The following is a 72,089-nucleotide window of genomic DNA, read 5'->3' as shown; positions in this document are numbered from 1 at the left end:
TTCAGGTTTTGGCAGTGGTTGACCTGTGGTTTGCGTAGTTGCATGTTTTAGGTAAGTAAAAACAATTTACTCCAAAGGAGTATTGTTGCCATGCATGAATGACATGTTTGTAGGTGGTGTACGAAATGCAGGATTGTGTGTGAAATTCTCCTTAGATTTGTGCACAATGATATTTGTGTTGTTTTATGTCTAATTTGCTTTTCTTTTTTACTTTTTAGTGGGATATCATTGGTGACTGCTGTGTCTGTGTAGAGTAGTTGCTGGTAAGGCTAGCTTTTTCAGGAACCTTACACTGCTCTTCATAAGTCTTACATATGGTATGAAACGTTGGCCATACATTTGTTTCATTTATCAACTTTAATGCTTTTATTGTGTTCAAGGATTGTTCCCCTGAGTCAAGAGTGATTTTTTTTTTAATTTCAGGAGTCAGTGATAGAGATCCTTATTGTGGTGGAACAGGCAAGAGTTCCTAGAGTAGCAGTGGTGGAGGATGTGGCTAGATTGAAAGATCGCCACTTTACATTCCTCCCACTCCGAAAAAAAGACTTGCCCACTAAGAAATGTAGAGTCCGTGTCCAAAAGGTATCCGGAGGGAGAGCTGGATGTACTGCCCACACTGTCCTTCAAAGCCTGGGCTGTGTGTGGCTGCGTGTTTCAGGAGTTACCACACCCAGAAGAATTACTGGGAACTACAGTGACCGTAAACTGCATGTTTTATATTTTCATATGTTCAGTTCCACAGTTGGCATTTCTGTCATGTATTTAGTTAGAGCTTTTGTGTTTGTAGTTTTGTACTTATTTCCATTTAGCTAGTGGTTTCTCTGTTGTTTAAAAAAAAACAAGTGATGGCAGAGTGCATGGAGTAGCGCTTGGCTGGCAGTGTGCATGGAGTGGCACTTGGCCTGCGGTGTGTGCGGAGTGGCGCTTGGCTGGCGATGTAAATAGTGACTTGCTGTTTGCCACTGTAACACACTGCCAGCAAATGTGAGTCCACACACTCCCATCAGCTGGTGTGATTGCTGTATCAGGCATGTGGGTATATGAAAGTGATGGGCCCTTGAATGGCGCTGTCAGTCGAGTGCTGTAATGTTACTGGCCCACGGCTGGTGGTGTGAATGGTCTTGCGTATGTCATGAATGAAAGGTGTATGAATGGACTGTAAAGCAGTTGGTGCCTTGACACAGCTTTACAGCTCATGAGCTGTGAGTCATTGGTTCAGTTTATTGGCTTTTCAGTTATTAACAGTGCATTTCATTTTTGTGATATCTCTAATTAATAAGATTGGATCTACTGAACCATCACTCACCCTTGTGCCAACTCCAACCAGTATGCCTGGAAAAAATGACAAAACCTGGTCCGCTGTAATCAGGCATCGCAGCACACCCATGACATGCTAGGTGTCTCGGGTGGGACCCCGATGATGAAGCATGCCACCAACTGGGTGAGATGTCTTTTTAACATTACTTAAGTGAGTTCCTTTTCACAATTTTAGTGTTTGGAACATCACAAAAAAAAAGATGTGGATACATCAAAATGATCTATTACAAAACTACCTCTTTTTTCCAGGGGGGGGGGGGCACCTGCGTTTTTGGTCCTGGGTACGGCCTTCATCTAGGTAAACCTACCAAACCCAGACATTTGTTACAACTAGAAACCTGGAGGAGTCCAGGTAGGCGTGACTTGCATTGATCCCCCGACAGTTTTTTTGGGCCAAATTTTGAGGTTTGCAAAGGATTCTGGGTAACAGAACCTGGTGAGAGCCCCACAAGTCACCCCATTCTTGATTACCCTAGGTGTCTAGTTTTAAAAAATACACAGGCTTGGTAGGGTTTCCTAGGTGCCGGCTGAGCTAGAGGCCAAAATCCACAGCTAGGCACTTTCCCAAAAACACATCAGATTTCAATGTAAAAGTGTGATGTGTCCATGTTGTGTTTTGGGGCATTTCCTGTTGCAGGCACTAGGCCTACCCACTCAAGTGAGGTACCATTTTTATCAGGAGACTTGGGGGAACTCTGGTGAAAGGGAATTTGGGGCTGCTCTTAGATTCCAGAACTTTCCATCACCGAAATGTGAGGAAAAGTGGTTTTTGCCAACTTTCGAGGTTTGCAAAGGATTCTGGGTAACAAAACTTAGTGAGAGCCTCACAAGTCACCCCATCCTGGATTCCCCTGGGTGTCTAGGTTTGAAAAATGCACAGGTTTGGTAGGCTTCCCTAGGTGCTGGCTGAGCTAGAGGCCAAAATCCACAGCTAGGCACTTTCCAAAAAACACGTCAGATTTCAAGGTAAGAATGTGATGTGTCCATGTTGTGTTTTAGGTCATTTCCTGCTGAGGGCACTAGGCCTACCCACACAAGTGAGGTGCCATTTATATCGGGAGACTTGGGTGAACTCTGGTGGAAGGAAATTTGTGGCTCCTCTTAGATTCCAGAACTTTCCATCACCGAAATGTGAGGAAAAGGTGTTTTTTTGCCAACTTTCGAGGTTTGCAAAGGATTCTGGGTAACAGAACCTAGTGAGAGCCCCACAAGTCACCCCATCCTGGATTTCCCTAGGTGTATAATTTAAAAAAATTCACAGGTTTGGTAGGTTTCCCTAGGTGCCGGATGAGCTAGAGGCCAAAATCCACAGCTAGGCACTTTCCAAAAAACAAGTCATGTTTCAATGTAAAAATGTGATGTGTTCATGTTGTTTTTTGGGGCATTTCCTGTTGCGGGCTCTAGGCCTATCCACACAAGTGAGGTACCATTTTTACCGGGAGACTTGGGGGACTGCTAGGTGGAAGGAGGTATATGGCTCCCTTCAGATTCCAGAACTTTCCATCACCGAAATGGGCGGAAAAAGTGTTTTTTGGGCCACATTTTGAGGTTTGCAAAGGATTCTGGGTAACAGAACCTGGTGAGAGCCCCACAAGTCACCCCATCCTTGATCCCCCTAGGTGTCTAGCTTTCAAAAATGCACAGGTTTGGTAGGCTTCCCTAGGTGCTGGCTGAGCTAGAGGCCTAAATCCACAGCTAAGCACGTTCCAAAAAACACGTCAGATTTCAATGTAAAAATGTGATGTGTCCATGTTGCGTTTTCTGTCGCGGGCATTAATAAACCCACACAAGTGAGGTACCATTTTTATCGGGAGTCTTGGGGGACACGGAATAGCAGAACACGTACTATTCCCCCTTGTCTTTCTCTACATTTATTCATTCTAAATGTAAGACTGTGTGTAAAATAGACGTCTATTTGAGAAATGCCTTGTAATTCACATTCTAGTATGGGGACCCGGGAATTCAGCGATGTGCATATAATCACTGCTTCTCAACACCTTATCTTGTGCCCATTTTAGAAATACAAAGGTTTCCTTGATACCTATTCTTCACGCTTTGTATTTCACCAAATTAATTGCTTTATAGTCGGTATACGATGAAAACCCATTGCAAGGTGTACCTCATTTATTGGCTCTGGGTACCTAGGGTTCTTGATGAACCTACAAGCCCAATATATCTCCACAACCAGAAGAGTCCACCTGATGTAACTGGTATATTGCTGTCAAAAATCTGACATCTCAGGAAAAAGAAAAATGGCTGTCTTTTTCAGCTCAATTTCAGTATTTCTTTTTCTTTCAGGTGTTATTTTCTGTAGGAAAACCTTGTAGGAGCTACACAAGTGACCCCTTGCTAAATTCAGAATTGTGTCAACCATTTAGAAATATTTAGCTGTCTGGGATCCAGCATTAGTTTCACACCCAGTTCTGTCACTAACTGGAAGGAGGCTAAAAGCACAAAATATAGTAAAAATGGGTTATGTCCCAGTAAAATGCCAAAATTGTGTTGAAAAATGTTTTTTTTTTTATTCAAGTATGCCTGTCCCCGAAAGCTGGGAAGATGGTTATTTTAGCACCATAAACCCTTTGTTGATGCCATTTTCAGTGGGAAAAAAACAAGCTTTCTTTGGCAGCCCTTTTTTTTAATTTAAAAAAAAAACTTTTTATGTATTTCGGCTAATTTCTTGGTCTTCTTAAGGGGAACACACAAACTCTGGGTACCTCTAGAATCCCTCGGATGTTGGAAAAAAGGACACAAATTTGGCATGGGTAGCTTATGTGGAGAAAAGGTTATGAGGGCCTAAGCGCGAACTGCCCCAAACAGCCAAAAAAGGCCTGGCACCAGCAAGGCCAGAGAAATACTGGCGCATGCCCAAGCAAACAAACAAACAACACCCTTATAAAATAGTTTTTGTGCTTACGTTTGTGATTTCACAAAAACCAAGTCTTTAAATCCAAAGGTATATCGAGGAGACAAAGAGAGTGCTCATTCTACCTCGAAATCAAGTGAAAAGTGACAAGGAGAAGGAGAAAGCACTGGGAGGAGCCTGCTAGACGGGAACAGGAAGTTGGAGTCTCAGGGGCACTTCCTTCCTGTTTGAAAAATAAAGGCTTCTTTCACTAAAAAACAACTTAAAGGGGCCATTTGAGAAGACAATCCAGTCTAAAATCTTTTTGAAAATATTTAGAGGCATCTCGAGTAGAAAATCTCCAGAATGCGTTTGTTTTAGCAACCGGCACTGTTTTGGTCACTGTCATGGCTGGAGCAGTGCGAGTGAACACGCAGTCTTGAGCACACTGCTAGAGGCTGGAGAGTATTATGGTGCTCATGAGTGAGCGCCACAAACAAATCTTGCATGTGTGAATGAACTCTGCTATGCGCCGAAAGGTGGAATTCTGAAACTCTGCGCTACTTTACATAACACAAAGTGACCAAATTCCAAAAACTCCACCAACAGAGCGGAGTTCCGTGCAAAGGCCTACATATGAATGTACCTGTTTGAAGGGTATAAATTCTTTAAATGTCTTTCACCAATTTTTTGATGAAGGGTTTTATCAATTCACTGTTGGAAGTTTGTACTAGGATGTTTTATATGATGGAATGTATTAATAATGCATTTATTATGTTTTTTAAGAGGTTGATTGTAGATTTCGGTGGAGGTCAGTGGCAATAAAATAAACAAATAAATATTACAATTCTCTAGCACTTCCAAACTGCCTTTAAAGATGATAATTGTGTTTCCCATTTTTAGGAAAATGGATAGTAATCCATGAAAATCCTTTATGCTTTCTGATCACTGGTATTTGAACCTCTGCTATGTGGTGGCACTCCCTAACAGTCTCGCACACTGAAAGCTCCATTTAAATTGGATTATGAGCTGCAACCTATAGTGCCCATATTTTAATATGAGGTCATCTGTGTGTGGACACCTAGGCTAAGTGGCCCTGGGTCGACTGTGTTGAGAGGTACATAAAATAATGGATGTAAAGAGCCATCCAAACAGCAATGTGATTTGCAGGGCTCCTCCAAACCATTCTTGAGATCATTTGAAATCGATCAGACTCTATGGTGTGAGATGACAGAGACAGGGGATATAGGATCCCTTTGACGTAAAGGGACAATTCCTGCTTGCTTCATGCATCATGCTTTCTCCAGAGGTCAATCTCCAGTAGTCGCTGAATGAGGAAGGCTCTCCAGTTGTGCCTTTAATTTGAGTCTCCCTGACATGGAGGTCGAGGTCCTGCCTTCCTTCCAACTGAAGCTAAAGGGGAAACATAGTAGTACTCAAAATGTAAGCAACTGCCTGAAGCCATTCTCAGAGGTGTAACAGTGGAACGCACACTGTTGTATACAAAACTCAGGTAAATACCGAGACCAGTGTGGCGGTATATTGTCGTGGATCAGTGATATAATCCATCCAGCAGGGCAGATCGGACTCACTTGAGCAATAGAACCAGCGTAACTGATTATGGGGTCCTTTCAAGTAGGACCAGCCTATGCAAGATTCATGCCAGGAAAATTGAAGGCTGCCTGGATAAAAAGCAGAACTGCCTTTTGGAAAAAGAAATGGGATTACTTGACTATATCCCCCAGAGGAGAATCCGACATTGTACAGTTATCAGCCCAGCTGCCTGGTGACTAAGGTGTTGTGCAAAGGACGTGAGCCCTAACACTTCTAGGGAAGATGCCTTTGCCTTGTGGGAAGAGGCTAACCACCGTGGAACAGAGTAGTTTCATAGCGCCCTGCAGCAAGATACTCGCCAGAAAAGTGGAACCTAGCTGTGCAGGAAAGACAAAGAGAGAAGATCAGCAATAGTTTGAGTTCAGGAGGCCACTGGTGATTGCGGCGCACTACCAGGAGTAAAACATGGAAGGCCCTTGCAAATCCTTGCATCTGGACACAGATATTCTAAGTCAAAGAGAACAAAATCGCAGGGCAGACTGGGCTCAATCAGACAATGAGAGCCATTTATCAGTGGTGTTCTGAGGCCCTACCTTACTATTGAGTGTAGAACTGAGTGTCAGGTTGAGCCCTTTAGTACTTGACACTCAGGGTAGAAAAGCGTAGGAATCCAAGCCTTATTAGGGAGGCAGTGTAGGATTAGAGACTCTGAGCTCAGGAGAACACCCTAACATCAAACTTAGAAGGCACTTTCCATGTTACACCAATATCTTAAATATGAGTTGTGTTGTAGTTGGGCTCTGCTATTTCAAGAGAGCAGTAATATAAAAATAGACCTTTAGCTGTCTTGAGTGGAAACGTGGGGGTAGTTCTTCCTGTGTCTCCTCCCATGATGTGGCTTACGCCAACACCCAGAAGTCGAGGGTTCAAGTTCAGTCTTATAATAGTTACCCTCCTTTCAGGAGCTGAAGTAGCACAGTATCTTTTATGTCCTTGGCTATGTTCGTGATCTGCTGGCCAGGCCTGCATTTGTCAGCTAACAGTGAGGAAACATCGCTCAAGGTGGAGTGCTCTGTGCATGGGCCACTGAGCGGGAATCACCTGCTGTCTGCCTTTGCTGAGCAAAACTAAGCATTGCCCACAGTACCAGTGGTGAAGTGGCTTTGCTGTATCTTCCCCAGACACAAACACAAGAACCAACCTGTATAAAGCCAGGCACCAACCCCAGGTCACAGTGGTGATATTCTGGCAGTGGTTGGTGTCTTTTCTCATGACAAGGCATGCCTTCCTCCTTGGCATAGGTAAGTAAGATCATACATGATTAAGTCAGCTGTGATCGATCAAATCCTACCATTTCTATGAGGCAGCTTCTTTCTGTTATTCAGTCAGTTACTCACACCTCTATGAGCCAGCTTTTTGAACTGGATAACCTGCTTTTTTATCCAGTTAATGTTCAAGAAGCCCCAACAGCACTGCACTGCGGGGTCACCCAGGTCACCAGACATTACCCTTCGACATGAGCAGTGCAGGTCTTCCATGATTTTCAGCACCAGCACAGTTCATCACCTCTGCAGCTCTTTTACTGTTCTCCTCTTGCAGGCAGCGTCTTCCTCATGCAGGGACAACTCTAATGCCATGCATAAGAGGTAGGTCATCTCCTTCGTTTAAGGCAGGCTCTAATATATCTTCTCCTTGCAAGCTGTAGAGCTCCCCAGGTTTCGGGTCTTGAAGATGGCAAAGTGGGAACTTGCAGCAGATATCCCAACCCTGGAGCACAAAAGTGTTTCTTGTTTGCCACTGATGTTGGACCCCAGATTCTTGTAGAGAAATCAGACAGCATTTGTGTATTCCAGTAGTCAGTTCTTGAATTGGTTTCTAGCAGTTTTTTTCTTTTTGCTTCTTCCTCCCTGGCTGGTCTATCCATAGTTGTAGTCTTCTATTTCAGGGTCGAGTTGGGGGTCTCCTATCATGGAAGACCAAAACAAGGGCGCAAAATAGGGAGAGGACCTGCCTCCTTCCTTCTCATCATAGAATATGAAGAACCACAGAGATTTTCAGGAATGTTATGGAGTAGGCCTGTAATTCACATTACTGTTTGGGGCTCTCTCTTTCCTCCATTTTAGTTAATCACTTGGGATCAGGAAATCAAAATAGATTCCTGTGTAGCATTAGCCACATGTAACAGACATGCAAATGCAACACACAGAGCAGCATATGCACTTCATTTATGTCCCTCATGGGTGGAGCAAATGGCCCAGCTACTGAAAAAAGCCAGATCAGATTGGTGGTGTGGCACAGAAGTGATCAATATGTATCTAAAAGATGGACAAGAAGGAACATTAATATCTGTACGTAACGTAGCCCGGAGGAAAAGTACCTGCCTAGTTGTGGATTTGAAAGGCAAAATGTGTGTCCCAAGAAGGCAGCACAGAGGAAAAGTACCTAACTGAGAAGTACCAAATGATGTCTAGTGGAAAATAAATATCTGGCCAGACAGTAGTCCAGAGGAAAGAAGAATTTTTTGTCTAAGGACTGCTCAAAGAAATGTGCTTGGCCTAGAAACAGTCCAGAACAGTATCAAATCTCTGGCTTAAAGGAGACCCAGAGCAATAGAAGTACCAGGCATAGAATCTCACCAGAACAAGAGTGACTACCTAGCTCAATGGATCTGAGATGTCGCAAAGCATGGGCCAAGTGGCCAATTGCCCAGGGCCCCCACATTCCATAGTGCCCCTGTGAAAGTGAACTTACTCTGTGTGACCTCTGTATATTCTATTTCTCTTTCTACCTCCTCCTCTTACTCTTTTTCTGTCCCCCTTGAATTTTTGGAGTCCTGGGCAAATCATAGTTCAACTGCTTATGTGTAACCCTGTTAAAGTTTAACATATAATTTAGTACTGTTTGGCATCATGTGGTATTGAGTTACCAGGAAATGAGTGATACATTTCTGAATTTGTTACATACAAGGGCCCCCAAAATATGTCTTCCCAGGGTCCCCCAAATCCTTAAAATGACACTGCAAAGGATGCCTAGCTGAAAAGGCATCCCAAAGTCATCATTTGCCAACCTACTCATTATTTCACCATTCTGATCGACCTCTTATGTTTCCACATGACCTGCTAGGTAACCCAGTTTTCGGGGTTCTCCTGTGTGTAAATAGCCTCAAGGTGGTAACATGCTTTACAAACAGGCTTTCAAGTTTTTAATCTGAAAATTACCGATTATATCCTGCAAAGAGGAAATTGGCATTTTCAGCTTAAGCCAGAAGCTACCTTTTTTCCACAATCTGGCCATTCCAAGAGGGCTCTGCATATGCTCATTTTGTCAGGGGATATCTACATAATGAAGCCGACTAAAAAGGCTTACATGTGTTGATGGGGCAGAGACACAATGGTGCTTTGCTCCCCTGTTAGAAATGGGGTCTTTGGTTGACAGTCAGGTTACCCCCTGTTCAAGCAAAGACCCTCACTCTAGTCAGGGTAAAAGAGAATCACCCTCAGCTAACCCCTGCTTACCCCCTTGGTAGCTTGGCAGAGCAGTAGGCTTAACTTCAGAGTGCTAGGTGTAAAGTATTTGTACCAACACACACAGTAACTTAATGAAAACACTACAAAATGACACAACACAGGTTTAGAAAAATAGGAAATATTTATCTAAACAAAACAAGACCAAAACGACAAAAAATCCACCATACACAAGTCAAGTTAATAATTAAAAATCAAAAAGAGTCTTTAAGTAGTTTTAAAAACACACTAGCGCTGCTAGAGTGAAAATGTACCTGGTGTGCGTCAAAAATAACCCCGCACGGGCGGGTGTGCGTCGAAAATAACTCCGCACGGCGGTACTCGAGTCAAAAATCCAGCCGCACGATGATTTGAAGATCCTGCCGCGCAGGTTGCGATCTCCCAGCCTCCGTCAGCGATGCTGCGCGTCGTTTCTCCTGCTCCGTGCGTCGATTCTTCGGTCACGTTTCCTGCGAGCGTCGTTTCTCAGCTGCGGAGCTGGCGGCGTGTCGTTTTTCAGCCGCAGATCGGATTCGCGTTGATCTTTTCCCCGCACGGCGCTCTGTGCGTGGATTTTCTTGTCTTTAGGCTGCCAGCTTCTCCTTTCAGGGTCCCAGGAACTGGATGGGCACCACAGGGCAGAGTAGGAGTCTCTCCAGAGACTCCAGGTGCTGGCAGAGAGAAGTCTTTGCTGTCCCTGAGACTTCAAAAAACAGGAGGCAAGCTCTAGATCAAGCCCTTGGAGATTTCTTCTCAAGATGGAAGGCACACAAAGTCCAGTCTTTGCCCTCTTACTCTGGCAGAAGCAGCACTGCAGGAAAGCTCCACAAAGCACAGTCACAGGCAGGGCAGCACTTCTTCCTCAGCTAACAGCTCTTCTCCAGGCAGAGGTTCCTCTTGGTTCCAGAAGTGTTTCTCAAGTCTGTAGATTTGGGTGCCCTTCTTATACCCATTTTAGTCTTTGAAGTCACCTTTCTTCAAAGGGGACTCACACCTACTTGTGAAATCCTGCCTTGCCCAGGCAAGGCCTCAGACACACACCAGGGGGTTGGAGCCGGCATTGTTGGAGGCAGGCACAGTCCTTTCAGATGAGAGTGACCACTCCACCCCTCCCTCCTAGCAGAGATGGCTAATCAGGAAATGCAGGTTACACCCCAGCTCCCTTTGTGTCACTGTCTTGTGTGAGGTGAAAAACAACCCAACTGTCAAACTGACCCAGACAGGGAATCCACAAACAAGGCAGAGTCACAGAATGGTTTAAGCAAGAAAATGCTCACTTTCTAAAAGTGGCATTTTCAAACGCACAATCTTAAAATCAACTTTACTAAAAGATGTATTTTTAAATTGTGAGCTCAGGGACCCCAAACTCCACATGTCCATCTACTCTCTAGGGGAATCTACGCTTTAATCATATTTAAAGGTAGCCCCCATATTATCCTATGAGAGAGACAGTCCTTGCAACGGTGAAAAACGAATTTAGCAGTATTTCACTGTCAGGACATATAAACCATATTACTATATGTCCTACCTTATCCATACACTGCACCCTGCCCTTGGGACAACCTAGGGCCTACCTTAGGGGTGCCTTACATGTAAGAAGAGGGAAGGTTTAGGCCTGGCAAGTGGGTACACTTGCCAAGTCGAATTTACAGTGTAAAAATACACACACAGACACTGCAGTGGCAGGTCTGAGACATGATTACAGAGCTACTTATGTGGGTGGCACAACCAGTGCTGCAGGCCCACTAGTAGCATTTGATTTACAGGCCCTGGGCACCTCTAGTGCACTTTACTAGGGACTTAACAGTAAAACAAATATGCCAATCAGGGAGAACCAATTACGTACACATTTTAAACAGGAGCACTTGCACTTTAGCACTGGTTAGCAGTGGTAAAGTGCCCAGAGTAACAATAACAATAAAATCAGAGTCCAGCACACATCAACAACCTGGGGAACAGAGGCAAAAACTTAAGGGAGACCACGCCAAGGATGAAAAGTCTAACACGTGTCCCCCCAGCTAAAAGTGGGGAGCAACTACCCAACCTCATGGGAGTTCTCATCACTAAGGCGGAAGAACCTGGACAGACCATCAGCATTGGCGTACTCTGTACCAGGACGATGTTCCACCGTAAAGTCCATCCCCTGTAGGGAAATGGACCACCTCAACAGTTTTGGATTCTCACCCCTCATCTGCATTAACCATCTGAGGGGCCTGTGGTCGGTCTGAACTCGGAAGTGAGTCCCAAACAAGTAGGGTCTTAGCTTCTTCAGTGCCCAGACCACAGCAAACGCTTCGCGTTCTATGGCACTCCACCTACGTTCCCTGGGTAGTAACCTCCTGCTAATGAAGGCTACGGGTTGATCTAGGACCTCTTCATTAAGCTGTGAGAGTACTGCTCCAATACCATGCTCTGAGGCGTCTGTTTGCACAACAAACTCCTTGGAGTAGTCAGGTGCCTGCAGCACAGGTGCTGTGCACATGGCAGCCTTCAGGGCATCAAAAGCGTTCTGGCAAGCCTCTGTCCAGATCACTTTTTTGGGTTGCTTCTTGGAAGTCAACTCAGTTAAGGGGGTAACAATGGTACCATATCCCTTAACAAACCTCCGGTAATATCCTGTGAGACCTAAGAAGGCTCTCACTTCAGTCTGGGTCTTGGGTGGCTCCCAAGCCAGAATTGTATCAATCTTAGGCTGTAGGGGTGCCACCTGGCCACTCCCCACCTGGTGTCCTAAGTACACCACAGAACCCTGCCCTATTTGGCACTTGCTTGCCTTAATAGTGAGGCCTGCCTTCTGCAGGGCCTCTAACACTCTCCAGAGGTGTTGCAGGTGTTCCTCCCATGTGGAACTAAACACAGCAATGTCATCCAGGTAGGCGGCACTGAACTGATCCAGTCCGGCCAACACCTGGTTGACCAACCACTGAAAGGTGGCAGGGGCGTTCTTCATCCCAAAGGGCATCCCATTGAAGTGGAAGTGCCCATCTGGGGTAGAGAATGCTGACCTCTCCTTTGCCCCCTCAGTTAAGGCAATCTGCCAGTACCCAGATGTTAAATCAAACGTACTGAGGTACTTGGCAGCTCCTAACCGATCAATGAGCTCATCAGCTCGGGGGATGGGGTGTGCGTCAGTCTTGCTGACCGCATTGAGACCCCGGTAGTCCACACAGAACCTAAGTTCTGGAGTGGCACCAGGAGCAGCAGCCTTTGGGGCCAAGACCACTGGGCTGGCCCAAGGACTGCTGGAGTGCTCAATAACCCCTAGGGTTAACATTTTGGAGACTTCCTCCTTAATGCAAGCCCTGACCCTGTCAGTCACCCTGTAAACCTTATGTTTAACAGGTGTACTGTCCCCAGTGTCCACATCATGTGTGCACAGGTGTGTGACTCCTGGGATCAGGGAAAACAGCGAGGCGAACTGTCCCAGCACGTGGTGACAGTCCCTCTGCTGTCCCTCAGTCAGGGAGGGGGAGAGGATCACTCCCTCCACAGACCCATCTTTCTCTCCTGCAGACAGGAGGTCAGGAAGAGGCTCACTCTCTTCCTCCACCCCGTCATCTGTTGCTAGGAGCATGGATAGCTCAGTTCGCTCAAAGTGTGGTTTGAGGCGGTTGACATGTAGGACCCTCAAAGGGTTCCTGGGGGATTGCAAGTCTACCAGATAGGTGACCTCGCTCTTTCTTTCCACCACCCCAAAAGGCCCAGTCCACTTATCTTGGAGAGCCCTAGGCTCCACTGGTGCCATGACCCACACTTTTTGTCCAGGCTGAAACTCAACCAGAGTGGCATTCTGGTCGTACCACCGTTTCATATCCTCCTGGCTTGCTTCCAGGTTCTCCTGAGCGAGACTCCTGAAGCGGGCAGTCTGGTTTCTTAGTGCCAGCATGTAGCTAAATACATCCTGGGGTGGTTTACTAGGAGCTTTCTCCAAAGCCTCCTTCACCAGACTGAGCGGTCCCCTCACAGGGTGGCCATATATGAGCTCAAAGGGGCTAAAGCCAAGTCCCTTTTGAGGCACCTCCCTGTAAGCGAACAGAAGGCATGGCAAGAGGACGTCCCACTTACGCCTCAAGGGCTCTGACAGGCCCTGAATCATGCCTTTCAAGGTGCGGTTGAATCTCTCAACCAGACCATTACTTTGGGGGTGGTAAGGGGTGGTGAATTTGTAGGTTACCCCACAGACCTTCCACAGAGACTTCATATAAGTGGATATGAAGTTTGTACCTCTATCAGATACCACCTCCTTGGGGAACCCCATGCGGGTAAAAACCCCCATCAAGGCACGTCCCACCACGGGGGCAGTGACCGTCCTTAGCGGAATGGCTTCTGGGTACCGCGTGGCATGGTCCACCAAGACCAGGATGAACCTGTTGCCCATGGCTGTCTTGGGATCCAGAGGCCCCACAATGTCAATTCCTACCCTTTCAAAGGGAGTACTGACTACAGGTAAAGGTTGGAGGGGAGCTTTGCATTTCCCCCCACTCTTGCCACTTGCCTGACAAGTCTGACAAGACCTACAATAAGCAGCTGACTGCATGTGCATCAAGGGCCAGTAAAAGTGGGAGACAAGCCTCTTATAGGTCTTGTCCTGCCCTAGATGTCCTGCCAAAGGCACATCATGAGCCAAACCCAGTAGGAAGGCCCTGAAGCACTGGGGTACCACCAGCATATGAGCTGACCCAGGCTCAGGAACCTTAGGCTCACTGTACAGGAGGCCATCCTCCCAATAAATCAGGTGAGTACCTGGCGCCTCGCCAGCCGCCTGGGCTGCAGCCTGCTGCCGCAGCCCCTCAAGAATAGGGCACTCCTTCTGCGCTGTGCAGAATGCTTCCCTGGTGGGTCCCCCTTCCTGCTGCCACTGTGACAGCTCAGGGACCTCCCCCAGTTCAGCCACCTGCTCCCCTGTAGGTTCTGGGGCGTCACCCTCAGGCTCCGCCTCCTCCCGGACCGTGGGAACCTCGGGGGCCGGTTTCCCGCGCCCCGTGCCCTTCCTCTTCTTGGCGGTCCCCTGGGCCACTGTTTCAGGCTCCAGGGGCTCTTGACTACCCTGATTGGCTGCCATAGACCGGTGGATACACATACCCACCCAGGCAGACCCAACATCTCCAAGTGAGACCTGTGTTCCACCTCCTTCCAAGGGGAATCCTCCAGGTCGTTACCTAGCAAACAATCAACAGGCATGGTTGGACTCACAGCTACTTTCCAGGAACCTGAGACCCCCCCCATTCAAAGGGAACCTGCGCCACTCTGCAGAGGCGCTCAGAGTTGTCTACCGCAACTACTTGGTGAAGTACCCGGGGATCAATCTGCTCTTCAGACACCAGGTGACTCCTCACTGTAGTCACACTGGCTCCTGTGTCTCTCAGAGCCTCTACCCTCTGTCCATTGATGGTCACCCATTGCCTGTACTTCTTAGTGTTATCAGGCACTAGTTTTCTCTGGACCATCTCACTGTCCCCTAGTGAGACAAGGGTCATTTCTGCTGGGTCCCACCCACCTGAAACCAACTCCTCCCCAAGCGCTACACTGGCCAAACCCTGGGACGGTGCACCAGTGGGTGCCGGTGTACTTCTGGGGCATTTGGGGTCCCCCCTCACATGACCCACCTGGTCACATGCATAGCACTTACGTGGGGGACCACCTGCCACTGGCTTCCCTTTGGACAACCATGGCTTCTTTTCACTGGGGGGTTGGGAATCCTTACCCTGGGAATCAGTTTGGGGCCCTTTAGAGAACTCCCCCTGTTTGCCCTTACCCCCCCCTTTCTTCTGAGAGGGACCCTGCCCACCCTTGGCGTGGTCTCCCTCATACCTCTTTTGGACCCTGGTGCTCTCCCAGCGGTCCGCTTCCTGTGCAAGCTTCCTGGGGTCAGTCAGCTTGCTGTCAATGAGGTGCTGGCGCAGCTCTGGAAAACATAAACTGTACAAGTGCTCCCAAGCAATTAAATTGTAAAGCCCCTCATACGTGTTTACCTTACTGCCCTTCACCCAACCATCCAGTGACCTGCAAAAAGAATCAACACATTCCAACCATGTTTGGGATTCCTTTCTCTTGTAGGATCTAAACTTCTCCTTGTACTGCTCAGGGGTGAGACCATACCTGGTAAGTAAGGCCTCCTTCATGACAGGGTAGGTGAGATCCTGAACATCCCCTAAGGCTGTCAGTGTGTCCCTCCCCTCTGCCTCAAAATGCTTCCACAGGGCTGCCCCCCAATGAGCTTCAGGGTCCAGGTTCATGTGGAGAGCTGACTCATAACCCTTGAACCACAAGTAGATATTATCCTCCCTCTTATAATCCCTCACAAGGTCTTTTGGGATGTGTACCCTTCTCTCAGGCTGCACTGTAGGATTGCTGCCACCATCTCTACTGGACTGGCTTCTGTGATCTATCTCTTTCAAGCTAAGCTCATGAGCCATTGTTATCTTCTTCTCCTCAAGGGCTAGCCTTCTCTGCTCCAATTGGTACTCCCTTTCTGCCTGTCTGTCCTGTAACTCTTCAGGTGTCAGACCCTTGGAGGATACACTGCTACTTGCCCTGGAGACTCTTTCCCTGGAAATAACAGGCCCCCCCACTATACCATTATGTACTGATTGCTCTCCCTCCTCATCCTCATCCTCCTCCTCATCCTCAGTGTGCCCTCCAGTGCTTCTGGTTGTCACCCAGGCCCTCAGCGCCTTTTTCAGCTCATTCTTCTTGGAAGAGCTCTTAATGGGACAACCAAAATTTTTACAAAACTGCTTTAGCTGAGCCTTGTTATAACTATCCAATTGCTTCAGGTCAAAAACAGCTTCAACTGGTGCATCTCCAAGTAGAGACATGATAAAAGGTTAAAAGAGTGCAAAGTTCCAAATGCAGAAAAGCAAGTTCTCAAATGAAGTTCCAGAAAAGTCAATCACCAGATCAGCGAAAAAGAAAACTGAATGCAGAGCAAAAACAGTCCAAATAGAGAAAAACAAAAATCACAAGACTAGTAGTATGTGGTCACGTAGTGGTCTGAACTCAAAACAGTAGAGTACACTTAATCACTGTATGTCAAGTACAAATACAAGTCCAAATCCCAACCGCTGATCACCAATGTTAGAAATGGGGTCTTTGGTTGACAGTCAGGTTACCCCCTGTTCAAGCAAAGACCCTCACTCTAGTCAGGGTAAAAGAGAATCACCCTCAGCTAACCCCTGCTTACCCCCTTGGTAGCTTGGCAGAGCAGTAGGCTTAACTTCAGAGTGCTAGGTGTAAAGTATTTGTACCAACACACACAGTAACTTAATGAAAACACTACAAAATGACACAACACAGGTTTAGAAAAATAGGAAATATTTATCTAAACAAAACAAGACCAAAACGACAAAAAATCCACCATACACAAGTCAAGTTAATAATTAAAAATCAAAAAGAGTCTTTAAGTAGTTTTAAAAACACACTAGCGCTGCTAGAGTGAAAATGTACCTGGTGTGCGTCAAAAATAACCCCGCACGGGCGGGTGTGCGTCGAAAATAACTCCGCACGGCGGTACTCGAGTCAAAAATCCAGCCGCACGATGATTTGAAGATCCCGCCGCGCAGGTTGCGATCTCCCAGCCTCCGTCAGTGATGCTGCGCGTCGTTTCTCCTGCTCCGTGCGTCGATTCTTCGGCCGCGTTTCCTGTGAGCGTCGTTTCTCAGCTGCGGAGCTGGCGGCGCGTCGTTTTTCAGCCGCAGATCGGATTCGCGTCGATCTTTTCCCTGCACGGAGCTCTGTGCGTGGATTTTCTTGTCTTTAGGCTGCCAGCTTCTCCTTTCAGGGTCCCAGGAACTGGATGGGCACCACAGGGCAGAGTAGGAGTCTCTCCAGAGACTCCAGGTGCTGGCAGAGAGAAGTCTTTGCTGTCCCTGAGACTTCAAACAACAGGAGGCAAGCTCTAGATCAAGCCCTTGGAGATTTCTTCTCAAGATGGAAGGCACACAAAGTCCAGTCTTTGCCCTCTTACTCTGGCAGAAGCAGCACTGCAGGAAAGCTCCACAAAGCACAGTCACAGGCAGGGCAGCACTTCTTCCTCAGCTAACAGCTCTTCTCCAGGCAGAGGTTCCTTTTGGTTCCAGAAGTGTTTCTCAAGTCTGTAGATTTGGGTGCCCTTCTTATACCCGTTTTAGTCTTTGAAGTCACCTTTCTTCAAAGGGGACTCACACCTACTTGTGGAATCCTGCCTTGCCCAGGCAAGGCCTCAGACACACACCAGGGGGTTGGAGCCGGCATTGTTGGAGGCAGGCACAGTCCTTTCAGATGAGAGTGACCACTCCACCCCTCCCTCCTAGCAGAGATGGCTAATCAGGAAATGCAGGTTACACCCCAGCTCCCTTTGTGTCACTTTCTTGTGTGAGGTGAAAAACAACCCAACTGTCAAACTGACCCAGACAGGGAATCCACAAACAAGGCAGAGTCACAGAATGGTTTAAGCAAGAAAATGCTCACTTTCTAAAAGTGGCATTTTCAAACGCACAATCTTAAAATCAACTTTACTAAAAGATGTATTTTTAAATTGTGAGCTCAGGGACCCCAAACTCCACATGTCCATCTACCCTCTAGGGGAATCTACGCTTTAATCATATTTATAGGTAGCCCCCATATTATCCTATGAGAGAGACAGTCCTTGCAACAGTGAAAAACGAATTTAGCAGTATTTCACTGTCAGGACATATAAACCATTTTACTATATGTCCTACCTTATCCATACACTGCACCCTGCCCTTGGGGCTACCTAGGGCCTACCTTAGGGGTGCCTTACATGTAAGAAGAGGGAAGGTTTAGGCCTGGCAAGTGGGTACACTTGCCAAGTCGAATTTACAGTGTAAAAATACACACACAGACACTGCAGTGGCAGGTCTGAGACATGATTACAGAGCTACTTATGTGGGTGGCACAACCAGTGCTGCAGGCCCACTAGTAGCATTTGATTTACAGGCCCTGGGCACCTCTAGTGAACTTTACTAGGGACTTAACAGTAAAACAAATATGCCAATCAGGGAGAACCAATTACGTACTGTAGGAGGCTGGACTGGCTTGTAGTGAGTACCAAGGGGTACTTGCACCTTGCACCAGGCCCAGTTATCCCTTATTAGTGTATAGGGTGTCTAGCAGCTTAGGCTGATAGATAATGGTAGCTTAGCAGAGCAGCTTAGGCTGAACTAGGAGACGTGTGAAGCTACTACAGTACCACCTAGTGTCATATGCACAATATCATAAGAAAACACAATACACAGTTATACTAAAAATAAAGGTACTTTATTTTTATGACAATATGCCAAAGTATCTTAGAGTGTACCCTCAGTGAGAGGATAGGAAATATACACAAGATATATATACACAATAGCAAAAATATGCAGTATAGTCTTAGAAAACAGTGCAAACAATGTATAGTTACAATAGGATGCAATGGGGAAACATAGGGATAGGGGCAACACAAACCATATACTCCAAAAGTGGAATGCGAACCACAAATGGACCCCAAACCTATGTGACCTTGTAGAGGGTCGCTGGGACTATTAGAAAATAGTGAGAGTTAGAAAAATAACCCTCCCCAAGACCCTGAAAAGTGAGTGCAAAGTGCACTAAAGTTCCCCTAAGGACAAAGAAGTCGTGTTAGAGGAATAATGCAGGAAAGACACAAACCAGCAAGGCAACAACTGTGGATTTCCAATCTAGGGTACCTGTGGAACAAGGGGACCAAGTCCAAAAGTCACAAGCAAGTCGGAGATGGGCAGATGCCCAGGAAATGCCAGCTGCGGGTGCAAAGAAGCTTCTACTGGACAGAAGAAGCTGAGGTTTCTGCAGGAACGAAAAGGGCTAGAGACTTCCCCTTTGGTGGACCGATCCCTCTCGCCTTGGAGAGTCGTGCAGAAGTGTTTTCCTGCCGAAAGGACGCCAACAAGCCTTGTTAGTCGCAAATCGTGCGTTTGGCGTTTTTGGACGCTGCTGGGGCCCCGGAGGGATCAGGAGGTCGCAAATTGGACCTGAAGAGAGAGGGGACGTCGAGCAAGAAAATGAGGCCTCACTGAAGCAGGTAGCACCCGGAGAAGTGCCAGAAACAGGCACTACGAGGATGCGTGAAACGGTTCTCGCCGAAGTTGCACAAAGGAGTCCCACGTCGCCGGAGACCAACTTAGAAAGTCGTGCAATGCAGGTTAGAGTGCCGTGGACCCAGGCTTGGCTGTGCACAAAGGATTTCCGCCGGAAGTGCACAGGGGCCGGAGTAGCTGCAAAGTCGCGGTTCCCAGCAATGCAGCCCAGCGAGGTGAGGCAAGGACTTACCTCCACCAAACTTGGACTGAAGAGTCACTGGACTGTGGGAGTCACTTGGACAGAGTCGCTGGATTCGAGGGACCTCGCTCGTCGTGCTGAGAGGAGACCCAAGGGACCAGTAATGCAGCTTTTTGGTGCCTGCGGTTGCAGGGGGAAGATTCCGTCGACCCACAGGAGATTTCTTCGGAGCTTCTGGTGCAGAGAGGAGGCAGGCTACCCCCACAGCATGCACAAGCAGGAAAACAGTCGAGAAGGCGGCAGGATCAGCGTTACAGAGATGCAGTAGTCGTCTTTGCTACTATGTTGCAGGTTTGCAGGCTTCCAGCGCGGTCAGCAGTCGATTCCTTATCAGAAGGTGAAGAGAGAGATGCAGAGGAACTCGGATGAGCTCTTGCATTCGTTATCTAAAGTTTCCCCAGAGACAGAGACCCTAAATAGCCAGAAAAGAGGGTTTGGCTACCTAGGAGAGAGGATAGGCTACTAACACCTGAAGGAGCCTATCAGCAGGAGTCTCTGACGTCACCTGGTGGCACTGGCCACTCAGAGCAGCCCAGTGTGCCAGCAGCACCTCTGTTTCCAAGATGGCAGAGGTCTGGAGCACACTGGAGGAGCTCTGGACACCTCCCAGGGGAGGTGCAGGTCAGGGGAGTGGTCACTCCCCTTTCCTTTGTCCAGTTTCGCGCCAGAGCAGGGGCTAAGGGGTCCCTGAACCGGTGTAGACTGGCTTATGCAGAATTGGGCACATCTGTGCCCAAGAAAGCATTTCCAGAGGCTGGGGGAGGATACTCCTCCCCTGCCTTCACACCATTTTCCAAAGGGAGAGGGTGTCACACCCTCTCTCAGAGGAAGTTCTTTGTTCTGCCATCCTGGGCCAGGCCTGGCTGGACCCCAGGAGGGCAGATGCCTGTCTGAGGGGTTGGCAGCAGCAGCTGCAGTGAAACCCCAGGAAGGGCAGTTTGGCAGTACCAGGGTCTGAGCTACAGACCACTGGGATCATGGGATTGTGCCAACTATGCCAGGATGGCATAGAGGGGGCAATTCCATGATCATAGACATGTTACATGGCCATATTCGGAGTTACCATGGTGAAGCTACATATAGGTAGTGACCTATATGTAGTGCACGCGTGTAATGGTGTCCCCGCACTCACAAAGTTCAGGGAATTGGCTCTGAACAATGTGGGGGCACCTTGGCTAGTGCCAGGGTGCCCTCACACTAAGTAACTTTGCACCTAACCTTTACCAGGTAAAGGTTAGACATATAGGTGACTTATAAGTTACTTAAGTGCAGTGTAAAATGGCTGTAAAATAACGTGGACGTTATTTCACTCAGGCTGCAGTGGCAGGCCTGTGTAAGAATTGTCAGAGCTCCCTATGGGTGGCAAAAGAAATGCTGCAGCCCATAGGGATCTCCTGGAACCCCAATACCCTGGGTACCTCAGTACCATATACTAGGGAATTATAAGGGTGTTCCAGTAAGCCAATGTAAATTGGTAAAAATGGTCACTAGCCTGTTAGTGACAATTTGGAAAGAAATGAGAGAGCATAACCACTGAGGTTCTGATTAGCAGAGCCTCAGTGAGACAGTTAGTCACTACACAGGTAACACATTCAGGCACACTTATGAGCACTGGGTCCCTGGTTTACCAGGGTCCCAGTGACACATACAACTAAAACAACATATATACAGTGAAAAATGGGGGTAACATGCCAGGCAAGATGGTACTTTCCTACACAACCCCCCCCCCAAACGAAGGACAATAAGACTAGCCATGACCTGATGAGTCTTCATTGTCTAAGTGGAAATATCTGGAGAGTCCATCTGCATTATAGTTGCTACTCCCAGGTTTATGTTCCACTGTATAGTCCATTCCCTGTAGGGATATGGACCACCTCAACAATTTAGGATTTTCACCTTTCATTTGTTTTAGCCAAAGTAGAGGTTTGTGGTCTGTCTGAACAATGAAGTGAGTGCCAAACAGGTATGGCCTCAACTTCTTCAGAGCCCAGACCACAGCAAAGGCCTCCCTCTCAATGGCAGACCAACGCTTTTCTCTAGGGGTCAACCTCCTACTAATAAAAGCAACAGGTTGATCCTGGCCCTCAGAATTAAGTTGTGATAGGACTGCCCCTACTCCTAATTCAGATGCATCAGTTTGGACATAGAATTTTTTAGAGTAACAAGGGCTTTTCAGGACAGGTGCAGAGCACATGGCCTGCTTCAGCTCCTCAAAAGCTTTCTGACAGTTTGCTGTCCATAATACCTTTTTAGGCATTTTCTTGGATGTGAGGTCATTAAGTTGGGCTGGAATGGAGCCATAGTTCTTAATGAACCTCCTGTAATACCCAGTGAGGCCTAGGAAGGCTCTCACCTGAGTCTGAGTGGTAGGGGGGACCCAATCAATAATTGTTTGGATTTTCCCCTGAAGTGGTGCAATCTGTTCCCCACCAACAAGGTGTCCCAGATAAACCACCTTACCCTGCCCTATCTGGCACTTTGAAGCCTTGATAGTGAGGCCTGCCTTTTGCAGGGCCTCCAAAACTTTCCATAGGTGGACCAGGTGATCATCCCAGCTGGAGCTAAAGACAGCTATATCGTCCAAATATGCTGCACTGAAAGCTTCCAGCCCTTGCAGGACTGTGTTCACCTACCTCTGAAAAGTGGCAGGTGCATTTTTCAAACCAAAAGGCATTACAGTAAACTGGTAATGTCCTCCAATGGTAGAAAATGCAGTCTTAGGTTTAGCATCTTCTGATAATTTGTTCTGCCAATACCCTGCAGTCAAATCAAAAGTGCTTAGATACTTGGCAGATGCCAGTGTATCTATAAGCTCATCTGCCCTGGGTATAGGGTGAGCATCAGTTTTGGTTACCAAGTTGAGACCTCTATAGTCTACACAAAACCGCATTTCCTTCTTTCCATCTTTGGAATGGGGTTTTGGTACCAGTACCACAGGAGAAGCCCATGGACTGTCAGAGTGCTCAACCACTCCTAGTTCTAACATTTTCTGGACCTCTTGCTTTATGCAGTCCCTGACATGGTCAGGCTGCCTATAGATCTTACTTTTGACAGGTAAACTGTCTCCAGTATCTATAGTGTGCTCACACCAAGAAGTGGTACCTGGCACAGTAGAGAAGAGTTCAGAGAATTGATCTAGGAGATTTATGCAATTGTCTTTCTGCTCAGCAGTAAGACAATCAGCCAAAACTACACCTTCCACAAGAGCATCTTGATCTGTGGAAGAGAAGAGATCAGGTAGAGGATCACTGTCTTCTTCCTGTCCCTCATCAGTTGCCATGAGCAGGGTGAGATCAGCCCTGTCATAGTAGGGTTTCAGGCGGTTGTCATGGAGCACCCTAAGGGGACTCCTGGCAGTGCCTAAGTCAACTAAATAGGTGACTTCTCCCTTCTTTTCAACAATTGTGTGGGCACCACTCCATTTATCTTGGAGTGCTCTTGGGGCCACAGGCTCCAAGACCCACACTTTCTGCCCTGGTTGGTACTGAACCAAAACAGCCTTCTGATCATGCCATTGCTTCTGGAGCTCTTAGCTGGCCTGAAGGTTTTTACTGGCCTTTTTCATGTACTCAGCCATCCTTGATCTGAGGCCAAGTACATAATCCACAATATCCTGCTTAGGAGCTTTTAAAGGTTGTTCCCAACCCTCCTTTACAAGTGTGAGTGGACCCCTAACAGGGTGTCCAAAAAGAAGTTCAAAGGGGCTGAAGCCCACTCCTTTCTGGGGTACCTCCCTGTAGGCAAAAAGGAGGCATGGTAGAAGGATATCCCATCTCCTGCGGAGTTTTTCAGGGAGACCCATAATCATGCCTTTGAGAGTTTTATTAAATCTCTCCACCAGTCCATTTGTTTGTGGATGATAGGGTGTTGTGAACTTGTACGTTACACCACACTCCTTCCACATGGCCTTTAAGTATGCAGACATGAAATTGCTTCCTCTGTCTGATACTACTTCCTTTGGGAAGCCCACCCTGGAAAATATTCCCAGGAGGGCCTTTGCCACTGCAGGTGCTGTAGTGGTCCTTAAAGGAATTGCTTCAGGATATCTTGTGGCATGGTCCACTACCACTAAGATAAACCTATTGCCTGAAGCAGTAGGAGGGTCAAGGGGGCCAACTATGTCAACCCCTACCCTTTCAAAAGGAACCCCAACCACAGGCAGTGGGATAAGGGGTGCCTTTGGGGTGCCACCTGTCTTGCCACTGGCTTCACAGGTTTCACAGGACTTACAAAATTCCTTTGTGTCCTCAGACATTCTAGGCCAATGAAACAGGGGAACAAGCCTGTCCCAAGTTTTCATTTGTCCTAGATGCCCAGCTAAGGGAATGTCATGTGCCAGTGTTAGGAGGAACTTTCTGTACTCCTGAGGAATCACTAATCTCCTGGCAGCTCCAGGTTTAGGATCCCTATGCTCAGTGTACAAGAGGTTGTCCTCCCAGTAAACTCTGTGAGAGTCACTGACATCCCCATTAGCCTGTTTGACAGCTTGCTGTCTGAGACCCTCTAATGTGGGACAGGTTTGCTGTGGCACACTCAGCTCCTCTCTGGCAGGCCCCCCTTCACCCAAAAGCTCAGCAGTGTCTGCTTCCAGCTCCTCTGGTGTAGGTTCTGCACAGGGAGGGAATTCTTCTTCCTCAGAAGTAGAATCCACTGTAGAGGGAGGGATAGTAGGAAGTGGTTTGCTTCTACTAGCCCTAGCTTTAGGGAGCACTTGGTCCATTGTTCCAGGATCCAAGCTTCCCTGTCCTTTTTGCTTTTTGGCCTGAGCCCTTGTCAAAGCAAAAATATGCCCTGGAATGCCCAGCATTGCTGCATGGGCCTCCAACTCCACATCTGACCAAGCTGATGTCTCCAAATCATTCCCTAGTAGACAGTCTACAGGTAATTCTGAAGCTACCACAACTTTCTTTGGACCAGTTACCCCCCCCCAGTTGAGATTTACAACAGCCATGGGGTGGCTTTGTGTTATGTTGTGAGCATCGGTTACTTGGTACTGGTGTCCAAGTATGTGTTGTTCAGGGTGCACCAGTTTCTCAATCACCATTGTGACACTGGCACCTGTGTCCCTGTAGGCCTGGACTCCAACACCATTTATTAGGGGTAGTTGCTTGTACTTCTCCAAGTTATGGGGGCAAGCAACCAAAGTGGCTAAATCAATAGCCCCTTCAGAGACTAAAGTAGCCTCTGTGGTCTCCCTAATCAGACCAACCCCAACTAAGTTACCAATAGTGAGCCCAGCTACTCCCTTGGATTGGCTATTAGTAGGTTTGCTCCCACCACCACTGCTATTAGTAGGGACACTAGGTGTAGCAGTAGGGGTTGTAGTGGTAGGAGCAGTGGTGCCTTTCTTTGGACAACTGGGATCTGTTGTCCAATGGCCTTTTATTTTACATAAATAGCACCATGGTTTCTTTTCCTTGTTCTGATTAAAAGAGGATTTGGGCCCACCACCCCCACCAGAGTGTTTTTGTGGGCCTGATGAAGACTCATTTTTAGATTTGTCCCCACCCTTTTTGTTGCCATCTTTGTCACCCCCTGTATGAACTTTTCTGTTCACCCTTGTTCTGACCCATTTGTCTGCCTTCTTTCCCAATTCTTGGGGAGAGGTCAGATCAGAGTCCACCAAGTACTGGTGCAACAAATCAGACACACAATTATTAAGAATATGCTCTCTCAGGATTAAGTTATACAGGCTGTCATAATCAGTAACTTTACTGCCATGTAACCACCCCTCCAAGGCCTTCACTGAATGGTCAATGAAATCAACCCAGTCTTGTGAAGACTCCTTTTTGGTCTCTCTGAACTTTATCCTGTACTGTTCAGTGGTTAAGCCATAACCATCCAGGAGTGCATTCTTAAGAACTTGGAAATTATTAGCATCATTTTCTTTCACAGTAAGGAGCCTATCCCTACCTTTTCCACTAAATGATAGCCATAGGATAGCAGCCCACTGCCTTTGAGGGACATCCTGTACAACACAGGCCCTCTCAAGTGCAGCAAACCACTTGTTAATGTCATCCCCCTCCTTATAAGGGGGAACTATCTTGTGCAGATTCCTGGAATCATGCTCTTTTGCAGGATGACTATGTGGAATACTGCTGCTGCCACCATGGGTATCTAAACCCAACTTCTGTCTTTCCTTCTCTAATTCAAAAGACTGTCTATCCAAATCCAGCTGGTGCTTTTTAAGCTTCAGTCTGGTTTGTTCCACCCTCAACTTATTGAGTTCCCTCTCTAACATTCTGTCATCAGGGTTGGTGGGAGGGACATTCCTAGAAACAGAGCTATGATGGGAATGAACAGAAGGAGACCTGTCCCTTACAGAAGCCACCCTAACAGCTTGGTTAACAGAAACATTACTACCAGTATGGTGAGAATAAATGCTTTTGCTATGATGTGAGACAACACTATTTATATGGTGTGGCTCATCATCATTACCATCTATGCTAGATTGTCTAGTAATGGGCAGGCTAGGAAGTTTCTTTCCTGAATCTTTTCCTGGGGGAGTCCCTGAATCAGATTGAGAACTATTAGGTACTTTTTCAACAGATGAGGCACCTATGGCCTTATCCTGTTCTCTAAGCATGTTAAGTAACAGTTCCAAGGAAGGATTCTTCCCTACACTCAAACCTCTCTCTATACAGAGACTCCTTGCTCTTTTCCAGGTAAGGTTGTCATATGCAAGTTTGGACAGATCAACATTTTGGCCTGTGCCAGACATTTTTTAGAGAGAGTTAAAGTGATAGAAAAAGAGAATAAAGTTTTCAGAACTTTTTGGAAAGACAGAAAAAAACTTTTAAAACTTTTAAGAACTTTTTGAAAGTTTAGAGGTACTTTTCAGCACTTAGAAAAGAGTGAAAAGAGGAAATGCAAAACTTTTTGGCTATATGTATATACACTGACCTTGTTTTGTATATTTTTCTCTCATGAAAAGTACAATGACAAGAGTGGTAAGTAGTCTCAAGCACTTATCCCACCACTGCACAACCAATGTAGGAGGCTGGACTGGCTTGTAATGAGTACCAAGGGGTACTTGCACCTTGCACCAGGCCCAGTTATCCCTTATTAGTGTATAGGGTGTCTAGCAGCTTAGGCTGATAGATAATGGTAGCTTAGCAGAGCAGCTTAGGCTGAACTAGGAGACGTGTGAAGCTACTACAGTACCACCTAGTGTCATATGCACAATATCATAAGAAAACACAATACACAGTTATACTAAAAATAAAGGTACTTTATTTTTATGACAATATGCCAAAGTATCTTAGAGTGTACCCTCAGTGAGAGGATAGGAAATATACACAAGATATATATACACAATAGCAAAAATATGCAGTATAGTCTTAGAAAACAGTGCAAACAATGTATAGTTACAATAGGATGCAATGGGGAAACATAGGGATAGGGGCAACACAAACCATATACTCCAAAAGTGGAATGCGAACCACGAATGGACCCCAAACCTATGTGACCTTGTAGAGGGTCGCTGGGACTATTAGAAAATAGTGAGAGTTAGAAAAATAACCCTCCCCAAGACCCTGAAAAGTGAGTGCAAAGTGCACTAAAGTTCCCCTAAGGACAAAGAAGTCGTGTTAGAGGAATAATGCAGGAAAGACACAAACCAGCAATGCAACAACTGTGGATTTCCAATCTAGGGTACCTGTGGAACAAGGGGACCAAGTCCAAAAGTCACAAGCAAGTCGGAGATGGGCAGATGCCCAGGAAATGCCAGCTGCGGGTGCAAAGAAGCTTCTACTGGACAGAAGAAGCTGAGGTTTCTGCAGGAACGAAAAGGGCTAGAGACTTCCCCTTTGGTGGACGGATCCCTCTCGCCGTGGAGAGTCGTGCAGAAGTATTTTCCTGCCGAAAGGACGCCAACAAGCCTTGCTAGTTGCAAATCGTGCGTTTGGCGTTTTTGGACGCTGCTGGGGCCCAGAAGGGACCAGGAGGTCGCAAATTGGACCTGAAGAGAGACGGGACGTCGAGCAAGACAAGGAGCCCTCACTGAAGCAGGTAGCACCCGGAGAAGTGCCAGAAACAGGCACTACGAGGATGCGTGAAACGGTGCTCACCGAAGTTGCACAAAGGAGTCCCACGTCGCCGGAGACCAACTTAGAAAGTCGTGCAATGCAGGTTAGAGTGCCGTGGACCCAGGCTTGGCTGTGCACAAAGGATTTCCGCCGGAAGTGCACAGGGGCCGGAGTAGCTGCAAAGTCGCGGTTCCCAGCAATGCAGCCCAGCGAGGTGAGGCAAGGACTTACCTCCACCAAACTTGGACTGAAGAGTCACTGGACTGTGGGAGTCACTTGGACAGAGTCGCTGGATTCGAGGGGCCTCACTCGTCGTGCTGAGAGGAGACCCAAGGGACTGGTAATGCAGCTTTTTGGTGCCTGCGGTTGCAGGGGGAAGATTCCGTCGACCCACAGGAGATTTCTTCGGAGCTTCTGGTGCAGAGAGGAGGCAGGCTACCCCCACAGCATGCACAAGCAGGAAAACAGTCGAGAAGGCGGCAGGATCAGCGTTACAGAGTTGCAGTAGTCGTCTTTGCTACTATGTTGCAGGTTTGCAGGCTTCCAGCGCGGTCAGCAGTCGATTCCTTATCAGAAGGTGAAGAGAGAGATGCAGAGGAACTCGGATGAGCTCTTGCATTCGTTATCTAAAGTTTCCCCAGAGACAGAGACCCTAAATAGCCAGAAAAGAGGGTTTGGCTACCTAGGAGAGAGGATAGGCTACTAACACCTGAAGGAGCCTATCAGCAGGAGTCTCTGACGTCACCTGGTGGCACTGGCCACTCAGAGCAGCCCAGTGTGCCAGCAGCACCTCTGTTTCCAAGATGGCAGAGGTCTGGAGCACACTGGAGGAGCTCTGGACACCTCCCAGGGGAGGTGCAGGTCAGGGGAGTGGTCACTCCCCTTTCCTTTGTCCAGTTTCGCGCCAGAGCAGGGGCTAAGGGGTCCCTGAACCGGTGTAGACTGGCTTATGCAGAATTGGGCACATCTGTGCCCAAGAAAGCATTTCCAGAGGCTGGGGGAGGCTACTCCTCCCCTGCCTTCACACCATTTTCCAAAGGGAGAGGGTGTCACACCCTCTCTCAGAGGAAGTTCTTTGTTCTGCCATCCTGGGCCAGGCCTGGCTGGACCCCAGGAGGGCAGATGCCTGTCTGAGGGGTTGGCAGCAGCAGCAGCAGCTGCAGTGAAACCCCAGGAAGGGCAGTTTGGCAGTACCAGGGTCTGAGCTACAGACCACTGGGATCATGGGATTGTGCCAACTATGCCAGGATGGCATAGAGGGGGCAATTCCATGATCATAGACATGTTACATGGCCATATTCGGAGTTACCATGGTGAAGCTACATATAGGTAGTGACCTATATGTAGTGCACGCGTGTAATGGTGTCCCCGCACTCACAAAGTTCAGGGAATTGGCTCTGAACAATGTGGGGGCACCTTGGCTAGTGCCAGGGTGCCCTCACACTAAGTAACTTTGCACCTAACCTTTACCAGGTAAAGGTTAGACATATAGGTGACTTATAAGTTACTTAAGTGCAGTGTAAAATGGCTGTAAAATAACGTGGACGTTATTTCACTCAGGCTGCAGTGGCAGGCCTGTGTAAGAATTGTCAGAGCTCCCTATGGGTGGCAAAAGAAATGCTGCAGCCCATAGGGATCTCCTGGAACCCCAATACCCTGGGTACCTCAGTACCATATACTAGGGAATTATAAGGGTGTTCCAGTAAGCCAATGTAAATTGGTAAAAATGGTCACTAGCCTGTTAGTGACAATTTGGAAAGAAATGAGAGAGCATAACCACTGAGGTTCTGATTAGCAGAGCCTCAGTGAGACAGTTAGTCACTACACAGGTAACACATTCAGGCACACTTATGAGCACTGGGTCCCTGGTTTACCAGGGTCCCAGTGACACATACAACTAAAACAACATATATACAGTGAAAAATGGGGGTAACATGCCAGGCAAGATGGTACTTTCCTACACAACCCCCCCCCCAAACGAAGGACAATAAGACTAGCCATGACCTGATGAGTCTTCATTGTCTAAGTGGAAATATCTGGAGAGTCCATCTGCATTATAGTTGCTACTCCCAGGTTTATGTTCCACTGTATAGTCCATTCCCTGTAGGGATATGGACCACCTCAACAATTTAGGATTTTCACCTTTCATTTGTTTTAGCCAAAGTAGAGGTTTGTGGTCTGTCTGAACAATGAAGTGAGTGCCAAACAGGTATGGCCTCAACTTCTTCAGAGCCCAGACCACAGCAAAGGCCTCCCTCTCAATGGCAGACCAACGCTTTTCTCTAGGGGTCAACCTCCTACTAATAAAAGCAACAGGTTGATCCTGGCCCTCAGAATTAAGTTGTGATAGGACTGCCCCTACTCCTAATTCAGATGCATCAGTTTGGACATAGAATTTTTTAGAGTAACAAGGGCTTTTCAGGACAGGTGCAGAGCACATGGCCTGCTTCAGCTCCTCAAAAGCTTTCTGACAGTTTGCTGTCCATAATACCTTTTTAGGCATTTTCTTGGATGTGAGGTCATTAAGTTGGGCTGGAATGGAGCCATAGTTCTTAATGAACCTCCTGTAATACCCAGTGAGGCCTAGGAAGGCTCTCACCTGAGTCTGAGTGGTAGGGGGGACCCAATCAATAATTGTTTGGATTTTCCCCTGAAGTGGTGCAATCTGTTCCCCACCAACAAGGTGTCCCAGATAAACCACCTTACCCTGCCCTATCTGGCACTTTGAAGCCTTGATAGTGAGGCCTGCCTTTTGCAGGGCCTCCAAAACTTTCCATAGGTGGACCAGGTGATCATCCCAGCTGGAGCTAAAGACAGCTATATCGTCCAAATATGCTGCACTGAAAGCTTCCAGCCCTTGCAGGACTGTGTTCACCAACCTCTGAAAAGTGGCAGGTGCATTTTTCAAACCAAAAGGCATTACAGTAAACTGGTAATGTCCTCCAATGGTAGAAAATGCAGTCTTAGGTTTAGCATCTTCTGATAATTTGTTCTGCCAATACCCTGCAGTCAAATCAAAAGTGCTTAGATACTTGGCAGATGCCAGTGGATCTATAAGCTCATCTGCCCTGGGTATAGGGTGAGCATCAGTTTTGGTTACCAAGTTGAGACCTCTATAGTCTACACAAAACCGCATTTCCTTCTTTCCATCTTTGGAATGGGGTTTTGGTACCAGTACCACAGGAGAAGCCCATGGACTGTCAGAGTGCTCAACCACTCCTAGTTCTAACATTTTCTGGACCTCTTGCTTTATGCAGTCCCTGACATGGTCAGGCTGCCTATAGATCTTACTTTTGACAGGTAAACTGTCTCCAGTATCTATAGTGTGCTCACACCAAGAAGTGGTACCTGGCACAGTAGAGAAGAGTTCAGAGAATTGATCTAGGAGATTTATGCAATTGTCTTTCTGCTCAGCAGTAAGACAATCAGCCAAAACTACACCTTCCACAAGAGCATCTTGATCTGTGGAAGAGAAGAGATCAGGTAGAGGATCACTGTCTTCTTCCTGTCCCTCATCAGTTGCCATGAGCAGGGTGAGATCAGCCCTGTCATAGTAGGGTTTCAGGCGGTTGTCATGGAGCACCCTAAGGGGACTCCTGGCAGTGCCTAAGTCAACTAAATAGGTGACTTCTCCCTTCTTTTCAACAATTGTGTGGGCACCACTCCATTTATCTTGGAGTGCTCTTGGGGCCACAGGCTCCAAGACCCACACTTTCTGCCCTGGTTGGTACTGAACCAAAACAGCCTTCTGATCATGCCATTGCTTCTGGAGCTCTTAGCTGGCCTGAAGGTTTTTACTGGCCTTTTTCATGTACTCAGCCATCCTTGATCTGAGGCCAAGTACATAATCCACAATATCCTGCTTAGGAGCTTTTAAAGGTTGTTCCCAACCCTCCTTTACAAGTGTGAGTGGACCCCTAACAGGGTGTCCAAAAAGAAGTTCAAAGGGGCTGAAGCCCACTCCTTTCTGGGGTACCTCCCTGTAGGCAAAAAGGAGGCATGGTAGAAGGATATCCCATCTCCTGCGGAGTTTTTCAGGGAGACCCATAATCATGCCTTTGAGAGTTTTATTAAATCTCTCCACCAGTCCATTTGTTTGTGGATGATAGGGTGTTGTGAACTTGTACGTTACACCACACTCCTTCCACATGGCCTTTAAGTATGCAGACATGAAATTGCTTCCTCTGTCTGATACTACTTCCTTTGGGAAGCCCACCCTGGAAAATATTCCCAGGAGGGCCTTTGCCACTGCAGGTGCTGTAGTGGTCCTTAAAGGAATTGCTTCAGGATATCTTGTGGCATGGTCCACTACCACTAAGATAAACCTATTGCCTGAAGCAGTAGGAGGGTCAAGGGGGCCAACTATGTCAACCCCTACCCTTTCAAAAGGAACCCCAACCACAGGCAGTGGGATAAGGGGTGCCTTTGGGGTGCCACCTGTCTTGCCACTGGCTTCACAGGTTTCACAGGACTTACAAAATTCCTTTGTGTCCTCAGACATTCTAGGCCAATGAAACAGGGGAACAAGCCTGTCCCAAGTTTTCATTTGTCCTAGATGCCCAGCTAAGGGAATGTCATGTGCCAGTGTTAGGAGGAACTTTCTGTACTCCTGAGGAATCACTAATCTCCTGGCAGCTCCAGGTTTAGGATCCCTATGCTCAGTGTACAAGAGGTTGTCCTCCCAGTAAACTCTGTGAGAGTCACTGACATCCCCATTAGCCTGCTTGACAGCTTGCTGTCTGAGACCCTCTAATGTGGGACAGGTTTGCTGTGCCACACTCAGCTCCTCTCTGGCAGGCCCCCCTTCACCCAAAAGCTCAGCAGTGTCTGCTTCTAGCTCCTCTGGTGTAGGTTCTGCACAGGGAGGGAATTCTTCTTCCTCAGAAGTAGAATCCACTGTAGAGGGAGGGATAGTAGGAAGTGGTTTGCTTCTACTAGCCCTAGCTTTAGGGAGCACTTGGTCCATTGTTCCAGGATCCAAGCTTCCCTGTCCTTTTTGCTTTTTGGCCTGAGCCCTTGTCAAAGCAAAAATATGCCCTGGAATGCCCAGCATTGCTGCATGGGCCTCCAACTCCACATCTGACCAAGCTGATGTCTCCAAATCATTCCCTAGTAGACAGTCTACAGGTAATTCTGAAGCTACCACAACTTTCTTTGGACCAGTTACCCCCCCCCCAGTTGAGATTTACAACAGCCATGGGGTGGCTTTGTGTTATGTTGTGAGCATCGGTTACTTGGTACTGGTGTCCAAGTATGTGTTGTTCAGGGTGCACCAGTTTCTCAATCACCATTGTGACACTGGCACCTGTGTCCCTGTAGGCCTGGACTCCAACACCATTTATTAGGGGTAGTTGCTTGTACTTCTCCAAGTTATGGGGGCAAGCAACCAAAGTGGCTAAATCAATAGCCCCTTCAGAGACTAAAGTAGCCTCTGTGGTCTCCCTAATCAGACCAACCCCAACTAAGTTACCAATAGTGAGCCCAGCTACTCCCTTGGATTGGCTATTAGTAGGTTTGCTCCCACCACCACTGCTATTAGTAGGGACACTAGGTGTAGCAGTAGGGGTTGTAGTGGTAGGAGCAGTGGTGCCTTTCTTTGGACAACTGGGATCTGTTGTCCAATGGCCTTTTATTTTACATAAATAGCACCATGGTTTCTTTTCCTTGTTCTGATTAAAAGAGGATTTGGGCCCACCACCCCCACCAGAGTGTTTTTGTGGGCCTGATGAAGACTCATTTTTAGATTTGTCCCCACCCTTTTTGTTGCCATCTTTGTCACCCCCTGTATGAACTTTTCTGTTCACCCTTGTTCTGACCCATTTGTCTGCCTTCTTTCCCAATTCTTGGGGAGAGGTCAGATCAGAGTCCACCAAGTACTGGTGCAACAAATCAGACACACAATTATTAAGAATATGCTCTCTCAGGATTAAGTTATACAGGCTGTCATAATCAGTAACTTTACTGCCATGTAACCACCCCTCCAAGGCCTTCACTGAATGGTCAATGAAATCAACCCAGTCTTGTGAAGACTCCTTTTTGGTCTCTCTGAACTTTATCCTGTACTGTTCAGTGGTTAAGCCATAACCATCCAGGAGTGCATTCTTAAGAACTTGGAAATTATTAGCATCATTTTCTTTCACAGTAAGGAGCCTATCCCTACCTTTTCCACTAAATGATAGCCATAGGATAGCAGCCCACTGCCTTTGAGGGACATCCTGTACAACACAGGCCCTCTCAAGTGCAGCAAACCACTTGTTAATGTCATCCCCCTCCTTATAAGGGGGAACTATCTTGTGCAGATTCCTGGAATCATGCTCTTTTGCAGGATGACTATGTGGAATACTGCTGCTGCCACCATGGGTATCTAAACCCAACTTCTGTCTTTCCTTCTCTAATTCAAAAGACTGTCTATCCAAATCCAGCTGGTGCTTTTTAAGCTTCAGTCTGGTTTGTTCCACCCTCAACTTATTGAGTTCCCTCTCTAACATTCTGTCATCAGGGTTGGTGGGAGGGACATTCCTAGAAACAGAGCTATGATGGTAATGAACAGAAGGAGACCTGTCCCTTACAGAAGCCACCCTAACAGCTTGGTTAACAGAAACATTACTACCAGTATGGTGAGAATAAATGCTTTTGCTATGATGTGAGACAACACTATTTATATGGTGTGGCTCATCATCATTACCATCTATGCTAGATTGTCTAGTAATGGGCAGGCTAGGAAGTTTCTTTCCTGAATCTTTTCCTGGGGGAGTCCCTGAATCAGATTGAGAACTATTAGGTACTTTTTCAACAGATGAGGCACCTATGGCCTTATCCTGTTCTCTAAGCATGTTAAGTAACAGTTCCAAGGAAGGATTCTTCCCTACACTCAAACCTCTCTCTATACAGAGACTCCTTGCTCTTTTCCAGGTAAGGTTGTCATATGCAAGTTTGGACAGATCAACATTTTGGCCTGTGCCAGACATTTTTTAGAGAGAGTTAAAGTGATAGAAAAAGAGAATAAAGTTTTCAGAACTTTTTGGAAAGACAGAAAAAAACTTTTTAAACTTTTAAGAACTTTTTGAAAGTTTAGAGGTACTTTTCAGCACTTAGAAAAGAGTGAAAAGAGGAAATGCAAAACTTTTTGGCTATATGTATATACACTGACCTTGTTTTGTATATTTTTCTCTCATGAAAAGTACAATGACAAGAGTGGTAAGTAGTCTCAAGCACTTATCCCACCACTGCACAACCAATGTAGGAGGCTGGACTGGCTTGTAATGAGTACCAAGGGGTACTTGCACCTTGCACCAGGCCCAGTTATCCCTTATTAGTGTATAGGGTGTCTAGCAGCTTAGGCTGATAGATAATGGTAGCTTAGCAGAGCAGCTTAGGCTGAACTAGGAGACGTGTGAAGCTACTACAGTACCACCTAGTGTCATATGCACAATATCATAAGAAAACACAATACACAGTTATACTAAAAATAAAGGTACTTTATTTTTATGACAATATGCCAAAGTATCTTAGAGTGTACCCTCAGTGAGAGGATAGGAAATATACACAAGATATATATACACAATAGCAAAAATATGCAGTATAGTCTTAGAAAACAGTGCAAACAATGTATAGTTACAATAGGATGCAATGGGGAAACATAGGGATAGGGGCAACACAAACCATATACTCCAAAAGTGGAATGCGAACCACGAATGGACCCCAAACCTATGTGACCTTGTAGAGGGTCGCTGGGACTATTAGAAAATAGTGAGAGTTAGAAAAATAACCCTCCCCAAGACCCTGAAAAGTGAGTGCAAAGTGCACTAAAGTTCCCCTAAGGACAAAGAAGTCGTGTTAGAGGAATAATGCAGGAAAGACACAAACCAGCAATGCAACAACTGTGGATTTCCAATCTAGGGTACCTGTGGAACAAGGGGACCAAGTCCAAAAGTCACAAGCAAGTCGGAGATGGGCAGATGCCCAGGAAATGCCAGCTGTGGGTGCAAAGAAGCTTCTACTGGACAGAAGAAGCTGAGGTTTCTGCAGGAACGAAAAGGGCTAGAGACTTCTCCTTTGGTGGACGGATCCCTCTCGCCGTGGAGAGTCGTGCAGAAGTATTTTCCTGCCGAAAGGACGCCAACAAGCCTTGCTAGTTGCAAATCGTGCGTTTGGCGTTTTTGGACGCTGCTGGGGCCCAGAAGGGACCAGGAGGTCGCAAATTGGACCTGAAGAGAGACGGGACGTCGAGCAAGACAAGGAGCCCTCACTGAAGCAGGTAGCACCCGGAGAAGTGCCAGAAACAGGCACTACGAGGATGCGTGAAACGGTGCTCACCGAAGTTGCACAAAGGAGTCCCACGTCGCCGGAGACCAACTTAGAAAGTCGTGCAATGCAGGTTAGAGTGCCGTGGACCCAGGCTTGGCTGTGCACAAAGGATTTCCGCCGGAAGTGCACAGGAGCCGGAGTAGCTGCAAAGTCGCGGTTCCCAGCAATGCAGCCCAGCGAGGTGAGGCAAGGACTTACCTCCACCAAACTTGGACTGAAGAGTCACTGGACTGTGGGAGTCACTTGGACAGAGTCGCTGGATTCGAGGGGCCTCGCTCGTCGTGCTGAGAGGAGACCCAAGGGACTGGTAATGCAGCTTTTTGGTGCCTGCGGTTGCAGGGGGAAGATTCCGTCGACCCACGGGAGATTTCTTCGGAGCTTCTGGTGCAGAGAGGAGGCAGGCTACCCCCACAGCATGCACAAGCAGGAAAACAGTCGAGAAGGCGGCAGGATCAGCGTTACAGAGTTGCAGTAGTCGTCTTTGCTACTATGTTGCAGGTTTGCAGGCTTCCAGCGCGGTCAGCAGTCGATTCCTTATCAGAAGGTGAAGAGAGAGATGCAGAGGAACTCGGATGAGCTCTTGCATTCGTTATCTAAAGTTTCCCCAGAGACAGAGACCCTAAATAGCCAGAAAAGAGGGTTTGGCTACCTAGGAGAGAGGATAGGCTACTAACACCTGAAGGAGCCTATCAGCAGGAGTCTCTGACGTCACCTGGTGGCACTGGCCACTCAGAGCAGCCCAGTGTGCCAGCAGCACCTCTGTTTCCAAGATGGCAGAGGTCTGGAGCACACTGGAGGAGCTCTGGACACCTCCCAGGGGAGGTGCAGGTCAGGGGAGTGGTCACTCCCCTTTCCTTTGTCCAGTTTCGCGCCAGAGCAGGGGCTAAGGGGTCCCTGAACCGGTGTAGACTGGCTTATGCAGAATTGGGCACATCTGTGCCCAAGAAAGCATTTCCAGAGGCTGGGGGAGGCTACTCCTCCCCTGCCTTCACACCATTTTCCAAAGGGAGAGGGTGTCACACCCTCTCTCAGAGGAAGTTCTTTGTTCTGCCATCCTGGGCCAGGCCTGGCTGGACCCCAGGAGGGCAGATGCCTGTCTGAGGGGTTGGCAGCAGCAGCAGCAGCTGCAGTGAAACCCCAGGAAGGGCAGTTTGGCAGTACCAGGGTCTGAGCTACAGACCACTGGGATCATGGGATTGTGCCAACTATGCCAGGATGGCATAGAGGGGGCAATTCCATGATCATAGACATGTTACATGGCCATATTCGGAGTTACCATGGTGAAGCTACATATAGGTAGTGACCTATATGTAGTGCACGCGTGTAATGGTGTCCCCGCACTCACAAAGTTCAGGGAATTGGCTCTGAACAATGTGGGGGCACCTTGGCTAGTGCCAAGGTGCCCTCACACTAAGTAACTTTGCACCTAACCTTTACCAGGTAAAGGTTAGACATATAGGTGACTTATAAGTTACTTAAGTGCAGTGTAAAATGGCTGTAAAATAACGTGGACGTTATTTCACTCAGGCTGCAGTGGCAGGCCTGTGTAAGAATTGTCAGAGCTCCCTATGGGTGGCAAAAGAAATGCTGCAGCCCATAGGGATCTCCTGGAACCCCAATACCCTGGGTACCTCAGTACCATATACTAGGGAATTATAAGGGTGTTCCAGTAAGCCAATGTAAATTGGTAAAAATGGTCACTAGCCTGTTAGTGACAATTTGGAAAGAAATGAGAGAGCATAACCACTGAGGTTCTGATTAGCAGAGCCTCAGTGAGACAGTTAGTCACTACACAGGTAACACATTCAGGCACACTTATGAGCACTGGGTCCCTGGTTTACCAGGGTCCCAGTGACACATACAACTAAAACAACATATATACAGTGAAAAATGGGGGTAACATGCCAGGCAAGATGGTACTTTCCTACACAACCCCCCCCCCCAAACGAAGGACAATAAGACTAGCCATGACCTGATGAGTCTTCATTGTCTAAGTGGAAATATCTGGAGAGTCCATCTGCATTATAGTTGCTACTCCCAGGTTTATGTTCCACTGTATAGTCCATTCCCTGTAGGGATATGGACCACCTCAACAATTTAGGATTTTCACCTTTCATTTGTTTTAGCCAAAGTAGAGGTTTGTGGTCTGTCTGAACAATGAAGTGAGTGCCAAACAGGTATGGCCTCAACTTCTTCAGAGCCCAGACCACAGCAAAGGCCTCCCTCTCAATGGCAGACCAACGCTTTTCTCTAGGGGTCAACCTCCTACTAATAAAAGCAACAGGTTGATCCTGGCCCTCAGAATTAAGTTGTGATAGGACTGCCCCTACTCCTAATTCAGATGCATCAGTTTGGACATAGAATTTTTTAGAGTAACAAGGGCTTTTCAGGACAGGTGCAGAGCACATGGCCTGCTTCAGCTCCTCAAAAGCTTTCTGACAGTTTGCTGTCCATAATACCTTTTTAGGCATTTTCTTGGATGTGAGGTCATTAAGTTGGGCTGGAATGGAGCCATAGTTCTTAATGAACCTCCTGTAATACCCAGTGAGGCCTAGGAAGGCTCTCACCTGAGTCTGAGTGGTAGGGGGGACCCAATCAATAATTGTTTGGATTTTCCCCTGAAGTGGTGCAATCTGTTCCCCACCAACAAGGTGTCCCAGATAAACCACCTTACCCTGCCCTATCTGGCACTTCGAAGCCTTGATAGTGAGGCCTGCCTTTTGCAGGGCCTCCAAAACTTTCCATAGGTGGACCAGGTGATCATCCCAGCTGGAGCTAAAGACAGCTATATCGTCCAAATATGCTGCACTGAAAGCTTCCAGCCCTTGCAGGACTGTGTTCACCAACCTCTGAAAAGTGGCAGGTGCATTTTTCAAACCAAAAGGCATTACAGTAAACTGGTAATGTCCTCCAATGGTAGAAAATGCAGTCTTAGGTTTAGCATCTTCTGATAATTTGTTCTGCCAATACCCTGCAGTCAAATCAAAAGTGCTTAGATACTTGGCAGATGCCAGTGTATCTATAAGCTCATCTGCCCTGGGTATAGGGTGAGCATCAGTTTTGGTTACCAAGTTGAGACCTCTATAGTCTACACAAAACCGCATTTCCTTCTTTCCATCTTTGGAATGGGGTTTTGGTACCAGTACCACAGGAGAAGCCCATGGACTGTCAGAGTGCTCAACCACTCCTAGTTCTAACATTTTCTGGACCTCTTGCTTTATGCAGTCCCTGACATGGTCAGGCTGCCTATAGATCTTACTTTTGACAGGTAAACTGTCTCCAGTATCTATAGTGTGCTCACACCAAGAAGTGGTACCTGGCACAGTAGAGAAGAGTTCAGAGAATTGATCTAGGAGATTTATGCAATTGTCTTTCTGCTCAGCAGTAAGACAATCAGCCAAAACTACACCTTCCACAAGAGCATCTTGATCTGTGGAAGAGAAGAGATCAGGTAGAGGATCACTGTCTTCTTCCTGTCCCTCATCAGTTGCCATGAGCAGGGTGAGATCAGCCCTGTCATAGTAGGGTTTCAGGCGGTTGTCATGGAGCACCCTAAGGGGACTCCTGGCAGTGCCTAAGTCAACTAAATAGGTGACTTCTCCCTTCTTTTCAACAATTGTGTGGGCACCACTCCATTTATCTTGGAGTGCTCTTGGGGCCACAGACTCCAAGACCCACACTTTCTGCCCTGGTTGGTACTGAACCAAAACAGCCTTCTGATCATGCCATTGCTTCTGGAGCTCTTAGCTGGCCTGAAGGTTTTTACTGGCCTTTTTCATGTACTCAGCCATCCTTGATCTGAGGCCAAGTACATAATCCACAATATCCTGCTTAGGAGCTTTTAAAGGTTGTTCCCAACCCTCCTTTACAAGTGTGAGTGGACCCCTAACAGGGTGTCCAAAAAGAAGTTCAAAGGGGCTGAAGCCCACTCCTTTCTGGGGTACCTCCCTGTAGGCAAAAAGGAGGCATGGTAGAAGGATATCCCATCTCCTGCGGAGTTTTTCAGGGAGACCCATAATCATGCCTTTGAGAGTTTTATTAAATCTCTCCACCAGTCCATTTGTTTGTGGATGATAGGGTGTTGTGAACTTGTACGTTACACCACACTCCTTCCACATGGCCTTTAAGTATGCAGACATGAAATTGCTTCCTCTGTCTGATACTACTTCCTTTGGGAAGCCCACCCTGGAAAATATTCCAGGAGGGCCTTTGCCACTGCAGGTGCTGTAGTGGTCCTTAAAGGAATTGCTTCAGGATATCTTGTGGCATGGTCCACTACCACTAAGATAAACCTATTGCCTGAAGCAGTAGGAGGGTCAAGGGGGCCAACTATGTCAACCCCTACCCTTTCAAAAGGAACCCCAACCACAGGCAGTGGGATAAGGGGTGCCTTTGGGGTGCCACCTGTCTTGCCACTGGCTTCACAGGTTTCACAGGACTTACAAAATTCCTTTGTGTCCTCAGACATTCTAGGCCAATGAAACAGGGGAACAAGCCTGTCCCAAGTTTTCATTTGTCCTAGATGCCCAGCTAAGGGAATGTCATGTGCCAGTGTTAGGAGGAACTTTCTGTACTCCTGAGGAATCACTAATCTCCTGGCAGCTCCAGGTTTAGGATCCCTATGCTCAGTGTACAAGAGGTTGTCCTCCCAGTAAACTCTGTGAGAGTCACTGACATCCCCATTAGCCTGTTTGACAGCTTGCTGTCTGAGACCCTCTAATGTGGGACAGGTTTGCTGTGCCACACTCAGCTCCTCTCTGGCAGGCCCCCCTTCACCCAAAAGCTCAGCAGTGTCTGCTTCCAGCTCCTCTGGTGTAGGTTCTGCACAGGGAGGGAATTCTTCTTCCTCAGAAGTAGAATCCACTGTAGAGGGAGGGATAGTAGGAAGTGGTTTGCTTCTACTAGCCCTAGCTTTAGGGAGCACTTGGTCCATTGTTCCAGGATCCAAGCTTCCCTGTCCTTTTTGCTTTTTGGCCTGAGCCCTTGTCAAAGCAAAAATATGCCCTGGAATGCCCAGCATTGCTGCATGGGCCTCCAACTCCACATCTGACCAAGCTGATGTCTCCAAATCATTCCCTAGTAGACAGTCTACAGGTAATTCTGAAGCTACCACAACTTTCTTTGGACCAGTTACCCCCCCCCAGTTGAGATTTACAACAGCCATGGGGTGGCTTTGTGTTATGTTGTGAGCATCGGTTACTTGGTACTGGTGTCCAAGTATGTGTTGTTCAGGGTGCACCAGTTTCTCAATCACCATTGTGACACTGGCACCTGTGTCCCTGTAGGCCTGGACTCCAACACCATTTATTAGGGGTAGTTGCTTGTACTTCTCCAAGTTATGGGGGCAAGCAACCAAAGTGGCTAAATCAATAGCCCCTTCAGAGACTAAAGTAGCCTCTGTGGTCTCCCTAATCAGACCAACCCCAACTAAGTTACCAATAGTGAGCCCAGCTACTCCCTTGGATTGGCTATTAGTAGGTTTGCTCCCACCACCACTGCTATTAGTAGGGACACTAGGTGTAGCAGTAGGGGTTGTAGTGGTAGGAGCAGTGGTGCCTTTCTTTGGACAACTGGGATCTGTTGTCCAATGGCCTTTTATTTTACATAAATAGCACCATGGTTTCTTTTCCTTGTTCTGATTAAAAGAGGATTTGGGCCCACCACCCCCACCAGAGTGTTTTTGTGGGCCTGATGAAGACTCATTTTTAGATTTGTCCCCACCCTTTTTGTTGCCATCTTTGTCACCCCCTGTATGAACTTTTCTGTTCACCCTTGTTCTGACCCATTTGTCTGCCTTCTTTCCCAATTCTTGGGGAGAGGTCAGATCAGAGTCCACCAAGTACTGGTGCAACAAATCAGACACACAATTATTAAGAATATGCTCTCTCAGGATTAAGTTATACAGGCTGTCATAATCAGTAACTTTACTGCCATGTAACCACCCCTCCAAGGCCTTCACTGAATGGTCAATGAAATCAACCCAGTCTTGTGAAGACTCCTTTTTGGTCTCTCTGAACTTTATCCTGTACTGTTCAGTGGTTAAGCCATAACCATCCAGGAGTGCATTCTTAAGAACTTGGAAATTATTAGCATCATTTTCTTTCACAGTAAGGAGCCTATCCCTACCTTTTCCACTAAATGATAGCCATAGGATAGCAGCCCACTGCCTTTGAGGGACATCCTGTACAACACAGGCCCTCTCAAGTGCAGCAAACCACTTGTTAATGTCATCCCCCTCCTTATAAGGGGGAACTATCTTGTGGAGATTCCTGGAATCATGCTCTTTTGCAGGATGACTATGTGGAATACTGCTGCTGCCACCATGGGTATCTAAACCCAACTTCTGTCTTTCCTTCTCTAATTCAAAAGACTGTCTATCCAAATCCAGCTGGTGCTTTTTAAGCTTCAGTCTGGTTTGTTCCACCCTCAACTTATTGAGTTCCCTCTCTAACATTCTGTCATCAGGGTTGGTGGGAGGGACATTCCTAGAAACAGAGCTATGATGGGAATGAACAGAAGGAGACCTGTCCCTTACAGAAGCCACCCTAACAGCTTGGTTAACAGAAACATTACTACCAGTATGGTGAGAATAAATGCTTTTGCTATGATGTGAGACAACACTATTTATATGGTGTGGCTCATCATCATTACCATCTATGCTAGATTGTCTAGTAATGGGCAGGCTAGGAAGTTTCTTTCCTGAATCTTTTCCTGGGGGAGTCCCTGAATCAGATTGAGAACTATTAGGTACTTTTTCAACAGATGAGGCACCTATGGCCTTATCCTGTTCTCTAAGCATGTTAAGTAACAGTTCCAAGGAAGGATTCTTCCCTACACTCAAACCTCTCTCTATACAGAGACTCCTTGCTCTTTTCCAGGTAAGGTTGTCATATGCAAGTTTGGACAGATCAACATTTTGGCCTGTGCCAGACATTTTTTAGAGAGAGTTAAAGTGATAGAAAAAGAGAATAAAGTTTTCAGAACTTTTTGGAAAGACAGAAAAAAACTTTTTAAACTTTTAAGAACTTTTTGAAAGTTTAGAGGTACTTTTCAGCACTTAGAAAAGAGTGAAAAGAGGAAATGCAAAACTTTTTGGCTATATGTATATACACTGACCTTGTTTTGTATATTTTTCTCTCATGAAAAGTACAATGACAAGAGTGGTAAGTAGTCTCAAGCACTTATCCCACCACTGCACAACCAATGTAGGAGGCTGGACTGGCTTGTAATGAGTACCAAGGGGTACTTGCACCTTGCACCAGGCCCAGTTATCCCTTATTAGTGTATAGGGTGTCTAGCAGCTTAGGCTGATAGATAATGGTAGCTTAGCAGAGCAGCTTAGGCTGAACTAGGAGACGTGTGAAGCTACTACAGTACCACCTAGTGTCATATGCACAATATCATAAGAAAACACAATACACAGTTATACTAAAAATAAAGGTACTTTATTTTTATGACAATATGCCAAAGTATCTTAGAGTGTACCCTCAGTGAGAGGATAGGAAATATACACAAGATATATATACACAATAGCAAAAATATGCAGTATAGTCTTAGAAAACAGTGCAAACAATGTATAGTTACAATAGGATGCAATGGGGAAACATAGGGATAGGGGCAACACAAACCATATACTCCAAAAGTGGAATGCGAACCACGAATGGACCCCAAACCTATGTGACCTTGTAGAGGGTCGCTGGGACTATTAGAAAATAGTGAGAGTTAGAAAAATAACCCTCCCCAAGACCCTGAAAAGTGAGTGCAAAGTGCACTAAAGTTCCCCTAAGGACAAAGAAGTCGTGTTAGAGGAATAATGCAGGAAAGACACAAACCAGCAATGCAACAACTGTGGATTTCCAATCTAGGGTACCTGTGGAACAAGGGGACCAAGTCCAAAAGTCACAAGCAAGTCGGAGATGGGCAGATGCCCAGGAAATGCCAGCTGTGGGTGCAAAGAAGCTTCTACTGGACAGAAGAAGCTGAGGTTTCTGCAGGAACGAAAAGGGCTAGAGACTTCTCCTTTGGTGGACGGATCCCTCTCGCCGTGGAGAGTCGTGCAGAAGTATTTTCCTGCCGAAAGGACGCCAACAAGCCTTGCTAGTTGCAAATCGTGCGTTTGGTGTTTTTGGACGCTGCTGGGGCCCAGAAGGGACCAGGAGGTCGCAAATTGGACCTGAAGAGAGACGGGACGTCGAGCAAGACAAGGAGCCCTCACTGAAGCAGGTAGCACCCGGAGAAGTGCCAGAAACAGGCACTACGAGGATGCGTGAAACGGTGCTCACCGAAGTTGCACAAAGGAGTCCCACGTCGCCGGAGACCAACTTAGAAAGTCGTGCAATGCAGGTTAGAGTGCCGTGGACCCAGGCTTGGCTGTGCACAAAGGATTTCCGCCGGAAGTGCACAGGGGCCGGAGTAGCTGCAAAGTCGCGGTTCCCAGCAATGCAGCCCAGCGAGGTGAGGCAAGGACTTACCTCCACCAAACTTGGACTGAAGAGTCACTGGACTGTGGGAGTCACTTGGACAGAGTCGCTGGATTCGAGGGGCCTCGCTCGTCGTGCTGAGAGGAGACCCAAGGGACTGGTAATGCAGCTTTTTGGTGCCTGCGGTTGCAGGGGGAAGATTCCGTCGACCCACGGGAGATTTCTTCGGAGCTTCTGGTGCAGAGAGGAGGCAGGCTACCCCCACAGCATGCACAAGCAGGAAAACAGTCGAGAAGGCGGCAGGATCAGCGTTACAGAGTTGCAGTAGTCGTCTTTGCTACTATGTTGCAGGTTTGCAGGCTTCCAGCGCGGTCAGCAGTCGATTCCTTATCAGAAGGTGAAGAGAGAGATGCAGAGGAACTCGGATGAGCTCTTGCATTCGTTATCTAAAGTTTCCCCAGAGACAGAGACCCTAAATAGCCAGAAAAGAGGGTTTGGCTACCTAGGAGAGAGGATAGGCTACTAACACCTGAAGGAGCCTATCAGCAGGAGTCTCTGACGTCACCTGGTGGCACTGGCCACTCAGAGCAGCCCAGTGTGCCAGCAGCACCTCTGTTTCCAAGATGGCAGAGGTCTGGAGCACACTGGAGGAGCTCTGGACACCTCCCAGGGGAGGTGCAGGTCAGGGGAGTGGTCACTCCCCTTTCCTTTGTCCAGTTTCGCGCCAGAGCAGGGGCTAAGGGGTCCCTGAACCGGTGTAGACTGGCTTATGCAGAATTGGGCACATCTGTGCCCAAGAAAGCATTTCCAGAGGCTGGGGGAGGCTACTCCTCCCCTGCCTTCACACCATTTTCCAAAGGGAGAGGGTGTCACACCCTCTCTCAGAGGAAGTTCTTTGTTCTGCCATCCTGGGCCAGGCCTGGCTGGACCCCAGGAGGGCAGATGCCTGTCTGAGGGGTTGGCAGCAGCAGCAGCAGCTGCAGTGAAACCCCAGGAAGGGCAGTTTGGCAGTACCAGGGTCTGAGCTACAGACCACTGGGATCATGGGATTGTGCCAACTATGCCAGGATGGCATAGAGGGGGCAATTCCATGATCATAGACATGTTACATGGCCATATTCGGAGTTACCATGGTGAAGCTACATATAGGTAGTGACCTATATGTAGTGCACGCGTGTAATGGTGTCCCCGCACTCACAAAGTTCAGGGAATTGGCTCTGAACAATGTGGGGGCACCTTGGCTAGTGCCAAGGTGCCCTCACACTAAGTAACTTTGCACCTAACCTTTACCAGGTAAAGGTTAGACATATAGGTGACTTATAAGTTACTTAAGTGCAGTGTAAAATGGCTGTAAAATAACGTGGACGTTATTTCACTCAGGCTGCAGTGGCAGGCCTGTGTAAGAATTGTCAGAGCTCCCTATGGGTGGCAAAAGAAATGCTGCAGCCCATAGGGATCTCCTGGAACCCCAATACCCTGGGTACCTCAGTACCATATACTAGGGAATTATAAGGGTGTTCCAGTAAGCCAATGTAAATTGGTAAAAATGGTCACTAGCCTGTTAGTGACAATTTGGAAAGAAATGAGAGAGCATAACCACTGAGGTTCTGATTAGCAGAGCCTCAGTGAGACAGTTAGTCACTACACAGGTAACACATTCAGGCACACTTATGAGCACTGGGTCCCTGGTTTACCAGGGTCCCAGTGACACATACAACTAAAACAACATATATACAGTGAAAAATGGGGGTAACATGCCAGGCAAGATGGTACTTTCCTACACAACCCCCCCCCCCCCAAACGAAGGACAATAAGACTAGCCATGACCTGATGAGTCTTCATTGTCTAAGTGGAAATATCTGGAGAGTCCATCTGCATTATAGTTGCTACTCCCAGGTTTATGTTCCACTGTATAGTCCATTCCCTGTAGGGATATGGACCACCTCAACAATTTAGGATTTTCACCTTTCATTTGTTTTAGCCAAAGTAGAGGTTTGTGGTCTGTCTGAACAATGAAGTGAGTGCCAAACAGGTATGGCCTCAACTTCTTCAGAGCCCAGACCACAGCAAAGGCCTCCCTCTCAATGGCAGACCAACGCTTTTCTCTAGGGGTCAACCTCCTACTAATAAAAGCAACAGGTTGATCCTGGCCCTCAGAATTAAGTTGTGATAGGACTGCCCCTACTCCTAATTCAGATGCATCAGTTTGGACATAGAATTTTTTAGAGTAACAAGGGCTTTTCAGGACAGGTGCAGAGCACATGGCCTGCTTCAGCTCCTCAAAAGCTTTCTGACAGTTTGCTGTCCATAATACCTTTTTAGGCATTTTCTTGGATGTGAGGTCATTAAGTTGGGCTGGAATGGAGCCATAGTTCTTAATGAACCTCCTGTAATACCCAGTGAGGCCTAGGAAGGCTCTCACCTGAGTCTGAGTGGTAGGGGGGACCCAATCAATAATTGTTTGGATTTTCCCCTGAAGTGGTGCAATCTGTTCCCCACCAACAAGGTGTCCCAGATAAACCACCTTACCCTGCCCTATCTGGCACTTTGAAGCCTTGATAGTGAGGCCTGCCTTTTGCAGGGCCTCCAAAACTTTCCATAGGTGGACCAGGTGATCATCCCAGCTGGAGCTAAAGACAGCTATATCGTCCAAATATGCTGCACTGAAAGCTTCCAGCCCTTGCAGGACTGTGTTCACCAACCTCTGAAAAGTGGCAGGTGCATTTTTCAAACCAAAAGGCATTACAGTAAACTGGTAATGTCCTCCAATGGTAGAAAATGCAGTCTTAGGTTTAGCATCTTCTGATAATTTGTTCTGCCAATACCCTGCAGTCAAATCAAAAGTGCTTAGATACTTGGCAGATGCCAGTGTATCTATAAGCTCATCTGCCCTGGGTATAGGGTGAGCATCAGTTTTGGTTACCAAGTTGAGACCTCTATAGTCTACACAAAACCGCATTTCCTTCTTTCCATCTTTGGAATGGGGTTTTGGTACCAGTACCACAGGAGAAGCCCATGGACTGTCAGAGTGCTCAACCACTCCTAGTTCTAACATTTTCTGGACCTCTTGCTTTATGCAGTCCCTGACATGGTCAGGCTGCCTATAGATCTTACTTTTGACAGGTAAACTGTCTCCAGTATCTATAGTGTGCTCACACCAAGAAGTGGTACCTGGCACAGTAGAGAAGAGTTCAGAGAATTGATCTAGGAGATTTATGCAATTGTCTTTCTGCTCAGCAGTAAGACAATCAGCCAAAACTACACCTTCCACAAGAGCATCTTGATCTGTGGAAGAGAAGAGATCAGGTAGAGGATCACTGTCTTCTTCCTGTCCCTCATCAGTTGCCATGAGCAGGGTGAGATCAGCCCTGTCATAGTAGGGTTTCAGGCGGTTGTCATGGAGCACCCTAAGGGGACTCCTGGCAGTGCCTAAGTCAACTAAATAGGTGACTTCTCCCTTCTTTTCAACAATTGTGTGGGCACCACTCCATTTATCTTGGAGTGCTCTTGGGGCCACAGGCTCCAAGACCCACACTTTCTGCCCTGGTTGGTACTGAACCAAAACAGCCTTCTGATCATGCCATTGCTTCTGGAGCTCTTAGCTGGCCTGAAGGTTTTTACTGGCCTTTTTCATGTACTCAGCCATCCTTGATCTGAGGCCAAGTACATAATCCACAATATCCTGCTTAGGAGCTTTTAAAGGTTGTTCCCAACCCTCCTTTACAAGTGTGAGTGGACCCCTAACAGGGTGTCCAAAAAGAAGTTCAAAGGGGCTGAAGCCCACTCCTTTCTGGGGTACCTCCCTGTAGGCAAAAAGGAGGCATGGTAGAAGGATATCCCATCTCCTGCGGAGTTTTTCAGGGAGACCCATAATCATGCCTTTGAGAGTTTTATTAAATCTCTCCACCAGTCCATTTGTTTGTGGATGATAGGGTGTTGTGAACTTGTACGTTACACCACACTCCTTCCACATGGCCTTTAAGTATGCAGACATGAAATTGCTTCCTCTGTCTGATACTACTTCCTTTGGGAAGCCCACCCTGGAAAATATTCCCAGGAGGGCCTTTGCCACTGCAGGTGCTGTAGTGGTCCTTAAAGGAATTGCTTCAGGATATCTTGTGGCATGGTCCACTACCACTAAGATAAACCTATTGCCTGAAGCAGTAGGAGGGTCAAGGGGGCCAACTATGTCAACCCCTACCCTTTCAAAAGGAACCCCAACCACAGGCAGTGGGATAAGGGGTGCCTTTGGGGTGCCACCTGTCTTGCCACTGGCTTCACAGGTTTCACAGGACTTACAAAATTCCTTTGTGTCCTCAGACATTCTAGGCCAATGAAACAGGGGAACAAGCCTGTCCCAAGTTTTCATTTGTCCTAGATGCCCAGCTAAGGGAATGTCATGTGCCAGTGTTAGGAGGAACTTTCTGTACTCCTGAGGAATCACTAATCTCCTGGCAGCTCCAGGTTTAGGATCCCTATGCTCAGTGTACAAGAGGTTGTCCTCCCAGTAAACTCTGTGAGAGTCACTGACATCCCCATTAGCCTGTTTGACAGCTTGCTGTCTGAGACCCTCTAATGTGGGACAGGTTTGCTGTGCCACACTCAGCTCCTCTCTGGCAGGCCCCCCTTCACCCAAAAGCTCAGCAGTGTCTGCTTCCAGCTCCTCTGGTGTAGGTTCTGCACAGGGAGGGAATTCTTCTTCCTCAGAAGTAGAATCCACTGTAGAGGGAGGGATAGTAGGAAGTGGTTTGCTTCTACTAGCCCTAGCTTTAGGGAGCACTTGGTCCATTGTTCCAGGATCCAAGCTTCCCTGTCCTTTTTGCTTTTTGGCCTGAGCCCTTGTCAAAGCAAAAATATGCCCTGGAATGCCCAGCATTGCTGCATGGGCCTCCAACTCCACATCTGACCAAGCTGATGTCTCCAAATCATTCCCTAGTAGACAGTCTACAGGTAATTCTGAAGCTACCACAACTTTCTTTGGACCAGTTACCCCCCCCCCAGTTGAGATTTACAACAGCCATGGGGTGGCTTTGTGTTATGTTGTGAGCATCGGTTACTTGGTACTGGTGTCCAAGTATGTGTTGTTCAGGGTGCACCAGTTTCTCAATCACCATTGTGACACTGGCACCTGTGTCCCTGTAGGCCTGGACTCCAACACCATTTATTAGGGGTAGTTGCTTGTACTTCTCCAAGTTATGGGGGCAAGCAACCAAAGTGGCTAAATCAATAGCCCCTTCAGAGACTAAAGTAGCCTCTGTGGTCTCCCTAATCAGACCAACCCCAACTAAGTTACCAATAGTGAGCCCAGCTACTCCCTTGGATTGGCTATTAGTAGGTTTGCTCCCACCACCACTGCTATTAGTAGGGACACTAGGTGTAGCAGTAGGGGTTGTAGTGGTAGGAGCAGTGGTGCCTTTCTTTGGACAACTGGGATCTGTTGTCCAATGGCCTTTTATTTTACATAAATAGCACCATGGTTTCTTTTCCTTGTTCTGATTAAAAGAGGATTTGGGCCCACCACCCCCACCAGAGTGTTTTTGTGGGCCTGATGAAGACTCATTTTTAGATTTGTCCCCACCCTTTTTGTTGCCATCTTTGTCACCCCCTGTATGAACTTTTCTGTTCACCCTTGTTCTGACCCATTTGTCTGCCTTCTTTCCCAATTCTTGGGGAGAGGTCAGATCAGAGTCCACCAAGTACTGGTGCAACAAATCAGACACACAATTATTAAGAATATGCTCTCTCAGGATTAAGTTATACAGGCTGTCATAATCAGTAACTTTACTGCCATGTAACCACCCCTCCAAGGCCTTCACTGAATGGTCAATGAAATCAACCCAGTCTTGTGAAGACTCCTTTTTGGTCTCTCTGAACTTTATCCTGTACTGTTCAGTGGTTAAGCCATAACCATCCAGGAGTGCATTCTTAAGAACTTGGAAATTATTAGCATCATTTTCTTTCACAGTAAGGAGCCTATCCCTACCTTTTCCACTAAATGATAGCCATAGGATAGCAGCCCACTGCCTTTGAGGGACATCCTGTACAACACAGGCCCTCTCAAGTGCAGCAAACCACTTGTTAATGTCATCCCCCTCCTTATAAGGGGGAACTATCTTGTGCAGATTCCTGGAATCATGCTCTTTTGCAGGATGACTATGTGGAATACTGCTGCTGCCACCATGGGTATCTAAACCCAACTTCTGTCTTTCCTTCTCTAATTCAAAAGACTGTCTATCCAAATCCAGCTGGTGCTTTTTAAGCTTCAGTCTGGTTTGTTCCACCCTCAACTTATTGAGTTCCCTCTCTAACATTCTGTCATCAGGGTTGGTGGGAGGGACATTCCTAGAAACAGAGCTATGATGGGAATGAACAGAAGGAGACCTGTCCCTTACAGAAGCCACCCTAACAGCTTGGTTAACAGAAACATTACTACCAGTATGGTGAGAATAAATGCTTTTGCTATGATGTGAGACAACACTATTTATATGGTGTGGCTCATCATCATTACCATCTATGCTAGATTGTCTAGTAATGGGCAGGCTAGGAAGTTTCTTTCCTGAATCTTTTCCTGGGGGAGTCCCTGAATCAGATTGAGAACTATTAGGTACTTTTTCAACAGATGAGGCACCTATGGCCTTATCCTGTTCTCTAAGCATGTTAAGTAACAGTTCCAAGGAAGGATTCTTCCCTACACTCAAACCTCTCTCTATACAGAGACTCCTTGCTCTTTTCCAGGTAAGGTTGTCATATGCAAGTTTGGACAGATCAACATTTTGGCCTGTGCCAGACATTTTTTAGAGAGAGTTAAAGTGATAGAAAAAGAGAATAACGTTTTCAGAACTTTTTGGAAAGACAGAAAAAAACTTTTTAAACTTTTAAGAACTTTTTGAAAGTTTAGAGGTACTTTTCAGCACTTAGAAAAGAGTGAAAAGAGGAAATGCAAAACTTTTTGGCTATATGTATATACACTGACCTTGTTTTGTATATTTTTCTCTCATGAAAAGTACAATGACAAGAGTGGTAAGTAGTCTCAAGCACTTATCCCACCACTGCACAACCAATGTAGGAGGCTGGACTGGCTTGTAATGAGTACCAAGGGGTACTTGCACCTTGCACCAGGCCCAGTTATCCCTTATTAGTGTATAGGGTGTCTAGCAGCTTAGGCTGATAGATAATGGTAGCTTAGCAGAGCAGCTTAGGCTGAACTAGGAGACGTGTGAAGCTACTACAGTACCACCTAGTGTCATATGTACAATATCATAAGAAAACACAATACACAGTTATACTAAAAATAAAGGTACTTTATTTTTATGACAATATGCCAAAGTATCTTAGAGTGTACCCTCAGTGAGAGGATAGGAAATATACACAAGATATATATACACAATAGCAAAAATATGCAGTATAGTCTTAGAAAACAGTGCAAACAATGTATAGTTACAATAGGATGCAATGGGGAAACATAGGGATAGGGGCAACACAAACCATATACTCCAAAAGTGGAATGCGAACCACGAATGGACCCCAAACCTATGTGACCTTGTAGAGGGTCGCTGGGACTATTAGAAAATAGTGAGAGTTAGAAAAATAACCCTCCCCAAGACCCTGAAAAGTGAGTGCAAAGTGCACTAAAGTTCCCCTAAGGACAAAGAAGTCGTGTTAGAGGAATAATGCAGGAAAGACACAAACCAGCAATGCAACAACTGTGGATTTCCAATCTAGGGTACCTGTGGAACAAGGGGACCAAGTCCAAAAGTCACAAGCAAGTCGGAGATGGGCAGATGCCCAGGAAATGCCAGCTGCGGGTGCAAAGAAGCTTCTACTGGACAGAAGAAGCTGAGGTTTCTGCAGGAACGAAAAGGGCTAGAGACTTCCCCTTTGGTGGACGGATCTCTCTCGCCGTGGAGAGTCGTGCAGAAGTATTTTCCTGCCGAAAGGACGCCAACAAGCCTTGCTAGTTGCAAATCGTGTGTTTGGCGTTTTTGGACGCTGCTGGGGCCCAGAAGGGACCAGGAGGTCGCAAATTGGACCTAAAGAGAGACGGTACGTCGAGCAAGACAAGGAGCCCTCACTGAAGCAGGTAGCACCCGGAGAAGTGCCAGAAACAGGCACTACGAGGATGCATGAAACGGTGCTCACCGAAGTTGCACAAAGGAGTCCCACGTCGCCGGAGACCAACTTAGAAAGTCGTGCAATGCAGGTTAGAGTGCCGTGGACCCAGGCTTGGCTGTGCACAAAGGATTTCCGCCGGAAGTGCACAGGGGCCGGAGTAGCTGCAAAGTCGCGGTTCCCAGCAATGCAGCCCAGCGAGGTGAGGCAAGGACTTACCTCCACCAAACTTGGACTGAAGAGTCACTGGACTGTGGGAGTCACTTGGACAGAGTCGCTGGATTCGAGGGGCCTCGCTCGTCGTGCTGAAAGGAGACCCAAGGGACTGGTAATGCAGCTTTTTGGTGCCTGCGGTTGCAGGGGGAAGATTCCGTCGACCCACGGGAGATTTCTTCGGAGCTTCTGGTGCAGAGAGGAGGCAGGCTACCCCCACAGCATGCACAAGCAGGAAAACAGTCGAGAAGGCGGCAGGATCAGCGTTACAGAGTTGCAGTAGTCGTCTTTGCTACTATGTTGCAGGTTTGCAGGCTTCCAGCGCGGTCAGCAGTTGATTCCTTATCAGAAGGTGAAGAGAGAGATGCAGAGGAACTCGGATGAGCTCTTGCATTCGTTATCTAAAGTTTCCCCAGAGACAGAGACCCTAAATAGCCAGAAAAGAGGGTTTGGCTACCTAGGAGAGAGGATAGGCTACTAACACCTGAAGGAGCCTATCAGCAGGAGTCTCTGACGTCACCTGGTGGCACTGGCCACTCAGAGCAGCCCAGTGTGCCAGCAGCACCTCTGTTTCCAAGATGGCAGAGGTCTGGAGCACACTGGAGGAGCTCTGGACACCTCCCAGGGGAGGTGCAGGTCAGGGGAGTGGTCACTCCCCTTTCCTTTGTCCAGTTTCGCGCCAGAGCAGGGGCTAAGGGGTCCCTGAACCGGTGTAGACTGGCTTATGCAGAATTGGGCACATCTGTGCCCAAGAAAGCATTTCCAGAGGCTGGGGGAGGCTACTCCTCCCCTGCCTTCACACCATTTTCCAAAGGGAGAGGGTGTCACACCCTCTCTCAGAGGAAGTTCTTTGTTCTGCCATCCTGGGCCAGGCCTGGCTGGACCCCAGGAGGGCAGATGCCTGTCTGAGGGGTTGGCAGCAGCAGCAGCTGCAGTGAAACCCCAGGAAGGGCAGTTTGGCAGTACCAGGGTCTGAGCTACAGACCACTGGGATCATGAGATGGTGCCAACTATGCCAGGATGGCATAGAGGGGGCAATTCCATGATCATAGACATGTTACATGGCCATATTCGGAGTTACCATGGTGAAGCTACATATAGGTAGTGACCTATATGTAGTGCACGCGTGTAATGGTGTCCCCGCACTCACAAAGTTCAGGGAATTGGCTCTGAACAATGTGGGGGCACCTTGGCTAGTGCCAGGGTGCCCTCACACTAAGTAACTTTGCACCTAACCTTTACCAGGTAAAGGTTAGACATATAGGTGACTTATAAGTTACTTAAGTGCAGTGTAAAATGGCTGTAAAATAACGTGGACGTTATTTCACTCAGGCTGCAGTGGCAGGCCTGTGTAAGAATTGTCAGAGCTCCCTATGGGTGGCAAAAGAAATGCTGCAGCCCATAGGGATCTCCTGGAACCCCAATACCCTGGGTACCTCAGTACCATATACTAGGGAATTATAAGGGTGTTCCAGTAAGCCAATGTAAATTGGTAAAAATGGTCACTAGCCTGTTAGTGACAATTTGGAAAGAAATGAGAGAGCATAACCACTGAGGTTCTGATTAGCAGAGCCTCAGTGAGACAGTTAGTCACTACACAGGTAACACATTCAGGCACACTTATGAGCACTGGGGCCCTGGGTTACCAGGATCCCAGTGACACATACAACTAAAACAACATATATACAGTGAAAAACGGGGGTAACATGCCAGGCAAGATGGTACTTTCCTACACGTACACATTTTAAACAGGAGCACTTGCACTTTAGCACTGGTTAGCAGTGGTAAAGTGCCCAGAGTAACAATAACAATAAAATCAGAGTCCAGCACACATCAACAACCTGGGGAACAGAGGCAAAAAGTTAAGGGAGACCACGCCAAGGATGAAAAGTCTAACATCCCCACACCATGGGGACATGACTGTGATGCTTGGGTCAGGGAGCCAAGCAGCAGTTAAGATTCCTCCTCATTAGCATCCCTAAAGGTGAAAATGTTTCTCTAAAGCAGAGTTTATTTAAGGTGAGAAAGTGTGTGTGTAAAAGTGCATATTACAATGTGTTTGATTCAAGTATGTTGCATGACGTTTATGAGATGCCAACAAAAGGTAATTCTGCATAAACAAATATTTAGGGCCATATTTAAGAGCCACTAGCTCCACCTTAGCTCTGCCATAGGGTCATTATTTTGACACTAAGGCGGTGCTAAAGTGGCTTTTCTGCCACACCATATTTACAAAGTGGTGCCATGCATGCATTGTGCCACTTTATATCCCCTTGCGCCACATTATGCCTGCGCCAGGCATAATGTAAGCAAAGGGGGCGTTAAAGCGCTGAGAGGCCCGCAAAAATGGTGCAGTGAGATTTAAAAGACTTCACTGTGCCATTTTTAGCAGCATTTGTAACTGCTGCTCAGAGCAGGCATTACAATGATGCTCCCATAGTAACCTATGGACCTCCTTGCACTTTGCTGCACTAGCGTCAAATTGTTTGCGCCAGTGTAGCAAAGCGCCACAATAGTGTCAAAAATGTTGACGCTATTGTGCTTATGACCACCATGGTACGCCACATTATAAATGTTGCGCAACCATGGTGTCATTAGGTGCTGTATGGCAGAGCAAGAAAAGTGGCACATAGCTGATGTGCCACTTTTTCTTTAGTATGGGCTTTAAAATCTGATCTTCTCTGTTTATTTACATTTACATAGATAACGCTTTATTAAAACTCATCAATCCAAGATCAGAGTTTGAGGAATGATGAAAAGGAAAAGTTCAGTGACATATTTTTAATTTTCAGAAAATGTTTATTGCCTGATTCACAGTGGTAAACATACATTTTTGTGTAAATTCACGATTTTTTGCAATTCACAAAGCAATTTTAAGAGTAGTATCTTTATGACTTTGGAGTCTCTGCACTTGTGAGGGAAACTCCGCATGTAAAAAGATAGGCAGTCATAAAGATACTACTCCTAAAATTGCTTTATGAATTGTAAAAAAAAGTTACACATACACAAAAGTGTAAGTTTACTTTTTTGAATCAGGCCTTTAATGTCTGTGTAGGATCTTTAAGCATCACAGCTGATGTCTCTTTTACCTGAGGGAGACACTCCACACACAAACACTTGCAGGCGTGCATACACACACACTCTCACACACACACACAAACACTCCCCCCCCACCTTCATTCTCTGGTCTGATCATGTATCATTCACATTTGCCCCCGCCCACCACAGCATACACACATGGAGCCCACTTCAGCCTATGGTTCTCTTCACCATGAGTGATGACATTTTGCTTTTGCATACATTTTCCATCTGCCTAAAGAATAGTCCACTTCATTGCCAGAGCTGGTGAGCCAATCACTGCTTTTATTTCTTTTTTGTTTATTTATTTTCACCATGGGCCATATTTTGCTCTAATGCACACCACCTTAAAGACAACACCAGTTTTATTTTAGTTTTACACTTTTAATGCCTATTGCACATATTTGCAAAAAGTAGTTCATAAAGTCACAGGTGTACTAAGGCCAGACCTACTGCCTTTGTCAATATGTGTCTCATTTTTGCTCATTCTGTGGACCTGCATTGCCTTCAGAGGATAAAAGAAGAATGGAGTATTTTGTGTCATTGGTGCAGGAGGTGCCGTTTCACCAGGGCATATGGCTATCATTTATTATCCCATTGAAGTGACGAGTGTCAGTCTTCCATATCAATATTAGAGCCCATGGCACGGCTGGTATGCCACTGAACACCGGACAAAAGCAAGAGCCCCGCTAGGAGGACTTGTAACTGTTTGAGAAGAGCCTCCTGACCCTGGGCTTCATTATGAATTTGGGGGCTGCACTGCAAGACCGCCATGTTGGTGGTCCTAAAAACAAAACGCCATGTTGGCGGTCTTTCACACGGCCCTATTAAGTGTTATACAACAGGACTGCTGACCACCAACAAAAAAGGAAGACCGCCAGCAGCACAGCGGCCTGGAAATAGGAGGTCCAAACTCCAGGGACGACAGTCCAGCGACCAACCACTGACCTGATTACATGCACACTGTGGCAGTGGCGGACTCCTATGACGGTCAGCCAATTGCAATCCGAACCACGGTGGTCCGCAGTCAGCAAAGTAATATACAACTGCACATTGGATGAATTTGAAAACAACACTACTGACACACATTGCCACACTGAACACACTTGCAAAATACACGATAAAACACCCCCCTTCACCCCTTTGTAGTTACACAGCAAGACAATAAAGCCTGAGCAGCTTATTTTGTAGCGTACATAGATTAGGCCCCCCTTTTTTCTCCATCCCATTGAACATCCTGCACACACTTTTGTCCATTCACATCCTATTACACTTCCCCCGTTTAATAACTCACTGTCACCTGTTTTTTTTTGTTCCACAATGTCACATTCCAATACACCCCGTTTTTCTGAAGGTGAGTTAAGAGACATGGTGGATGAAATCAAAAGAGTAGAGCCACAAATATTTACAGCACAAGTCGAAAATACTCCTCCCAATTGAAGTGTTCTCACCTGGTGGGATAACATTTCTATACTATGTTTAGATTAGGGACTGGCAGGACTCCAACTCCCAGCAGGCACTGATTCTATAATTCCAAGCACCACGCCAGTGTTCACTTGTCCAAAGACCACTGTTTATTATCTATCAATTTAAGGGTACACACCTGGGGAGATAACATTTGTCAAGTGTGTGTAGTACTGGCACTGACATGACTACCGCTCTCAGCTGCCACTATTCCTGTAACCACAAACACTAGCAGAGTGGTTACATGCTGCAGCACATCTGTTAGTGAACTCTCAATTGCAGTGTACTCACCAGGCTGGAGAACATTTGTCAAGTGTGTGTAGTAGAGCGAGTGACATGACTCCAACTCCCAGCAGGCACTGTTTATATAACCCCAAACACCAGCCCAGTGTTCCTGTGGCCAAAGACCCCTGTGTGTCAACTACCAAATGAACTTTACTCACCTGGGGGGATAACATTGGTCAAGTAAATAGAATAGACTGACTGCAACTCACAGGAATTACTGCTTCTCTGACACCAAACACCAGAACAGTGTTATTCGCCAAAAGACCCCTGTTTGGCAAATCTCAATGTAGGTTTACTCAGCTGGGAGCATACCATTTGTATAGTGTGTGTAATAAAGGGAGTGACATGACTACTAAGGTCACTGTTACTATACTCACCAGTCCAGTGTCCTCTTCTCCAAACACTCCTGTTTGGTAACTCACACATGAAGTGTACTCACCTTGGAGGATAATAATTGTATAGTGTGTGTAGTACAGAGACTGATATGACTCAGACTCCTACGAGGCTTTGTTGCTATACTTCAAACATCAGTCCAGCGGTCTCTTCTTCAAACACATTTGTTTGGCAACTCACAAATGAAGTGTACTCATTTATCAACCTGGGGGATGACATTTATCAAGTGTATGAAGTAGAGGGATTGACATGACTGTTAAGGCAAGGAGGCTCTGTTTCTCTGACTCCAAACACAAACCTAATGTTCACATGCCCAAACACCCTTGTCTTTTAACTCTCAAAATGAAGTTAACTCACCTGGGAGGATATCATTTGTATAGTGGTGGGAAGCAAAGGAAGTGGCCAGAACGCAAAGCCCAATAGGCCCTGTTTCTTTAGCTCCAACCACAAAACCAATGTTCACTTGCCCACATCCATCTATTCGTGAACTTTCAAATGAACCTAGGAGGATAACATTTGTCAATGTTTAGTATGGAGAGTGACATGACTGCAACTTCCAGGAGGCATTGTTTCTATAACTCCAAACACCAGACCAGTGGTAACTTGTACAAGTACCCTTACTTGCTAACTCTCAATTGAAGTTTACTCACCTGGGAGGACAGCATTTCTATAGTGGTGGGAAGTAGAGGGAGTGACCAGAATGGAAAATCCAATTGGTCCTGTTTCTCTAATTCCAATCACAAAACCAGTGTTCACTTGCCCAAATCCATCTATTCGTGAACTCTCAAATGAAGTTGACTCACCTGGGAAGATAACTTTTGTCAAGTAAGTGTATCATGGCGAGTGACATGACCTCAACTCCCAGGAGGCACTGGGAGCTGCTATAACTCCAAACACCAGACCAGTGGTAACTTGACCAAATACCCTTGCGTGCTAACCCTCAATTGAAGTTTACTCACCTCGGAGGATACAATTTCTATAGTGGTGGGAAGTAGAGCGAGTGACCGGAATGCAAAGCTCAATAGGCCCTTTTCTCTAACTCCAGCCTCAAAACAGGTGTTCACTTGCCCAAATCCATCTACCCGTGACCACTCAAATGAAGCTGACTCACCTGGGAGGATAACATTAGTCAAGTGTTAGTATTACGGAGAGTGACATGACTGCAACTCTCCGGAGACACTGTTTCTATAACTCCAAACACCAGACCAGTTGTAACTTGTCCAAATACCCTTGCTTGCTAACTCTCAATTGAAGGTTACTCACCTGGAAGTTACCAAAATACAGTTCATGGTCAGCTCTGAGATGTATCTGGCTACCTAGCTTCATCTTGACCTGCTAACCCAAGATGCAACTATTGAGGACAGGACATACAACTTATCCAGTGGGCAAAACAATAATCCCTAACGCCTTAAGATGCATAACCTGAATGGTATTGCCAGCAGACACATTCACACTGCACTGACCACATGATGACTCCAGTCACATATTCAACACACTCCTGGGTCTGGCTTCATCACAATCAACTAGGCCTCAAAATGGCCAAAGACATATCTGCCATAGCCACTGTTTTACCTCCACTCATGGCAAGATGGCATTCGCAGGCCATCCTTCCAAGGGCTAATAATCTGTACACTTCAGCAGCTGCTACAGTTAAAAAAATCTGGCTTGCTCTGCAAATGTCATGCCAATACAACCAATACTGGCCACAATAGGATTAACTGCAACTTAACTTTGTACAAGGTCTCTGCTTAATGTAACACTAAACTGTTGGAGGTAGATGACACAATACAACGTGTAGAATTGTATCTTTCACATCAACAGGTCAAGCTGCCACTGGGCACACAGATGCCACAGAAGACATTGCCACTACCCCCCTGGATGAAGCTCTGAGTGAAGGCAACAGTCCTGGACATGGAGGATTGATCTGGCCCATCTGGGCAACCTGGTCAGACACCAACGGCGGGCCTCACTGTGGCCACAACAACACCTTCCAGCCTGGTTACCTCAACATCATAGGCAGACATTCCACCCACCCAACCTGTGTACCAAGCACCCATACCTCTGTAGCAGCAGACCCCCATCCCACGCAAGCGAGGAATTCCACCATAGAATCCAGGAGGTGTGGATGGCAAGACACCCACCAGTGCCAGCAAGTGACCTTTCCTAAAGGGCCTCCTTTGAATGCCATATATTCACCCTATTAACTGATCCCCAAGCACCTACCACTTCTAGTGGGAGGAGTACTCTGGACTTTGGACTCCCAGTGGGATGAATCTACTCCAATGATTTAATTCACCATGACTGACATCATCACTTTACCTTTGTGTTTCTTTATCTCCAAATGTTATTTTTTGTATCAGCACTGTAATAAATTCACAAACTCATTGTCTGCTTGCTTAATTTACACATTTTGCTATGTAGAGATGTAAGACCATGTGAACCATAGGATGAAGACACAAGCTACTTGTGCAAGCTGGATATGTTATAGGTACACAGTGTCGAGCTCTGGATTACAACCATTACACACAAACACATTAGTACAAGTGTCTGGTCACACTAAACATTTTATTCCGATGTACAGCACATAGGCTGTCTATAGCCCTCATAATGACCCTGCCAGTAAATCTTGCTTACTGACATGCTGAAGTCCACCAACTTACTGCGGCGGCAGCAGATATCCGTTCTCCATATTATGACACACACACACCAATCCAACAGAATTGAGCCACTGATACAAATCCATCAAACCAAAGGTATCAAAACCCACACCGTTACACCAACAGAACAACGCCTACCACATTATGACCCAGGAATCACCACAGCGGACATTCAATATAGGTAAACCATTGGCCGTACATACTGCCACACTCACAATGGACACCCACTGACAAAACAAGACATTGGACAATTCAAACAACACACACCTGACACCCATACACACACCACACCCACACACCCACAACCCTTCACAAATACAATTCATTGGCACGAGACTGACACCAAGACCACTGACACAACTACATACACATACCACATACACCCATTCATCCCTCACGCACCCCCACTTCACATACCCCAACACATTACTCAACACACCCTCACCAACACACATCACATAACACCTATGGCACCACAAAGGCACCCCCGTTTAACAGAGGAGGAGTTAAGGGTCCTGGTGGAGGAAATAGTCATGGTAGAGCCACATCTCTTTGGAGCACAGGTGCAGCAAATATCAATAGCCAGGAGGATGGAGCTATGACAGAGAATAGTGGGACAGCACCCCAGAACAAGGGACGACATCAGGAAGAGGTGGAGCGACCTACGGGGGAAGGTATGTTCCATAGCAGCAAGACACCAGCTCACTATCCAGAGGACCGGCGGTGGACCCCTACCTCCTCCTCCATGACTCACAACATGGGAGGAGCAAGTCTTGGCAATACTGCATCCTGAGGGCCTGGACGGAGGTAGAGGAGGACTGGACTCAGGTAAGTCAACTTTCAACAATTATCATCCCCCAAACCTGCATGCCATCACATACCCTCACTCCCATCACTCCACTACATCACACACACCCCACCATCACATCTCACTAATCCCAATGCCAAGCCCTGCATGCTGTACCAATGCATGGACACCCCTCACCGCCCTGCATGGACACTCATCACTAAAGCATGCACAGCATAGAGAACTAACAATCCCACCATACACCAACATGCACAAGTAAAAGCTGGCAGGGCAACACCAACCATTGAGGGGAAGCCAGGGATGTACAATATGTCATACACATTAACCATAACACAAACACATAATTTACATCCCCACAGGTAACCCTGCCAATGTCACCAGAGAGGAGGTGCCAGCACTATCCAGTCCCCCAACTGAAGAAGCCTACAGTGATGACAGTAACTCTGGACGTCAGGATCTGGACGATCTACCTGGCCCATCAGGGACCACTGGACAGCTGGTTACCCAAGCCCAGTCACAGTCCACCACAGAGTGTCCCACATCAGGAAACAACACCACAGTGCCCACCCAGCGTACCCACACCTCTGTCACCAGGACACGTCAATCAGCAGTGTGCCCACGTGTACAGGGACCCCAGGCTACACCCTGCACCCAAGACAATCAGGGACCTGGGGTCAGTGGGAGTGGGCACACGGTTGAGGGGGCAGAGGCACAGGGCAACAGGGACACTGGGAGGACTGCTGTGCACCAGGGGGAGGACAGGCCAAGGGAAACAACTCTCCAGGAGGCACTCTCCGAGATCCTGGGAGCCTAGCAACATTCACAGGACACGATGGGCCAGATCCTTGACAATGTGCAGGAGAACATGCGGCTGCAGGAGGGACAGTATCAGGGGATCAGGTAGGACTTGCAGGCCATCAACAACACCCTGATCTCCATAGAAGGGGTGCTGGCAGACATTATGAGGGAGGTAGTCTCACACCAGCAGGCCCCTGCCACTAGCCAGTCACCTGAACATCCTTACACTTCTGCTGGCCCTAGTGGCCAGGTGGCCCCGCCAAAGGACTCACAGGCCACCAGCACCCCTTCCCCTGCAGAAGGTGAACCACCCCGTAAACATCCCCTGCGATCCAAACAGAAGCCAGAGACACTTGCAAGACCCCCACCAGGAAATGAGACTCTCCTGATTGTCCCCCATTGTGTCCCACTCAGTCACCGCGTCCACCTTGAACTGCCATTGCTCCCCTTCCTATGTTCCCTTGGGCAATGCACCTGTGCAACAAACAGACTGAAAAAATACCCTGGACTTTCCTCCATCATCACCCCATCCCATTGCACTTTCCCCTCTATATATTAGCACTTCAAAAAAACACCCTTTAATTAAAAATGATTTTGAGTATGTTATGTATTTCAAATATGTATTGATTGAAACAGGTACAACCATTATAAATGAACTGCACATAGAATGAGAATAGAGTTAATGACCTGTAGCTGGTTGTTGTGTTCATACCAGGAGTATGTCAAATCACCAACATCTGCAAAATGAATAGCCAAAGGGAACAGTAAGTGGGCATAGAAGTGAGAAATACCAGCATGCCAATGCAACACAGTATATAACCAAAGTCATTGAAATGTAAAGTTGCACTGCCTCACCTGTGTGTCATTGGAAGTACTGACAGACTACAGATGTTCTGTTGTCCTCATCCTCGTACTCTGCCTCCTCATCCTCACTGTCCACAGAGTCCATTGCTGCCACAGGGGTATCTCCAGTTTCCTACTCCTGCAGAAAAGGAACATGGCGTCTGAGGGCGAGGTTGTGCTGCATGCAGCATGCCACTACTATATGGCAGACCTTCTTGGGTGAGTAGCACAGGGATCCACCTGCTAGATGGAGGCACCGGAACCTGGCCTTCAGGAGGCCAAAGGTTCTCACAATTATCATTCTGGTTCACCCATGTGCCTCATTATAACGTTCTTCCGCCCTTGTCCTGGCATTCCTCACAGGGGTCAGCAGCCATGATAGGTTTGGGTACCCAGAGTCACCTGCAAATATTGAGGGACAAAATTTAGCCACACACTATCCTATGTAGCCAACACCATAGCCATATACCAACATATACTTGGTGGGAACCAGGGCTCACCTATTAGCCACACCCTGTGCCTCAGTAGCTGGGCCATCACTTTTGGGATGCTGCTATTCCTCAGGACAAAGGCATCATGCACCAACCCAGGATGCCTTGCACACCATCTGCACATTCATAGAGTGGAAACACGATTCCTGAACACCTGTTCATTCTGGCGGGGGGACACACAAATGCAATATGTGTTCTGTCAATCGCCCCAATTATATTGGGCATATGTCCCATTGCATAAACCTCGGCCTTCACAGTGCCAAATCCTCAACCTGGGGGAATGCAATATAGCTGCACATGTGTTTTATCAGGGCAGACAACACTCTTGTCAGCACTATTAAAAACATTGGCTGTGACATTCCTGCTGCCAAGCCCACTGTCACTTGGAAAGAACCAGTTGCCAGGAAATGGAGCACTGATAGAACTTGCACAAGAGGGGGGATCCCAGTGGGGTGACGAATAGCAGATATCAAGTTAGGCTCCAATTGGGCACACAGTTCATTGATTGTGGCCCTGTCCAGTCTATAGGTGAGTATTATGTGCCTGTCCTCCAGAGTAGCCAAGTTTGCCAGGGGTCTGTACACAGGGGTAAGTCTCCATCTCCTAATCATCCACAGCGGTAGGAATCTAAGGGACAAAAGAGTGAGGAGGCTGTCACAAACTGAACAATAGAGCCCCAACAGTAGTCTGCAATATGTAAACGTGTAATCAGTCCGTGTGATTTTTCCAGTATGTGCCTATTTCTTCTGTGACTCAGCATTATTCCACAGGCCTGCCCCCTCAAATGGCATCCGCCTGTCCTGTGTGGAAGGACAGGTGGAAGTGAGGTAATGCCGCTGACATTGTGCACCGTGGCAGGAGGCGGTCGGGAAACGCCATGCAATTTATCATTGGTTAAAATTAGGTCAGCGGTGGACGTGACTGCCTTTTTCTATATGATTCCTCACTTGTTTCCTGACCTTCCATAGGAAAGGACCTACACTGCATGTGCTGCTGTGACCTGTATCTAGAACCTACCATGGCCCATGTGACCGGGGAAAGGGCCCCAGTCTTCACTTCTGAGGAGTTGGAGAGACTGGTGGATGGGGTCCTACCCCAATATGGACTGCTGTATGGGCCTCCAGACCAACAGGTGAGTACACTGTGGGCACGATGCATGTGGCATGAATGTATGGAGGTGTGCGTGAAGGCATCGTGTAAGGGGGGGGATGTCCTCCTGGCTGGGTACACATTGAATGCTGGGCTACGTGTGTGCCAATAGTGATGGAAACGGGTATCGTGGGCCATTTGTGTTACTGGCTGGACTGTTTGTTTAATGGTGTTCTCCTGTCTGTATTGCCTCTGCAGGTCAGCGCCCATCAAAAGAAGGGTATATGGCGTGCCATCACCAAGGAGGTGCGAACCCTAGGGGTCTATGGCAGGCGGAGCACCAACTGTCACAAACAGTGGGAGGACCTGAGACGCTGGGCACAGAAGACTGCGGAGGCCCAGCTGGGGATGGCCTCCCAACAAGGAATGGGTGCCTGTCGAACCCTGCCCCCCCTGCTGGCCCACATACTGGCAGTGGCCTATCCAGAGCTGGATGGGCGCTTGAGGGCATCACAGCAGCCACAAGGGGGTAAGTACAGTGGCCATCATTGAATGAAATGGCTGGAGGAGTGGTGTCCGGTGGTGGTTGTGTGTCAGTGGGTGCCCCTAGGCCAGGCCAGACATAGCAGTGTAGGTCCTCTGGTGGCTAGGGGTCTGAAGGGGAACTACTGCCTACCTAGCTTGTAAGCATCCACTACTGGTCAGGACTGTGTGGGTCGCAGGTATGGTGCAGTTGCCGGTGTGTGCTCCTCCTCATGCCTTGGTGGCTAGCAATATCACTGGTAGTGCAATGCATAGTGCGTAGGCCTGTACCCTGTATGTGAGGGTGCTGTGTATGACAACAGTGGTGTTGTTGCAGTCATTGACCCAGTGTATCCTTTGTCTCTCTACCCCCCTTTCTTGTTTTGTCATCCTGTCCTTATGTGCATTAGCATCATCTGGTGGAGGAGCAGAGGCACCGGCGACAGAGAGAACTGCATCCCACAGGAGCCAGGAGGCAGAGTCCACCGACGCTGAGGGCACCAGTGGGACGGAGGGGAGCACCACGGCAGAGACTAGAGGGGACAGTACAGACTCTGATAGCTCCTCTGATGGGAGCTCCCTGGTGGTGGCAGACACCTCTGTGACCACCCCAGCTACAGGTAGAGCCACCAACCCCGTACCAGCACTGCCCTCCCAGCAGTCCCTCAGCGAGTTGCCCTTGCCCGTTCACCCAGGAGGGTTGCATCTCCTTCACGCCAGGAACCTCAGGCCCTACCCCTGTGAGCCCTGCTGCCCTGAGTGAGGAGGCTATTGACCTTCTGAGATCCATCTCTGTAGGGCAATCAACCATTGTGAATGCCATCCAGGGGCTGGCTGCCCAGATGCAACAATCTAATGCATTCCTGGAGGGCATTCACAGTGGATTTGCAGCCCAACAGAGATCGATCCAGGCTCTGGCCTCCTCTCTGATAGTAGCCATTGTCCCTGTTTCAACCATCCCCCCTCAAACATCCACTTCCCAGTCCCATTCTCCTCAACCCCAACCCATTCCAAGCACACAGCTAAACGAGCAAGCACACAAGACAACACCCAAGAGTGTCACAGGCAAACACAAGCAGCACACTTCATCCCACAGGCACTCACAGAAACACCATTCATTTGCATACCCAACAACATCCACTATTTCCACTGTCTCCCCTACTCCTCCTCCCCCAACCCCCACCAGGTTACCCCCTCACTCACACCTGCAAGCACTACATCATCATCCACTACCTGCATCATCACCACACCAAGCAGAACACACACCTCACTGGCAGACACCTCCACAACATCCATGCACATGTCCCGTGTCCTCTCCCACCGTGTTTGCCCCCCTCCTAAAGTACACAAACGCAAGCACTCAGACAACCAACAGCCATACAACTGATGCACCTGAACCCAAATCCAGCAGACAAACACCTCCAACAACCACTCCCTCATCCTCCACTCCCATTTCATCTCCCTCTTCTGACCCCAATGTCCCTAAAAAGCTTTTCCTTTCCACCATTGACCTCTTTCCTACCCCACCCCACCATCCTGCACGTATGGCCAGGGTATCAGGAACCCAGCAAAGCACCTCAGCCAAACAGTCCACAGGCACAGTTCCATCAGCACCTACTTGTGATGGAAAGGATTCCAGGTCACAAATACTGAAGGGGAAGGAGCCTGCACCAGCCAGCAAGAAGGGGAAGGAGACTGCACCAGGCAGCAAGAAGGGGAAGGAGTCTGCACAAGCCAGCAAGTAGGGGAAGGAGCCTACACCAGCCAGCAAGAAGGGGAAGGAGCCTGCACCAGCCAGGAAAAAGGGGAAGGAACCTGCACCAGCAGCTGTCACAGAGCCCCCACCACCAGTCGTGGTTGTGCAGCCATCAGTGAGTGCAGCGGTTGAGCAGGAGCCTCCCACTGCCACCACCACCACAGTGCAGCAATCCGAGGGTGCAGGGGCTGGGCAGGAGCCTCCCACTACCACCACCCAGTGCTTCCATCACTCCCCAGGACAAAGCACAGGCCATGTTGCCCCTTCCAGAACCAGTGGGCAAGTCACCCACCCGAGAGACTGTGGCCTTGCATTCCCCAGGACCAGGCACAGGGCATGTTGCCCCCTCCAGAACCAGTGGGCAAGTCACCCATTCCAGAAACTGTGGCCCATTATTCCCCAGGACAACGCACAGGGCATGTTGCCCCCTCCAGAACCAGTGGGCAAGTAACCCACCCGAGAGACTGTGGCCTTGCACTCCCCAGGACCAGGCACTGGGCATGTTGCCCCCTCCAGAACCAGTGGGCAAGTCACCCATTCCGGAAACTGTGCCCATTATTCCCCAGGACAAAGCACAGGGCATATTGCCCCTTCCAGAACCAGTGGGCAAGTCACTCACCTGAGAGATTGTGGCCTTGCACTTCCCAGGACAAGCACAGGGCATGTTGCTCCCTCCATAACCTGTGGTCTTGTTTCCGCATCCGGCAGAGGTGCCCCCCCACTGTGGTGCCTGTCTACTTGCCAACTGATGCCCCTGCAGTGTTCTCTCCATATTGGTGCAGGGAACTAGTGGGGCCTTGGACTTTGCCCTGTGGTCATGTGGCCCCTGTGACCTGAGGACTTGGAAGTGTCCCTTTTTTGTACATTTGTACATATCTGTTGCTTTGCATAATCAAAGTATTACTTTTGATGTTGATCTTATTACAATCACTTTAGTCAACTCCTGTTGTCCTTGCATTATTCAGCCGATTTACGGGGATACATTGTTTTTCTTGTGCAGCCTGTAGTGTGTATGGTGTGTGTGTTTGGGGTGTGTGTGGTGCGTGTGTGTGTCACTCTCGTTTTCCTCCCCCCTCCCTTATGTTCTAGGTGGCTGTATTCACCGTCATCATCTCGCCGGCGTTCGTGCTCGTGGTGGAGCATAACGTAGAAAATCATCGGGAAGACTTGCAGTTATGGTTCATGGCGGCGTGGTTCTTCCCTGTGTCTCCAATGGTGAGTCCTTTGACTTCTGAGCTCTGTTTCTGCCAGGCTTTTGATGGCATTGGTACCGCCCAGGAAAAGGTGGCGGTTTGACATGTCAAAATATGGTGGGCGGAACTTTGTCTTCCACCTGGCTGTAGGCGGCTACCACCGCGGCGACTGTTATTTCCACCCTGGCAGTCAGTGTGGTACATTGGCTGTCTTTTGAAGATAACACCGCCAGGGTCATAATTTGGCGGTATTTACCGCCAGCCTGTTGGCGGTATTACCGCCACTTTATCACTGACTGCCAGGGTCGTAATGAGGGCCTAAATGTCTGGATTTTTTGAAACAAGAATGTGTGACTCATACATAGTCATACATAGTCATATTCCAAGGTACAGTCCCCAAGAACACGGAAGGCTGGGAATTGTCAGACATTGTCCTGTAGAATAGGCAAACATTAAAGTGGATGATGTCACCAGCTTGAGACTTATCACATACCACACCAAAGTAATCCAACATCAATTAATCCCATATATAGACAGATGGCCGTGGAACAGTCCCTGATCACATGTCCATTATAATCGAATGACCATTCATCTGGTGGTATGAGACACAAATGTCAGTGTTTTGGCACAGGCTCTGTGGCCTGCAATGAAGAAACACATCTACAGCTACATACAGGTCACACAAGAATAGTGTTTAGCCAGTGTGAAAGGAAAATGACTTGGTTGCAATCTATGACTACATACTTCATGCCCACATGATGACACACATGATGCAATAGGCCCACCGCAGCACACAAAACAAGTCCAATGTGCACTTCTGACCTTCCCCCCAAACACTGTGCAAGCTGTCTTGGCACAGGTCTCATACACCCCAAATCTGTGACGTACATTACCTGGAACAATCCATGTCCACTTTATATGTCAGAACAGCATCAGATACCTGCCAATGTCACAACTCTGAAATGGCCACATGATGGTGTCATGCTGAAGGTACCTGTACAAAGATAAAACAAGGAGTATAGGCTTGAAAACATACCTACTACACAAATCACATAGCAAACATCTAGAAATAAAATTACATTGCAAGGAAACTGACACAAAGAAAGCAACATCGGCAAGGTATGTCAAAAAGCTAACTCATCAAGCAGCCTTTGGCTGAATATTGCAGAATATTAGCTCCCTAGTTGTTTCTACAACACTCAACTCCACACCTTCTCACAACTACAGTTCATTGTACAGTCACAGTCATTACTTCACATGACATAGTTACACTCATGAAAAGTAGCTGTTGATGAGATCGTCCTGCAAATCATCTGCTTCCTCTTCACCACTGTCATCCTCACTTGGCATTTCAGGAGTCTCACCCGGTGGCACTACAGGCTCCCCCTCCTCTAGGATGTATGGGATATTTCTCCACAGGGCGATGTTGTGGAGCATGCAGCATGCCACAGGGATCTGACACACTTTTCTAGCTGAGTAGAGGAGGGTTCCACCAGTCCTATTCAGACACCTACATCTGGCCTTCAGGAGCCCAAAAGCACACTCCACTACCTGCCTCACAAAAGCGGACTTCCCCTGGCATAGTTGGATTCTTTAGTAGTGTCAACAACCAAGGATGGTTTGGATATGTGGAGTCTCCTGTTAAGGAAAGGGACATATGTGATACAATGAGTCACCCACTTCATGATTGTAGCACCTGACATTGCACACACAATCAGGACAGAAGTGACTTACCAACTAGCCAGGCCCTTTCTCGGTAAAGTTGCAACATCAGCTGGGGTATGGTGCTGTTCTGCATTATGAAACAATCATGGGTTGAATGCTGATAGCAGGCACAGACGTGTGAAATATAGAGATCCACCAAACAGACAACTTGCACATTGATGGAATGGAAGTTCTTTCTGTTATGATAAACTTGTTCATTGGCCTGCGGTGGCACCAAGCCAGCATGTGTGCCATCAATGGCCCCCACCACATGTGGGAAGCGAGCAAAACCATAAATGGCAGCCTTCACATGAGCTAAATCCTTACATTGGGGAAACTGGATATAGCTGTCAAGGTGTTTCAACATTGCTGATAGGACATCCTTTAACACCAGACTGAACTCGGTTGGGACATACCAGCAGATAGCGCCATTATATGTTGGAAGGACCCTGTGGCCATGAAGTGCAATTCTAACATGACTTATACAATGGGCGGTATGCTGGTTGGATAACTAACCGCTGGCATCAGACCTGGCTCCATCTGACAGCATAAGTCCACTATTGTTTGCCTCTCCAGGCTGTAATACATGATAATGTTCCTTTGCTCCATGGTCCGAAGTTCTAGCAGAGGACGGTAAACAGGAGGTTGTTGCATCCTCCCTCTCCCAGTTTACCTATGTATGACAAAACATAATTTCTAACATAAGTCAGTATGTGCACTGCAATATACATGATGCATGTCAATGATATCATGTGACAAAGAATTTATGACTTTATAAACATGACACACTGCATACATCACAGCTGTCAACTACACATGTGACCCCATGGTTTTCAACACATTTGTCCACAACATGGATTTAGACGAACCTCAAAGACGTGCAACACAATTGCCCCTTGAAATGTAACTGTATAACCCGACCGCCAAAATGACTGTCGGCAGTGGTGGACTTTACCCGCTGGAAATGCCATCTATGCCCTGCAACATACTACAATGGTGGTTGAGTAGTGGGACCTACATGACAAGACAGATAAGTATGTTTGTAAGATAAAAAAACATGTTTTGTAAGGGTGACACAGTTTATATTGCTCAATACAACATTTCAGGCTGCCAAAATGATAGATGCCTGACCTACTCCACTTGAACATTAGGAACCGCCCACGACCGCCAGCGGAATTCGCCCTGGTGGGAGGCGGTTGCAATCACAGCAGACACAGCCAAAGAATAACGCTGTTGCAAGTGTCGGTCGCTGCCTCATGGTGATGACGGCGTATGCGGCGGATGTGATTGCTATGTTCTACAGATTCAAAAACTTGACACTGCTGCCAGTAACACTTCCATGACCTGAGCTGCTGTGTGCTGCCTCTGGAAGCAATCATGCCATGTCTAGCAGGTGATAGGGCCCAGGCCTTCTCTCCAGAGGTGCTGGAGAGGCTTGTTACTGATGTCCTTCCCTTGTATGGACAGCTCTATGGCTCACCAGAGTAGCAGGTAAGTACTTAATTGGCACAATTTTCTCTGTACTTTACCATCCTTTTCTTCCTCACAGGCTACAATGTGCTCCGTAGGGACTACTTGACGTCATTAAGCTTGCTTAGTCATTGCAGGCCATGAGCAGGGTAGTGGGTTAGTCTGCAGAGACAAATACATATTTCTGCAGTCATGTCCCAGTACTTATGGGCTTGTGTGTTCACACTTGTGGAGTGTTAACAAATTGAAAAGTTCTAGCTTGGTGTTTCTGACACGTTTGTGACTCAACCGTTAGTGACCAAACTTGTGATTGTATTCTCTTGATTTGTCTTGTGCATCCATGCAGGTCAATGCCCATCAGAAAAAAGAAGCTATGGAGAGCCATCTCCAAGAAAGTGCGGACCCTGGGGTTCCACAGCTGGCAAAGAGTCTACTGTCGAAAGAGGTGGGAGAACCTGAGATGCTGGCCCCGGAAGTTTTCAGAGGTCTAGCATAGACGGGGTGCCTGTCGGACCATGACCTCCCTAATGGCCTGCATTTTGGTGGTGGCCTACCCAGACCTTGATGGGCATTTCAGGACTGCAGAGCAGCCACAAGGGGGTGAGTAGAGGGCACATGCCAAGTGAATGTGTTAGGTTGTGACAGCTCCCCCGGATGATTAGGGATGAACCATGTGTAACACAGTAGATGAGTGATTATTTGTGTAGACATGTCATATATTCCATACTGCTGTGCCTTGCCGATTGGCCCAGGGACCTAGGACACAACTGTCACCAAGCCACAAACAATTTTCTCTCCAGGGACAATATATGGCTGTGTACATTGATCAATCAAGAACTGTTTGTTGTGGTAGTGGGTGTGATTTCTATGCAACAGACCACTCCTCCTCAGTGTTACAGGCCAATAGAAAGGTAGTGATGGATCTCTGTCCTCAGCCAAGTGTCTGGTAA

The sequence above is a fragment of the Pleurodeles waltl genome, chromosome 7 (assembly GCF_031143425.1).
Source record: "Pleurodeles waltl isolate 20211129_DDA chromosome 7, aPleWal1.hap1.20221129, whole genome shotgun sequence".
NCBI lineage: Eukaryota > Metazoa > Chordata > Amphibia > Caudata > Salamandridae > Pleurodeles > Pleurodeles waltl.
The sequence above is the reverse complement of the archived record's forward strand: the minus strand, read 5'-3'. Positions refer to the sequence as shown.